This window comes from Micromys minutus (assembly GCF_963924665.1).
Source record: "Micromys minutus genome assembly, chromosome: 22".
In the NCBI taxonomy this organism is placed as follows: Eukaryota; Metazoa; Chordata; class Mammalia; order Rodentia; family Muridae; genus Micromys; species Micromys minutus.
In genome coordinates this window covers 20764577-20836665 of record NC_137957.1, presented here as the reverse complement: position 1 = coordinate 20836665, position 72089 = coordinate 20764577, and the positions used below count along the sequence as shown (strand labels likewise).

The following is a 72089-nucleotide window of genomic DNA, read 5'->3' as shown; positions in this document are numbered from 1 at the left end:
TCTGGAGGTATGATAAACATGTTTTCTGACCATTAATTTCCCAGAATATGGTATTTTTTTTAAATTTTTTTTTTGCTCTTCCCAACACAGGGAGGACTTCATTGTTTTTAATAAATCAGAACCCTGCTGATTTTCCTTGGACAGCTGGCAGTCTTGTTTACAGCCTTAAAGGGAACATGCCAACATCTGCGCTTGATAAATTGCTCTGTGTGCACTGTGGCTCCTCCAACACAGTGTTGGGAGGTTCAGAGAGCTCGTGATAAATAATTAATGAGCACAAAAGCAGTAGTCTTCCTTCTCTGTCAGATTCGGAGAAGGCACACAGCACCAGCTATAAACCAGGATTTCCTTTCTCTATAGCTTCTCTTTGTCTGGTCATTTAGGTGACTGCAGACCCCACCACTCACCACGGCTCAGGGTTTAAGGCCTCTCTTCATCCTATTTGCCTGTACTATCCTTTGTCATGATCCCTGTGAGCCCCTGTCCCTTAAGTGCCTTAGAAGCATGGATTCAGGGAACAATAGCTTGACTTACCTGTGGTGGGGTGGTGGGCACATCTACCCTTTACATTTTGCTTTAAGAAATAGTTTGGGTTTGTAAAGCTTTGTATAACATTAAAAGCTAAAAATTTCAGGGCTGGAGAGATGGATCAACTGGTAAGAGTGCTTACTGATTGAGGACTGGGCTCCTGAAGTACCCAAACATTGGGTCTAACCACCTGTAAGAAGTTCCAGGAAATCAAGCATACTCAGGTGACCACTACAGGCTCCTTCATTAACAAGATGTACATAACTCATGAATGCAAACTCCCGTGCACTAAATAAGTAAATAAATAAACCCTGTGTGTGTGTGTGTGTGTGTGTGTGTGTGTGTGTATGTATGTGTGCCTGTGTGTAAGAGTTACCAACATGCTCTTAGTATTACACCTTTAATCCCAAACAATGAAGGTAAAGATAGTTTGTAGAAGGAAATGGCCATGTTTCAAAGTGATGTCTAATTGAGAGACAGACAAAGTGAGGAATCAAAGAAAGATCTGACAAATAGGATATGCTTGACTCTCATGAGGACAGAGATAAAAGACGCTACTTAAGAGAGAGCAGTGGGGAGAGAGAGAGGAGAGGCCAGTTTTATTGAGACAGTTATACAGACATAGTCTGCAGAGAGAGAACAAGCTAGACAAAGGTGAAGACAGAACAAGCCAGAGAATGAGAATGAACCAGAGAAGCATATTTCCAAAGTTAGTATGAGGCCAAGCAGATCAATTCAGTCAGAGGCTGAAACAAGCCAGAGAAGTCAGCATGGACAGGAGTTTTGAGTCAAAATATCTGAGTTGTCCAGTCAGTCAGCCAGAGTTCAGAGAGAGCCAGAAAGTGTGAGTTTACTCAGCAGTAAATCTCGGAGGCTGAAAACATTCTAGACCTAGATTAGATTGTACGAAGGCCTGAAGCCTCCAGGACTATCCCTAGGTTAGTACACAGAGGCAGTAATTCCTTTAGATGACAATTACATCAGGTGAATAAAGATATTTTTACACATTAGGGCAATGCTTTCTGCTGTCTTCGACTAATTTTCTGCCAAATAAAATGTCAATGTGCTGATTCACTCTAGTAACAACTCCGTCTCTCTTATCTTTCAAACATCATTTCTGTGATTTCACTTAGGCTTCACTGCAAGTGAAAGCATAAGCTCATGAGAGATGCAGAAACAGAAGCCAAGGCCGTAAAATGTAAGATCCAAAGTGCATATTGGAATTATTAGATTGGCAATTCCTGGTGCCTCTTTAACCCTCGGTTTCCTAATATAAGGGAAAGCACGTGGGTTATTTACAAAACTTGTTTAATACATTGAAAGTCAGAAATATAGTACATAAGAGCAGAGCAACGTGATGCTACATTCCCATCTAGTAGTTGATTAAGGTAAATTGTAAGGATCAGGCTAAACCATATGTCCAAACCAGTACAAGGAGCAGAGTAAATATCATATGTAAGCCTTGTCTCCATTCCAATGCTCTTGTGTTACAAGTTATTAATAAGTTGGTTTTATTTTGGTGTGTACTGTGTTTATAGAAATGAATAATTATCCAAGTCAGAGCAAAACTGGTTTGTGTGTGTGTGTGTGTGTGTGTGTGTGTGTGTGTAGTAAAAAGATTTTATCTCTTGGTTTTAATTCAGGCATTGAATTTATCAAGTGATTTGAGAAAGTGTGTAAAAGATTAGTATTCTAGAAATTTCAGTGCAAAGCAGACAATGCCATGAGACCCAAACCAGTCCTAAACACATAAACATAAGAACAACAAAGAATGAAGCCAGCAGTTTGTGTATACATATACATACATACATACATACATATATACCTAGATAGATATATACATATGAATGGATAACAGTAAAAAAAAAGAATAAGATAAAGAAAAAGAAGTCATGAAGGTGAGGGAGGGGGACACAGGGAGGACTGTGAAGAAAGAAAACATATTTGGGAATGTTGTATAAAACAAAAAAATTAAAATAAAACTTTGCTCCACATGAAATTTTTAAATATTTGGCAATTGTTATTTTCATATTTCATCTTTTCAAGAATTTTGAAATTTTTGATATTTCACCACAGGTTTTCCTTTTTTTTAAAAACTTGTTTTGAATCTTTTCACTCCTTAATAACTGTACTCTCTTATGGCTGCTGTGGTTGACGGTGGACTTGACTGTACCCAGCAGGAAGGGCCTCTACAGTCCTTCTTGCATCGTTTAGTAAATGGTATAAGAAGGCATTCTTGAACTTTGTTAGAAAAGTGATTCAGTATTCCCTGACCAATTTCATGATCAACGTAACTCCTGACACTTTGTTTCCTTAAAGTTAATCTCTGTCTTCTTATTATATGCTCACTATTTTATTTTCAGAAATCATTTTAAGACACCGTAATTGCTTACATGAAAATCCCATTTGCTTATTCCATCATCCAAGCTTGACTGGAATGGTTGAGCTCATGCCCCTTTGTAAAATATATTTTAAATTATTTGCTTATTTATTTTGAACACTCTTGGGTATGCAATTATATTCATTTTATTACTTAAGGTATGTCTTGTTTACTCATTTTTAAACAGAGTTATATCACCTTAAAGTTTTAAGCTTTTATTTTAAACTTCCATTTTTCAATATGCATATACATATTTTGGTAGACAGTGAGGAAAGTCTTGAAGAAATCCAGGAAATAATTTTTGAATACCAGACTTGTAGGGCCATAGCGACATAGCCATACACAGGAAACATGTACTATTGAGACTTGAAAGGTTTTTAAAAACCACCATTCAGTGAGTTTAGGAGAGCCTCACACTTTCCATTTTCCACAAGTCATTATCCTCGGTGATTTATATTCATTATGTCATAGTTTATGCTTCGGTGCTGGCCCCTGGAAGCATCTGGATTTGAGAAGACTATCATTTCTCTGATCTACTGGCTTTCTATCCCTGCAAGTCTCTGAAATTTATGAACTCATGCTTATGGATTATAAATTATCTCTACCATAAGTACAAGCATATCTCTCTTAAAAATTGTTATTCTTGAAACTGTTTTTGTTTAAAACTGAGGCCATTAGTCTTGAATCTAACCTTTCTGTCTTTCTGCAAGGTGCTCTGAGTCAAAACATTCTAGGTTTTAGCATTCAAGGTTTTAGCAGTCATGGTGCTGAGGTCCTGTTTGCTCAGAAATGCTAAGTCAGGGTTCTCTTTCCCTAACAGAGATCAAGGGAAAGAAGTCCTTTTGTCTTGTTAATTCCAAAAGAAAGGGTCTTAGAATAGATAAAGACCTCCTGGATATAAAGTGCTTCTGAGAATGAGAGTGGATTTACCTGCTCAAAGAGTGAAGATTTTCTACTTTTCAAAAACACGATTACAGAAATGGTGTGCTATCGCATACTCCCGTTGTCAAACATTTGGGATTTAACTCTACCAAACATGAATACATGCCTTGATGTAGGGCAATTACCTAAGGGTTAAATTCTTCTTTGTATTTAAGGTTCAATTCCTTATTAATATTTCCTCAGACTCCAAATGGCAGGGCACCACAATCATGGAGAGAATAAAACGTAAAAAGCAGACACTGCATTGGTCCTGTGGATCACTAGCCTGGGTTACTAAGGGGAGGGGATTCTTCCATTGGCTCTTCAGCTTGCCTAGACAGGTTTCTTCTTTAACACAGGCATCAAACTTCCTTGGTTATAGAATACTTATTTTTTTAAAAATACATTTTTTTCTCTGCATCCTGGACTTGCTAAATTCTCTCCCAGTATATTAAGGATTTTATAGACAGGGATATCTTTATCTCTGTCCTAGGACCCATCCTTTGGAAATTATCAAGACAAGATGATGTTGAATTTTCTAATCTCAACAGGTGGCTGAGAGCCCTGACTTGGTCAGTGTTCATGAGCAAACACAGAGGTTCCCAGCTTCTTGACCAAAGTCCCTGCACAAACCTTCTCAAGTGTTTGACTTTAAGGAGCTATGCAAAATCTCTGTCCGGTGTTGCAGTCATTTTAAAGTAATTATTAACTTCTTAACTTGTGGATTGTTATTTGATATCGATAGCTGACTTACATTCCTTTTTGTAAAAAAAAACAAAAAAGCTTACCTTGCTTGCCTGACTCAGATACGTTTATTATTTCAGGGTTGTCTCAAAATTCTACCATGGCTCTAGATTCTTACATAAGCAAACAGCTCAGAAGGGTTTAATACTTTGCATAAAACTATGGAGCAAGAACAAAGTTAAGGTGGCAACCCTCAAAGTCATGTTCCTTTTCTTTTATTTATTTTAAGATTTACTTACTTATTATAATATGAGTACACTGTAGCTACTTTCCGTCACACCAGAAGTGGGCATCAGATCTCATTACAGATGTTTGTGAGCCACCATGTGGCTGCTAGGATTTGAACTCGGGACCCCTGGAAGTGCCATCAGCACTCTTAACCACTAAGCCATATTAGGGTAATCTACTGAGAGTCAAGTATTTAAATTTCCTTTTATTGGTCCACATTCTAAAAGGATGACTTAAGATCTGAGCTGAGTTAAGTAAATGTTTGATGTTTAGTTTCAGACCCAGGAGAAGGGATGAGGTGTATATTTTACATACCAAAGCCAAGCTGTCCTCCAGGCTCCTTTCAGCATCTCTCAGTCCCTACTTGGCAAACCCAGTACCAAACCCTGAACTTTCCAGCCCATGGATTGGTCTGCCCATGCTCCAGAGGCTTTTCCCTATGTCATCCAGGTAGTTTGGTCTCTCTCTTTCTCTCTTCTCCTAATATCTCTGTCTCTCTCTGTCTCTCTCTCTGTCTCTCTGTCTCTCTCTCTGTCTCTGTCTCTCTCTCCCTCCCTCTCCCCCTCCTGTCCTCTCTCCCTCCCTCCACCCCTCCCATTCTTTTCTCCTCCTTTCCCTAACCTTAGTCCTTGGGGCCAGTGAACTCACCCGCCCAAGAGCAGCTTCCCAGTAAACCTGCTTATAATCCAGTCTCATCTGGTTTGAACTGGCTCATTTCACTGGCGGCAGAGAAATAGCCTATCAGAAAACAGATGTTTCCAGTGGATTGTGATTCCTCAAACAACAGAATATCCATCTTTATTCTAACCTGGTCATCATCTTTCTCAAATTCCAAGTTTATTCATCACATGCCAAGCGTTTCCCCTTCCAGCTATCAAAAATTTCAAAATGACACAGTCCCTTTCTCCAAAGGTTAAACAGCATATGTCATTTTCCAAATAAAGTAATGAGGCATACAAGGTAAGTTGCTGTGACAGCGGGAGCAACGAGATCCGGTAGCTGATAGGGGAAGTTTTCACTAGTGATATTGATGGTACTGTCTGTTCAATTTGTTCTTTGTCAGAAACGACAAAAGGAAATAGCCTCACAGCGACCCACTACACCATCTGAAGCATCCAGAGTGTGTAAGCTGATCACCACCTCCCTGGCTATCAAGCAACAGTTTATTGTTTACTGGATTCATTGATACTTTGTTTCACTCTTAATGTTTTAATAAGAAGTTGATTTCTTAAAAACATATTCAGGGGCTGGAGAGATGGCTCAGCAGTTAAGAGCACTGACTGCTCTTCCAGAGGTCCTGAGTTTAATTCCCAGCAACCACATCATAGCTCACAACCATCTGTAATAGGCATCGGATGACCTCTTCTGGTGTGTCTGGAGACAATGACAGTATACTCACATACATAAATAAATATTTTTAAAATCTAAAAAAAATTAAATTTCAAATGATAAAAATTTATAAACATTATTTCATGTAGATTTGGCTTGTCTGCTCTTTACATAAGGTGATTAAAATTTCATTCAAATTTTGAGGAAAATGATTTTATTTCATTTTTACAAACTCTTTTTTTCTTGAAGTTGTTGCTTTGTTTTGACTCTTTATTAAACAGGGATCAGGTGGTTCAGCTTTGGCCTTGAAATTACTTTGTGGATCAGGCTGCCTTCGAAGTTACAGCAATCTTTCTGCTTTCTCTTTCCCATTGGAAGGACCAGCCTAGAGAAGCATGCCTGGGGAATCCATCTTCCTATTTTACTCAGATTCTTAATTTAAAGAGATTACTTTTCCACAAGTATCAGTTTAAAAATAATTAGGCTGAAAATAATGATGTAAGTGAATGAACCTGTCATGGTGAAGCTTTACTACTTCAGATGCTAACGAAAACATTCATTACTAACATTTCAAAGACATAAAGGGAAACACCCACCCCTGCACTTATTCCTCCCCCTGACTTTCTGTATTTAGGAATCTATTTGAGAGTACTTTAGTTCTAGAGGAGTAAGCTGACTGGTAATATATACTGTTCTGTATTCAGTGTTTTGAAGCCTTTCACAAAATCTTAGAGAAAGTATATGCGAAAAATACTTGAGAAAATATAAGAATAAAAAAATTAAAGGCAAATACATGATAAGCTTTCATGTAACTGCAAGTTTAACTTCACAGAGCATCATGAAGTCTCGTGTGAAGACAGAAAACATCCTCCTTTAAAATGCAAGGTACGTTTTCTTTCTGTAGAGTCTAATAAACTGATATAAATCAGTATCTTAGCGTTCTACCTAGAATTGGAAAGCAAAAGTATCTTTCCGACCAAACTAGTGACACATAATTACTCATTCTCCAAAGAAACCATTAACAGCACAGCATTCTCTAGTGCACGTCTGCCTAAACGTGATGTCCATCTTGAAGGGGGTGATTTAATGAGGACCATTCTGTCATTCTCTCAAATTTAACTAAATGAACAGGTAATGAAATGCTCAGCTCCGCGTAGAGTGAACCCATTTATTTAAACAATGCCCACAAAAATGTGAGATTGTGACTTTCACTGACTCAAAGGCATTAACCAGCAAGTTAACAGACAAATATAGGTGTTGGCTTTAAAAAGGAAGAAAGAAAAGAAAAAAGCTTCATTAATCTAAAAAAAAGTCTATAAAGAAAAGGGAATACAGATGTGAACAAGCCAGCACATACAGGGATGATATTTGAGTTACATACCTGACTGAGGAAATGAACACTTATTTCCCATAGCTGAGAGGTGAATATTCTTCCCAGTTTTACCCACAGTCACTCTTTGCAACTTTGTCTCCGCACTATGATAATCTGTACATCGTTCTCACTAGAGATAAGGTCTCTTAATCAGATGCTTTGGAACCTACACCGTAGTTGTGCCATTCACAAAAGTGCAAAAACTATGCTCCCACATTTCAGCACTGATATTAACAAAGGAAAAAAAAAAGTGTAATGATTCAAAATAATCATGATTTATAAACAATTCCGCATATACATTTCTCATCCAGAAGTCTGGGAACAGGGAAGAAAGATGTGTCTGAGTCCAGCTGGGGTGCATAAGATGATATTTTAAACTACCACTGTGCTGGCTGGTTTTTATGTTAACCATAAATGAGGGTCTGGGGTGAGGGAACCTCAGTTCAGAAACTATCTCCATCACATCAGCATGTAGACAAGTCCACGAGGTATTTTCCTAATCACTTATTTATGTGTGTAGGTTCAGACCACTGTGAGTGGTGACATCCTAGACAGACAGTCCCTGATTGTATAAAGAGGCAGGCTGAGCAAGGTATGAGGAACAAGCCTCCATTGTTCCTCGTCTGTTTTTAAAATGGTGAGGGTTCTCAATAGATAAGCATTAGCAAGATTGAAAGCTTGGAAAAGACAATGTCAAACATATACGGGAATGTGGGGGCTGATAGTGTTTCTGAAGAGCAGAATATTTGCTAAAGGTAAGACCCTTTACCTTTACATTCAAATCATGGAGACCTTAAAAGACAGTGAGCCTTATTTCCTTTGAAAACAGGAGAAAGAATAAGCTTAAATGTACTATTGTCCAACATCATTTGATAACTTTTTTCTTTTTCTTTTCTTTTTTTTTATTGGATAGTTTATGTATTTGCTTTTCAAATGTTATCCACTTTCCAGGTTTCCTCCTCTCCCATCTCTGCTCCCCCTTCTTTTATGAAGATGCTCCCCATCCCAACCACCCACTCCCACCTCAACACCCTAGCATTCCTCAACACTGGGGAAACTAGCCTTCACTAGACCAAGAGTAAGTTGGTCCATGAGTAGGAATTTTAAGTACTTATTGTAATGTAACATATATGTATATATAAGATGTTACAGTATAAAAATTACAAATTGGATCCTTTTAAGTTTTAAACTTCAATTTTTTATAAGATATATGAATTTGAACATTGGATTCATGTAGGATATGCATAGAGAAAAGCTTTTACAGACTTGGAAATTCTAATAATTTTCCAGAATAACTGATGTTTTTAGCGTTTTGACCACTTCATGGGGAGCACAGATGGAATTCATGTGAATCCACACATGACCTAGTCAGCAGGACGAATGTTTAGACAGTGTTTAAATATGCATTCAAAATGCTTTATAGATCCAGGAGATAATTTAGGTAACTAGTAAGGATCTAATTATCTCATCTATACCATATATTATAAGCATTTTATTTGTAAGAAATGTTTTTGTAAAAAAGATATTTCATGAAACATAGTGGTATGACTTTGTTCAGTTATTTTAATTGTGAAATTATATTTCTTATTGTGAGTCTTATGATTTTTTAAAAAAATTCTTGCAGTGATAATAAAATAAAAATAAAAAAGATGACCTTTTATCCTGCACTAGTGCCAGCTCCCATACAGCCACATGGCGCTTCGGAGCCATCTTTATATTAGTGGCTCCACTCTGCCTCTAAGTATTCAAACACCCTTGCTTCTTTTGACCCAGGCATGATCCACTTCACCCACCCTGACTGGTTCTGTCCTGGGTGGTCCATGACCACCCCATTGTGCTGTTTTTACTCACTTTTCTTGGGCATGTCGTTGCTAAGCCTTGCACACACATATCCCAACTCTGTGGTGGGCTTTGTGCATCCCACCACTACACCCTATATCAAAGGACAGACTAAAATACTCTGATCTGATTGGTATGATATAATTTGCCCACCTAGGTAAGTCAAATGATCCTCTACAATTCTATGCCTTATAAAATATTTGTAACAACCTTATCCGTATAGAGATGCGCTGAGAGAAACATCTGTGTCTGCTTCCATGTTGCCTCCTCTTGAATCTCCCACTTTCTCCTCCTCCTCTCTCCCTCCTAGACATTTCCCCGCCTACCTTTCCTTCTCATCCAATGATATGCTGGACCCACCTTGTTGTATAATCACATCATTCTACAAGTATTTAGTACTGGATAATTAAAATAGTGAGTTAAAATCATCTATATAAGAATATGCCCCGAGTTTTCAAGCATTAACTATGAAAATCGTTAGCAAATCAAACATGCGTTCAAAAATTAAAGTCCACACAAACTTGTTTTCCAAAGTAGTTCATCAAGAGCTCTTAGTATTGAAAAGAATACTATCTTGAAAACTTAGTCTTGAGGATAGCATAAGAATGCACAATATAGTATTAATGTCTCTAGATTACATGTTTCTCCTTTGTCACCTGACTCCTCTTTGCTGTCCATTTTCATATTAGAATATAGCACCTTTCTGTTCATACAAACAACAGGTAGACAAGTAGAGGTAGATTCTGGCAACTCATTTGAGTATTTGATTTTCCAAATGCTAAATATGTTACCTGGAATTTAGTATGCATATGCTGGACAGAGGAGTGAGATCACTTTCCAGTTTAAACACGTGTGCATGAGGTGAGCAGTACAAGAGCTGATAGAACCGAAGGTAATGAATCATTCAACATGTGTTATTTCACTAGATCCATAGAACACCAAAGACAGTTTTATTAGTTAGTGAAGACTTTTATTCCTGAGACAACACCTCCTGTCTTATGCTACTGTTTCAGTAGATTTTTATCCCTACACTTTCTATTTCCGAGCTGTTTTGCCTTGTCTTAGTCAGGGTTTCTATTCCTGCCCAAACATCATGACCAAGAAGCCAGTTGGGGAGGAAAGGGGTTTATTCAGCTTACACTTCCATATCGCTGTTCATCACCAGAGAAAGTCAGGACTGGAACTCAAGCAGGTCAGGAAGCAGGAGCTGATGCAGTGACCATGGAGGGATGTCACTTACTGGCTTGCCTCCCCTGGCTTGCTCAGCCTGCTTTCTTATAGAACCCAGGTCTACCAGCCCAGGGATGGCACCACCCACAATAGGTTGGCCCTCTGCCCTTGTTCACTAGTTGAGAAAATGCCTTAAAGCTGGATTTCATGGAGGCATTTCCCCAACTGAGGCTCCTTTCTCTGTGATAACTCCAGCTTGTGTCAAGTTTACACTGAACTAGCCAGTACATGCCTCTAGCTGGAATTGGGAACCGAAGGCAGGGTAGTTGGCCCAGCAAGTCTTTCATTTACTGCTTCAGCCCTTATCCCTGATAGAGGACCCCACCATTTTCTAGGAACCCTATGCACTCAAAATACCATGAAGTGTTTCCACAAATGCTATCATAGTTCCTAAGTTTACGATGCGCAGCAGTCACTGCAGTTGGAGTGGCAGTATTAAATTTGTTAACATAGGGATATATTTCCAGATACAGTATGGGAAGAAAAAAGACAGCTTTTGCCTGCATGATGTCATGACTAATAGGAATCACAGAAGTTACATGGATTGGGTTACTAATATAGTCATCAGTGTGGCGGGCTTGAGACCATGACAGAGGTCTACCTCTGACATTTCTCTTCACCTTCAGTGGAGGCATATTAGCTGCCATGAAAGAAAGCAGAAACCAAGGCAGTTTATGGAAGGAAGGGTTTATTTGAGGTTTGCAGCTTCAGAGGAATAGGAGTCTATGCACTAAAACTGTATTAGTAACCCACCAGCCTGGTGTCATTATTAACACCTTTAATCTCAGCACTTGGGAGGCAAAGGTAAGAGAATCTTTGTCAACCTGAGAATAGCTTGATCTAAACAGTGAGTGACAGGATTGCCAAGACCACACTGAGAGAGACCTAGTCACAAAACAAACAAACAAACAAAAAAAAAAAAAAAAAAACAAAGCCAAACTCCCAAAACATCATCGCTGTGAATTTTGCTTTCCTTAATAAAAGTTTTTGCTTATGTAAAATTCACAGTGATGTTCTCCTCCACTTCTCCAAATTGTTTAATGATTGTGTATTATTTTGGTGAGTGCTTGTGCATGTGGATGTGCATTTGTGAGTTCAAATGTGTGTGAAACCCGTGAGGGAGCATGTGAGTGAGTGTGGAGCCCACAGACTGACTCAGTGCTATTTCTTGATTTCTCTTCAACTGATGTGCCGAGGCAGAGCCTCCTACTTGAATTAAAAACTCACAGATTGATGGTGGAGGATATCCGATCAACTGTGAATCCTGAGATTGTATTAATTACTGAAAACAAAACAAAACAGAAAAAAAATGATTTTAGTTATAGTCTGCCTCATCTCGAGTGCACCTTTAATCCAAAAGCTTCCTGCTTTAAGAGTGTCAACAGGATTACATAAAGTCAATCATGGGTCAAAAGGTGCAGCAGGCAACAAAATGACAGGAAGTAAATTTAGGATTATTAAGAATAAACATAGAGAGCAAGAGAGAGAGAGAGAGAGAGAGAGAGAGAGAAAGAGTTCAGAGGATAGATGGGGAGACACCAGAATCCTTGGACAAACAGGATAAGCAGAGTCTGTTTCTATTACTTTCTTTTCTTTTATTTTAAACAAAATCTCAATAACTATATTTGATCATCTGACTGTGTACATCACAGGTTATTTTTCAGTCTATAATTTTTATGATCTATTTATAACAAAATGATCTGCTTTATTCTAAAATGTGTCTACATGGACACATACATCACACTTTATTAGTTATTGTGGGTTTATAACAACCCTGGGATATTAAGCTCCTATATATTTTTTATTTCTTTCTTCTTTTGATAGAGGTTTTCAGTGAAGCATAGGAAAAATATTTGTAAATGAGGTTTCCTCATAAGGGATTTACCATAGCTCTTACCACAGTGCAGCCAAAAGCACCTCAGATAACACGGAACAAAAATATTATACGTCAGTGAACGATAGAAAGAAACTCCAAGTCCATTTGTTTCCATGGAAATGCTAATGAAAGGACACTGAGCCAAAACTGCAAGCACACAACATAACGGAACAAATACCCAACAGACATCTAACATCACAGAGGACCAAAGAAAATGGGGAACAGCAAGTAGCCTCAAGTGTTGGTTACTGTGGATGCAAAATGGTAAAGATGCTTTAGGAAAGAAGGGAACAGTGTTTAATAAAGTCCAACGTGTACTGGAGAGCTGAAAATTCTCCTTCAATGTATTTATGGGCCCACAAATCTTGGAAACAAATGGCCTCCAATACAGTTAGTCATAGCCATCTTGCTCAGGATGACTCCCACTTCGAACTATCAAATGACGTGATATCAGTGGATGGATAAGTGCAATGGGTAAAATATGTAATGGAACAATACCTACCAACAAAAGCATGAATCCTCTGTCATGGTGTTTGCAGGGATGATTAGGTACTTGAAAAAGCATTTACTGTCCTAGAAAATATGTCTCATGTTTGTGTGCAGAGACTACTCACACAGGCCAACATCATCCAATTGTACCTTTACAAAGAATGATATTTTGTATTTTAATTATATGTTTAAAATTTAGACATATTAAAATACTCCATATATTTATCAGATAAATCTGACATTTTTCCTACCCTCATAAACTATATAACACATAGAAGTATGTATGAGCACACACAAACACGCACATACTTCTTCCAGCTTCTTACATTTGCCTCCTAAATTACATTCAATAAAATATCAATCTTTTCTTGACCTTAATGTTTAAAAAAGAGAAATTTTAACTAACAAGGTGTTTCAAGGGTGGTGATTGGAAGACAACAGTTCATCTAAGCTGGGTTTAGAAACCTTGTCTCTAACCATATAATGAAATGTGTAAATGTGTTCATTCAACAATTTTTTCATACACACTTGTCAGATACAAGAACCCAAAACGAGCTTTCAGATTATTTTATTCCCGAAACTGACGTTTCGAGAATTACCCATAGTCCACCCATAGACTGAGCCACAACCTCTGCTTGTCTCGGCAGACATACCTGTGCTCCAAAGAAACCGCTAGACACAGAAGAGACATAGGTGCATGTCTGTTTATTTTACTCTATGAAATCAAGGATGACTCCAAGAAAAAGTCACAGGTCATACAAGCTCAGTCATACATCAATTATTTGTAATCTGACAATGCATTGCCAGTGAAAACAGCAGACCATGTATATTATCATTTGACAATCTCATTGACTGGCCTGTTAATAAGGCAGTTTCCTCATCTCTAAACTGGGAAAAACTTGGAGGAGATCTCATATGCTTTTGGGGGAATTTAATGAAGTATATGTGAACTGCCAGGAACAGTCTCTGGGACATTGTGAAAGTCGCCGGGTTACAGTATTGTATTTACCAGTATGCATATGATGTAAAAAAAAAAAAACTTTTTAGGGGCTCTGAGACTTTTCCAAAACACCCCATTCTTAGAATGTGAGATCCTAAAGACACAGAAATGATTAACGTCAGACTCAGAGGTTTTCCAGTCATCCCAAGGCTATGAGATCCCACCTGTGCCTGACAAATAAAAACAATGGCCCAGAGTAATTCTCAGAAGAAAAACACAGAATATACTGACTGATAGTCACTTGGCCCTCTAGAAAGCCCTAGATAGGGTCCTGACACATGTCATAGTTAGCTCATATCCTAATCACCCAATTCTGAGAAACAAAACAAGGACAAAACCCCTCAAAATTTTGAAATATATAAACAAGGTTCTGAAAATGTAAAAACAAAGTTTTAGTGCACAGGTCAAGCTACACTGACCAAGCTGAGTTAAGACAAAACAAAAATGACTGCTTTAGGAACAGCTTCCCTACCCCTTCCAGTACTGAATTCCAAGGAGAATGTAAATTGTCAACAACCTTACTGCCAATGTTTCTCCTGCCTTTCCTCTCCATTCCCCTCTGCTTTCTGAAAATTATACTGCTGACCAGTAGTAAAATAGTAGTTCACCCCCCTCACAAAAAAAGTATAAAAGATGTGTACTTTTTGAGTTTGGGGTTGACTCTCTCTGTGAGGATGTGCAACTCCATGTAAATGGAATAAAAACCTCTTGTTATTACAGCAGTCTATTGTCTGATTGTGTTCTGTGGGTTGCGCTCCTGAGCTAAGACTCCTCAGGGTCTTACAACACATACATTTCTTGTCTATTCCAACCTTTCTCCCAATTTTCAGCCATATGATTTTTCAATAATGTTCCTTGGAAAAACAAAACTTTTTCCCCTTTTCCAACACCATGTTCACTTTCAGCAAACTTAAACACACACAGACACACACACACACACACACACACACACACAACATCAACAAAACCTGACGATTTGATGTCCAAAGTTTACACTATTCAATAGTGGTTGCATTCAAATATATTTACAATCCTCATTTTACAATCTACTGTATCTATGCAGATTTTACCCTTACCAATATCAACACAAGTTGCTTTTAAAAAATGTTTTAATTTCTTTGCCATTTGTTTTCCCCTCATGTGGAATGTTTTTCTATTGACTGTGGTCAAATTCTTCATTATTCGAATATTCAGTAGCATTTATAAAGCCCTGATACTACCAAGATAATTGCCAATCACTCATAATAATGCAATCTTCCTCACTTCCAAGCCATTTGGTTTTCTGAGAGACACACGTGGTTTGTCCTAAACAAGAGGGTTTTAGCAAAAGTAACAATCCATGTTTTAATTTCCATAGCTACTGTTTCCCAGAGTGCTTTGTCAGTTCCATGAGCTGATGCTACACAATGTTGGAATTCCCATTCATCTGAAACCTTAAAGACAATGGAAAAGAAGGTTATCATCAACCCATGCAAAACATGCATGAGAAGCAAGAGATGATCTTGTAGTGTTAAACCATTTGTGCAGTGAGCATCCTTCTTGTAATAGAATCTTACAGTCTTACCTCATCATATACATATTTATCAAATGTCACTCTGATTACTCTTTGGAACCACCTAGGTTTCAGTTGTGAAGTTGGGGTCATCTTTTCAGAGGTTAGACTGTGTAGCTCCTTCGCACCCACAACACATCATGAGCACTGTGAGAAGCAGTAACTCTTCTCATTCACATCATTTTTCTTTATGATTTTCTCTCATTGTTTTTCCTCATATATTTCTTCCCAATTAGTCATTTTCCCCTGGATATCTGGGATTTCGGAGTTTAAACAATGTAGTAAATTATTTTGCACACCTCTCCCCCGGGACACTGTCCAAGCAGACTGCCTTAATTTGGCTATTTTGTAGAATCTATGTGGTATCTCTTGATTTTATGGCATACATCAGTGGTACAGAACATTTGATTGTGTGGGGGGAAAGAGGACCATACAATTTCTCTAGTTTATCTTCTGTGTAATGTGTCCTTTAAACTACCTCATAAATAAATCCAGGCATGTTCTTCAGCTAGCCCTCCCTTCGCAGACACGTTCTGGAAGCAAAATGCCCAGATCTTTTTCCCTGGACATTTCCCCACCCTCAGGCCCAGACGAGCAATTGCTTTGCCTTTTGAATTCAAATTGTGCTGTGTTCTGTGTTTGTGAATACTTATGAACTGTCTCCATTAACTAGCTTAAAATTCAAAGGGTTAAATCCAGGATCTTGAAGGAGGCATGGCAGCTGAGTCGGCCTAGATTTTCTGCTGAATCATGGTGATGCCTCTGATGTCAAGGGTCCTGGGGTGGCACTTATGTATGGAAATTCACTGCAGGAAACCCTGCCTACTTGCTTCTTGTAGAAGTCATTTCAGTTAACCGAGTCTCCTAAACATATGAAGATATTCATCATAAACAGCAATGTCTTAAAACTCACTCTGAGTGGACACCATTTAAAATCTACTATGCCTGTACTATGCCCAAATATAAGATGTACTGGGTCCCAAGAGTATCATCACTAGCGCCGCTGGCAGGAAGATTCCAGCAGTTATGCTTTGGTTGCTGTTCACATTTCTCAAATCCATACAAAGGCTTTTAAACAATGACTAGCATTGATATTGCCAGGCATTCGAATTAACCTAGGAAATCAGATACTTAACATTTTCATTCCAATTCCATATTTCATTTTGCTTGCATGGATAAACATGCCTATAGCATACGTATAAAGATCAGAGGATGACTTGCAAGAGATATTCCTCCACTCCACCCTGTGGGTCTTGGGGATCAAGCATCAGGCCTGGGGTCAGTGCCTGTACCCCTTGAGCCATCTCGCCTGCCTGAATTTAGATGTCAAGACCTAGTTGACTACACATCCATAGAATGGCGGTGGATACAAGACAGGGAACGTTTCTCCCAGTGTAAAATGACGAATGCTGATCCATCGTTACCGTTCTTAGAGAAGCTTTTTATACTGTTTTTATTTTTCCCTTGCTTTGAGTCTGGCAGCTGCCATTGTTCATGGCTGCCAGGATCCCCATACTGAATAATGTCCTATAATGAATCACATTCCAAAACTGCAATAAATATTGCAAACACAGCTTCTTTGCAAAATTACAGCAAATACGCTGTAATGGCAAGTTCAAAGGCCTCTCTTATGCATATGGAAACAATTTGGATGATTACTGGGTTATAGAAACAGCTTTGCTTTTTTTTTTTTTTTTTTTGCTTTTCTATTGCCTTTACTGTGCTCCCTTAAAGTCTGATTTCTGCCCTTTGATGGCAAGTCAGAATGTATTGTCTTTGAGAGTCAGTTTCAAATAGAAACATTTCTAATCCAATCTAAATTAAATCATTAATCTTGCATTCGATTTGAGCTTTTATCTCTCACTAATTCAAGCCTAAGGGTACCGTTGGTCCCAGCAGAGGAATGAGTGGGATGCAGGCTGAGATCTTCTGGACTTCACATATTTTATTCCAAAGGCTCACTGTTTCATTATTTTCTTACTAGTTTCTTCTCTGTGGTTCTCTCTTAGTTTCTGGCCATCTTCTGTCCTTCATATGCTTCCTAGACGTATCAGTGATTCCTTTGCACATCATGAACAGTACATCTTTCCCTTTGATCGGTGGTGTGATTTGTTTCCTATGAATCCCTGATTCCACCTTTATGAACCTTTGTGCTGTACTGGCTGCACTACTGAGCCCAGGGTTACTTCTGCTGCAGATCTTCCTGCTCTGCATCTTGTAGGGTTTCCTGTGGGGTTAACACAAAACTTACCAATTTCTTCCTGTGTGAAAGAGTAGACACATGCATGTACCTCACTCTCTGCCTTTGTTCCCCTCTTCTCAACTCTTATTCTGGGTCAGTCAGAAAGTTTTTGACTTGTGAAGGTCAAATATTCGACCTTCTGTTCTTCTAATTCCAAGAAATGTTTTCCCAAAGGTCTTTCCTTTCCCCCTCCCCTTTACATCTGTTTGCTTTGGTTTTCTGGCTCTCTCTTTTGAAATTCTGAGAATAGAACCCAAGGCTTTTAGATTTTACACAGTGAGCAAACCCTCTAATGCTGAGTTATAGACCCAGCTCTCCCCATAAGTTTCTAAACGTTATAATGAGTTTTTTTTTCTAATACATGTAACTGAAAGCTGTGCAAATTATATTCTTGGGAGTCTACAACCAGGACAGAAAAGTGACCTGCCTATCTGATGCCATGGAGAGGGAAGAAGACAAACAGAGGAATACTATGGTAACATGTATCACTAAGATACACTCGCTTTTGTATATTATGTGCAGCCTGAAGATAAACCCGGCTCAGTCTCTTCTTAGGAAGAATAAGTGGGCTTGCTTTAAAATCAGAGCTAAACTTTTTACTGCCTACTGCCTGTCCTGTGGCATGAAAGAGTTAATTTGGATCAAACTAGACAAGTAATAAACCCTCTTACATGCGTACTGTTTTAGAAAATTAAGGAACACCATAAATAAAAATCTTCCAGAACATAAGAGACTTGCATATCTTGGTGTCCTTACTTTCAATTATTCTTCTTTGTTTAAGGTATTCCAGTCTGAAAATTTATGTCTTGAAGGGTAAATAGATATTTCTTATTCTGCAAAGAGTTAATCTTTCGGAATCTGTCTTGTGAAACATTCATATCAACTGCAACAGATACTTTATTAAGTTATACTTAGAATCCTTAGGGAACAGTAAAAATATGTATGTCTGCCAGGAGCAACATTGTTGTTTTCCATAATTTCTTCTGAAGTCTGTGATGTAATTAATCTGAGCTTGGTGCTCTATCAACTTCAATAATTCTGACGACCTTATTGCAATCTCCCGCAGGTAAGTAAGTACTAAAGTGAGTACCTGAGGGGATTAGATTCTACTGTCTTTATTGTCAGCCAATGTTTTTAGAAATCATTTCACCCTGTATATATATGTGAAAGTGTATATTAAACAAAATGAATAGAGCTGCTGTGTTTCCCAACTCATTTTTATAGCAAGGGCCAAGGTTTAGGCTGAGAGCTAGTGAGGATTCTAATAAGGAGGAAGCAAATTAAGCTGTGTCTCTGTAGGTAAAAATCAAGAGTCTATTTTCATTACTAAAGCTGTTTGCCACTGCAACCAACACAAGTTGTCCTGGGGAGTAATGTCTGTGTCTGTGGTTTTATGAAGCATATTTTCAATTTCTCTCTCTCTTTTTTTTTTTTTTTTTTTTTTTTTTTGACTTACTAAGGACAGTATGTGATCAGATACCCGGATAACAGCAAACGCTGGCATGCAGGTTGGGAGGGTAATACCAAGGGTGAGGAAAGTAAGGGTGGCTTAAGCCCAGGCTAAATGTATGCAAAAATTTGGCTAGTCACATGATGAACAGATGCAGCCAGGCACATTCATAGTTCTTGTTAAATATCCTGAAAATGATTCTGGATGGTTAAACAGGAAAATTGCATCAAAATGAAACACATACATGAGTGAAATATTAATGACTGGGATCCATTCAATAGACTAGAGATAATACAGCTCTTTGGTTTCCAGCTGGGAATAGGTAACTTACTTCTCCTGAGTATGGAGCAGGGGGCAGGCTTCTTATTTTAGTCTCTTTTTCAATATAATTTACGTTTTATTCATTTTTTACATTTCGGACACATTTTTCCTTTCAGGGATATCTTCAGTATTGTCAAAGTGGCCTCTTAGTTGTAGGAGTTTAGTTGGTGCTTTTGACCTAAGAGCATCCAATATTCCCCGGTGTGTAATGGATTGTAAGAGTTCACAGGGGCCTCAGTGGCTGGAATGTCCTTTTAAAAGGAGTCATGTATGTTTGCCTCCCTGGCCCCAGTTTGCCAGGGCTGGACTGATGAAGACAGTCTTGGCTAAGTATGTAAGCTGCCTTCTATTTGCAGGGGAGAAATAAAGACATATAGCCATCGGGACAGCATCAATGTAGGCAGGATACCAACAGTGAAGTTAAATAAACACAAAATATCGGGAAAGCAGAATTAACATGCATTACATCAGCAACGCATCTGTGTATTCCAGCAGCACCCAGAGATCAATCTGCACGTACGAGTTTAGCTTAGAAAACGGGATGGTAAGTAACTTGTTCATAGTCATCCAACTGCTTGAACCCAGCGGTTTGGTCCCAGAGTTTACATCCTTTAGTATGAGAATTATACTGTCCTCTGTCATGGCTATCATAGTGGAAGGTGAACTGAAACATAACTGAGTCCTAATAGTCCCAGAAAATGAAGCTTATCGAGTTACTACTTCAGCTGAGATCAATTCTATTTCTTAAAGCCATTTGAACCTTCAGGCTGAATTAATCCCAAGTCTTTAAGATCAGAATATGGAATGTATCTATCTTTTTTTTTTTTTAACTGAGAACTTTGGACAGTTCTGAACCTTGGCAACCTTACTCACTGTCATATTAAAAATAATTAGGGGGGGTGGGGATAAAAAATTAAGTCATGAAACACACAATCTGCAGGTAGGAGTATAAAGGAATCACGCCAGGAAGAAACACCAATCATGATTAATGCCCTGAAAGAACCATGGGGTTGACATCTGCTAATCTTAAGCAAAAGACAGCTTAATTCCACTCTCCTCGAGTTTATTTTCATATTACAAATTCCTTAACACTGAAACACTGTAAGAGTAACTGATGTCTAAGAAAGCTTCAATAATCACTGGTTGAGATAAAGAAAGGGAATGCAGGAAGCATGAATGAAGACTGGAGGCAGGGAAATAGGCTGCTCAATGAACATCAGGTGTCTCTAAACGGAGTACTAAGGGTATGGGCATTTTGAATGAGAAAATTTTTTTGTCCACTTGAAACAGGCTAGAATCATCTGAGAGGAAGGAATGACAGAGTAATGAGGTAGGAGTCTTCATAGAAGCAGGGGGAGAGGGGAGGAGAATGGGAGAGAGGGGAAAGGGCATTATTTGAAATGTAAATGCATAAAATATCCAATAAAAATATATCAATATTATCAGGAAAAAAACAGAAAGAAAATGCCTCTATAAGACTGAGGTTCATGCAACCTATAGTCTTTTTTTTTTCCTTTTTCGATTTCTTTTCTTCTTTTTATTTATTCTGTTCACTGTCTGTGCTGATGGCAGAGCCCTCCTTCCTCTCCCCCAAGTCCCACTCTTACATAGCCCTCTCCCATGATCCCCTCCCCTTCTCCTCAAAGAAGGGGGCACCTATCATGGCTACTAACCTGCCATGGTTTATAAAGTACAACCTCTCTCACTGAGGCTAGACAAGGCAACACAGGCGAAGGGGATCCAAAGGCAGGCAACAGGTTCAGAGGCAGATATAACAGCTCACAAATTTTCAATACCACTTATGACTTTTTGAATCTGTCTTTAAGAACTACAGCTGTACAACACACACACACACACACACACACACACACACACACTCACATACACACACACTCACATACACTCATACACACACTCACACACACACTCACACACACTCACCACATACTCACACACATACACACACTCACACACACACATACACACACACACACACTCATACACACACTCACCACATACTCACACACATACACACACTCACACACACACACATACACACACACACACTCACATACACACACACTCACACACACTCATACACACACTCACACACACACTCACACACACTCACACACACACACTCACACACACTCATACACACACTCACCACATACTCACACACATACACACACACACACACACACACACACACACACACACACACCATCTAATAGATCCGAGAGGTTTGAGTTTGGCCACAGAAGCAAAGAAATCTCCTGACTTAATTCTCAGTATATCTGCATAACTCTTGTATCTGTCTTTTGGTTTTCACTGTTGTATCTGAAAAATTAATTCACCCAAAACTTTTGTTTTTTAAATTCAAATTTAGCACATATTTTCTTGACATCATGGGAATGAATAAAAATTTAGAATTTTTTAATTAATTTTATTCATTAACTAGACAACAGTGGCCAATTCTGAGGTCTGTTTAGAGTAGGAGGTAACTTAAGACAAGTGATAAATGTCATGTTCAGATAGAAAATTTTAACACTTTTCAGAAGAATTCATACAATGGAAAATTGCTCTGGGATATGAGAACAAAGACAATTTATTTATTAAGAAAATAACAAGTAGCTTATAGCTCACTAAACTATCATTTTAAATGGCACCAACTCTTCCCTGGTAAGTTTGTTCTTGGCTTTTAATTATGTGGTTTTGCAAGAGGTCAACCAATTACTGAGCATTTCAGGCAGAGAATGAATGAAGCGCCTTGAGAATTACTTAATGAAATGTGCCTTTGATCTGAGAAGAATTCAACTGCAATCACAAAAAGGGATCAAATGAATTTATTTGACTATTTCAAAGTAACGTTGGTGGACTGAGTTAAATGCTCAGACTAAAAATTAGGAGACACAAAAAGAGTTCTACCACAAAAATGTCATGTCAAAATTGACGCATGGTCTCAAATTCAGTTTTTTCGACTTTGAAAGAAAATCATACTTTCCACCATAGCCTAATTAGTGATATTTATAGAGTTAATTAAGGTCACCAATAGGACAGGATTTTGAAAATATCTATGAGCATTATTCTTGGTTACTACAGACTTGTCAAAGCTCAAGAGCTGTTGAAATAAATCATTCAAAGCTTGCTAATATTTTTAGCCGAGCAATGTAGTAGAGGACTCATGAATGACTCTCAATTTAGTATGTTATCTGATATTAAGATTTAATATTTAGTAATTTAGTATTAGTAATGTCTGTTATGATTATAATTAATAATATTAACTAATACTAATAATTTAAGAGTCAGATATTAAATCTTCATATCAGATATTTAATGTTAACTCTCAATGGTGTTCTCTGATATTGATATTGAGCTTTCATTTTACTTAGCTGATATGTGTAAATTACATTTTTTATTTACCCAAAAATGTCACTTCTCTATGAGTTTTTCATTTTTGTGTCTTTCTGGGCAAACAATGATGTTAAATATCAAGTCCACTGATGTCATGGTGAAATTGTCTAACAATCTATGAGAAAAATTAAAAAGCACAGCAATGAAACATTTAAAATGGCACTTACTCGTGTGGATTCCTCTTCCCCAAAGATTCTAAGTGTGAGACTGGTGAGGAGATTCTCTAAAATTCTGACAGCATTACATGAAAACATCCATATGCAGCCCCCAAACCCAAGCACTGTTGCTGATGCCGAGAAATGTTTACTGGCAAGAACCAGACATGGATGTCTCCTCAGAGCCTCTGCCAGAGTCATGTAGATACAGATGAGGATGCTTGCAGCTAAATATCAGACTGAACACGGGGGCCCCAATGAAAAAGCTAGAGAAAGGACTGACAGAGCTGAACGGTTTGCAACCTCATGGGAAGAAAAACATTATCAATCAGACAAAGGCGCTGAGGTGGAGAGGGTGATTGGGAGAGGGAGCATGTTCACGGAAGCAAGTTGAGGGGGAGAAGTGAGGGGAGTGGGGGGGAAATGGTATAACATTTGAAACGTAAATACAGAGACTATCCAATAAAATTGAAAAAAAGATCTGTGAAAATGATTTTCATAACATTTTTTTTTCATGGTGTATCTTGGTGATTCTAAAATCTCTTAGTTTCTCTGTTGCTGCAGGTTTGTTAACTTATCTGCTATATCAGACCTTGATTCAAATTAGTACAATGGCAAAGTGATAGTTTTGTGCATGTACTTTAATAGAGAAAGGAAAAGTATAACTACACAATTTGTGTTGTGTCTCTTCTCTGTTGCCTCAAATTTTCTTCATGTTCTCAGTCTGCAAAATGACTCCATCTGTCAATAGGCCACATAAGTAAATTACATGACGGAGTCAAATCATTAAGACATATTTCTCCTCTGATTTAACACAATTATGCATTTTCTGTCGACACTGTTATCTCTAACTTTTACTTTCCCACATGTTGCCGGTCATCTGTGTGTGGTTTTCTAAACAGTTCTGACTGAAGGCGCCTAAACAGCATATCATGGCCATAAAAATTCCTTTAGGGGATGTGTCGTGAGAAAAATCTACTATTATGGCTTTTGTTATGCATCCCCTTCTTAAATTCATATGCTAAAAGTTCCAACACCCAGCATTCTGGGATATAGCTGAGTTTGGAAATATAAGCTTCATAAAGAAAAGCATTAGGTTTCAATGTGGTTTTATATATGGGCTTTGACCCAATCTGACTGGTATCATTCTAAGAAAAAGATATTAAAATACAGACAGCATGACAGAGACAGAAGAAAGATGTCCATACGCAGCACTTATCTCAGGAGAAGGGACCTCAGAAAAAGATGAGCCCTAGCGACACTTTCACTTTGGACATCTGATGTTCAGATAATAACACTTTTCTTTAATCCACTCACTCTGTGATTTCATTTGTTCCTCTTTTTTGTAGCTCCAGTAAATCAACACAGCCTTGTGTTAAAACAGAGACTTTTGTTTTTTAAGATTGATGACCAAATTTTGAGGGGTGGGGGGATTCTCTTAGTACAACCAGGCATGTGCAGTTTCTGCTAAGTTATATCATAGAATTATGATTAATGGTCACCTTTTTCACAAAAACTAAAGGAAGTAAAAGTTCCCCCCCAAACTAAGCACAGTTGGTGCCAATGATAGAAATTTTCAGACCAACAACAGGCCTGGAAGCAGAACAGAGGCCATCAATATACTACATGGAACCTAGAAGGAGGACAGCCCGTCAATTGTGAAGGGAGGCTACAAGACAAGGTTTCGTGCCAGTGAGATGGTTTAGCTTGGAAAAGCACTTGCCGCACAAAGGTCCCAACCTGAGTTAGATCCCTAGGGCCATGGTAGAGAGAACTGATTCTGAAATATATCCCTTGACCTCCACACACACACATTGCTTGGTATCTGTACACACACACACACACACACACACACACACACACACACACACACACACTCATGATACTAATAGTAAATTTTTAAAAATTAAGGGAGATAGTGGGAATGCCAAGCACTCTATTCATAAATTTTCAATGAACTTGTTAGTTTTAAAAATCCAAGAAGCAAATTTGGGCATATTCTATTTTATATGGAAATTTGATTATTGACTAATTTTGGAACACTTTGGCCGCCGGCCACAGAGTACATGAGTGTTAGTCATGAGTGTTAATAAAATGTGCACATAGCCAGTTTGCAATGATTTGTTTTGACTTTGCTATCCATCTAGCATATATTCAGAAACAAATAACCCTAATAACTTTGGAGATGAACAGCTTGGTGAAATAAAATTGTCAAATAGTGGCATGTTTCCCCATTTGTTAAAAAAAAGTTACAATTGATTTTTCCCCTATGAACAGTATGTTTGTTTGGAAAAACACAAGTGAAGCCAAATAAACTGCATGAGGATATTGAGTAAATTATAAACAAACAAACCAGGCCTAGTCAAGAACAAATTTGTAGTCTAGACATAGTTGAATATTCCTGTGTTACCTGCATTCAAAAGGCTACCATGGGATGTTTACAAGTTCAAGGTATGCCTGGCCTTTCAAAAAACAAAAACAAACAACCCCCTAGGAGAATGAATAAACAAAGTGTGATATATTTACACAATTGAATATGACTCAGCTATTAAAAATATGACATCATGAAATTCGCAGGCAAACAGATGGAACTAGAAAAGACATTCCTGAGTGAGATATCCCAGAATCAGGATATATGGATATTAGTGGTAAAAGCAATAATAACCAGGCTACAAACCATAGATCTGAGAGTAGTTCTAGAGTAGGAGAATAAAAAGAACAGAGAGATCTGGTTGGGAAAGGGAAATAGAATCTATCAATAGATGAAGGATATGAGAAATGGGAGGCACAACTGGGGCATAGGAGAGGAGAGAGTGATGTGAGAAAACATAGGAATTGACAGCTAAAATTGGGGAGGGGGGTATTTGAGATGTACAATGGGAATCTAATACAGTAGAAACTTCCAAAACTTTATACATACATGGAGAAAATCTAAATGACACTGTCAAATAATAAGATAAACAGAATCCCAGTTGGGTATTTCTTGTTATCAAATAAAGCTTTCAGAAAAACGACTGGACTACATCTAATTGAGTTGTTAGCTGAAAGGACCTTTCTAAACTCCCAAACAACCCAGACTGCTGCCAAGACTGTAGGCTGCTCTTGACTAACTGACAGCAAGGGCCCATTTTCAATATAACACCTGCCTGCATAACTCATTAAAAACAGAGATGAGATGATGTTTACACAGAGCCTTCACTCCTCCTACATTCCAGCATCTTTGTTGCAGAAACTTACTCTGCATGCCTTTGAAAAGAGAAAGGTAAACACCAAGGCAGCCACAAAGCCTGAAAGATGCGCTAAGGCGCTAAGGCAACTGTGGCACGAAGCTTGTCGGAGCAAATCTTCAATAAGTGATTTGATTTAAGGCCCACTCCAAGAGATGGAATCCATACACTACTTTGATGACCTAGAACCGGAGACAAGATGGTTCAAGTACCTAGGGTAAAAGCAAATGAGACTGGTCTAAACCAGGTAGTGATAAAACCACTCTTCATGATATTCCTCTCTGCTCACAGACCAGTGCCTTGTTCCATCCTCAAAGACGCTTCCTCCTGCAGTAGACAGAAACAAATACAAAGACCCACAGCCAGACATTATGCAGAGAGTGAGAAACTTTGGAATGCTTGGCCCTCAGTGGTTTATCACAATCAAATCCCTCCCTCAAGAGCTCAGTAAACCCCAAAGAAGACAAGGCAGGAAAGGTGTAAGAGCCAGAGAAGTTAGAGAACACCAAGAAATCAAAGCCCTTTAACGTGAGAACAGCTCATATGAACTCACTGGACCTGCAGAGTCTCCACCATGTCCTCTGTGAATATATTGTGGATTCAAATTTTGTGTGGTTTTATGGGATTTCTGAGTGAGAATGAGGTTTGTCTCTGATTCTTGTGCCTTCTCTATTTTTTTTTAATTTTAATTTTATTTATTTATTGTATTGGCCAACTATGATGTAATAAATTTTGTTTTATTTTATTTTTAAATAATTAATAAAAACCTAGTAACTACAGTAAAAGTTAACAGCTGAATTGTCACCTATATCAGGTGGGAGAGGAAAAAATGGTTTTGTCCAATAGAATGATGCTGGGTATATCTGTAAAGGTGTCTTTTATTCAACTGAAGTTGCCATCTTGAAAGTTTACTGCTTCTGTCTGCTAACCTAAGTACAGTCCTAGAAAATTCTACCTCTGAAAAATCTTATCTAGGCCCAGAATGTTTTCAGCATCTGAGACTTAGCTGCTGAATATGCCTATCCTTTCTGACTCTTTCTGAACTCTCTCTAGCTGACTCAACTCAGCTGTACTGGCTCAAACTCCTCTCCAAGCTGACTGATCCAATTTTGCTTCTTTCTCAGCCTCTTGACTTTTTACTCTACTTGGCTACATATTTACTCTGACAATGTTTGATGTCTTTCAATTGTAGTGTTTGTAGTAAATAAAAGTAAGGTTAACTCATAGCTTAGACGAACTACATTATTCCAATTATGTACCCATAAAAGAGCATCAAATACAGTAAAGTTTCCACTTTTCACATAGAATATTATAGACCCTAGGGGTGAAATATTATAAAGAAATCAAGACTTGTGTCCATTCAGTCAAATTTATCTTAAGTGAGAACACTGGTTATACCTCTTATAAAATATGCATTTATTTCTGTATTAGTACTATGAACAGAACTCTAAATTAGTATGTGTGCAGATATATAATGCATGCAATGTTAAAATTTTAAATTTACATTTTTTTCATTTTTCATGGACTCTAAAGAAGTACACATTTATAGACATTGAAAAATATTATAAAAATATCAGGTGTTTTATGTTGAATCATGATTAGAGGTTATAACCATTCTTTCTCTAAGAGAAAATGGTTTTTATTGTGTAAGTATGCAGTAAAGTCTTTTCTCACTTTTATACCTCCATGAAGTGGTCCTCTGAAGTTATTATAGAATATGAAAGTGCCTAAATGTATTTAAATTTCATTTTTTTCTATAAGCAAAAAATGATAAATAAATAAATAAATAAATAAATAAATAAATAAATAAAACAAAGCGACTATTCCACAGATAAGCATACACATAAAATGGTAAACCCATTTCATACGGAACTCACTGTAAAACCATAAAATCCTGCACATTCAGCACACCATGCCATCAGAATATTTTTTTGAATTTTACTAGCATCAAAACTTACTTTTTATTAGACCTTTAAAAATGCCCTCTATTCTACACAAACTTATTAGAACATATACTAAAGAAACGTACAGTTAAGCTCAAGTTTTTTGTATAGTGAATTACCCGTTTCAAAAGCCCGCAAATGTTCTTTTATGTTTCCTTGTTCTGTCTTCTTGATCTCACTCTAGTCAAGCTAATACCCCATGCTATTTAAAAATAAAACAGTGTAGTTCGGTGGCAGCACAGGGTTCTCCTTTCTGGGTGGAGGAAAGATCCAGGGAAGGAGGTGGTAGTTCCTGTCTGGTTGGAATTTACCTTCATTTTTGGTACAGTGCTTTTCTCATACCCTCTTCCAAATGAAACACTGGTATGCAATAGAAAATTCTTTAGCTGGGCTTGGTGGCATGTGCCTGGAATTCTTCTCTCAGAAGCCTGAGGCAAAAAGGATTACAGGAAGTTTGAGCTAAGCTTACCTGCAGCGTGAGACACTGTCTCTGAAACAATCAACCAAACAAGGGAAAAAAATATTAGAAAACAAAAACAGCAAACAGTAGGAACTATATGGATATTCTAAAAATGTTATGCACCCTGTACTTTCGTTCACTTTATGAATAACTTACCATGATAAGTATACGTCACATTCTATCACTTACAGTCTGATCATGTGGAATCTGCTACTCAATCTTTATATTAGAAAATAAGTGAAATTTCATAAGCATGTTATTCTTATGCTAACTACCTTTAGACTCTAGCATGCAAGAGAGGTTTTATAATTATTTTCCAGCTTATTACTTGATATATTATTTGAAATAAAACACAGGGCATTAATATATGGTTGAAGATGAAGGTAATTTACTTTCCTGGTGTATAATGTCTTGCTTTGCCATCTAAGGGGTGGCTTTCATTCAAAAGCTGCATTAAGTCTGGCTCATACATCTAGTGTTGTTCTGATGTCCAGATTAATAAATCAAAAACTGTACTTTGGATTCACTGTATTTTATAATCCATAATCTACAGGAGTGAAGAAAATACACTTATGTATCCAATGCAGGAAAGGTTGAGACTCCTAACTTAGTAAGTTATAACTCTGTGGACATAAAGAAAAAAAGAATAGAGTTCAAATGTGTGGGGTAATGAACACAAAGGAGTTTTAATGGATATCATGGCAGGGTTGCCTTGTATGTGGAGTTTCTAGGAGACAGGAAATTGACTGTGTAGGAGAACTAAGGTATAAGTTTAGTAACTTACAATTTCATTTGCCCAAAATGAGGACTAGGGGATGTTTGCTTAGAAATCAGGGAGTAACAGAATTAAAGATACACACACACACACACACACACACACACACACACACACTCGCACACACACACACACACATATATCACATATATAATAAAATACATAATGTATATTATGTATATAATATATATAATATATAATAAAATACATAATATAAAATATATAATAGTATATATAACAATGTAATAATATATGTACATATTTTATATGAAGAAAGGAAGTGTCTCTACAGCATAGGTTTAAGCTAATATGATGGATGTCAGAGCTGTAAAATTGAGGTAGCATGGAAAGAATCATGTTGTGAGACTGGAGCAGACTCAGTTTATTCTTTAAAAACTAGACAGGGCAAGTTGGTTTCTCATTTGAGCAACAAGGGCCTAGAATGGTTAGATCCACAGGAGGAAACATCTAGGTAATTTGGGTGCTGGTTCCAAACTGGTAAGGGTAACACTGGAATATTAGAAGAAATAAATGTATGTACGATGAACTGGAGAAAGAAATGTAATTTAATGTAGTTGTGGCTTCCAAGTCCATATTGAAAGTGTGACCCTAATGATAATTACTCGAATGTAGCTGATATGACCGAGTTTTTATCTGACCAAAGTCAGAATGGCTAAAATCAACCAAACATCTCCCAATAAATGCTGACAAGTTTGTAGAGAAGAAGCCAGAACTCAAAATGGTGTGTTCACCCTGGAACTCAGTGTGGAGAACCCTCACAAAGATAAAGTTAAATCTTCCAATTAACCCAACTAGACTTCTCTTTGGCATTATGCAAAAGGGTTCAACATTACCCTCTACAAATACCTTTTCAGCAATGTGTACAGTCACCCTCTCCAAAATAGTAAAGAAATGCAAACGCCATGAGGCCTATTCTTGGTTTTCAACTTGATTATGTCTGGAATTAACTAAAACCTAAAACTCTCTGGGAACACCTGTGAAAGAAATTTTTGCTTAGCTTAATCGTTTGATGTGGGAAGATCTACTTCTAACCTGGACCTTCGAGGTGTTATGACAGCCTTTAATTTGGATCATCTGCGAAGATAGACCCACCTCTAATTTGGGCCACAACGTTAGCTGGAAGCCTACATAAAGAGACTTGCTTGGCCTGCTTGCTCTCACTTTCTCAGCAAGTCTGTTCCTTAGCTGACACTGGAGTCCACTTCTTCAAGAGTCTGGCACATACTGAAGACCAGCTATGACATCCAGCTGTGACAGCTTAGACTGAAAAGCTACCGCATTCTTGGCTCTTACATTTGGAGACATCCATTGTTGGACTATGTGGACCACAGACTGTAAGCCATTGTAGTAAATCACCTGTCTGTCTGTCTCTGTCTGTCTGTCTGTCTGTCTGTCTGCCGGTCATCTATCTCTATTATCTTCCTGAGACACAGGACTTACAAAGGTATATTATGTAACACCAAACCATGAATGAGGTAGTAAACACTGAAAGAGGGTTTATATAAACTCAAAAGGCAGCAGGTTTATTAAATGTAAGCAAGATTCTTATATTTTTGGTAGTGAGCCTAGCCTTTAGCAGCTGAGCCATCTCTCCAGCTCAAATGTAAACAAGATTCTAAAGAACCATTATACAGAGAGTGAAAAAGCATACCAGGCTCTTTCCTTGAAGTAGAAAATGTGAAGTTTGACCTTAAAGAACATTTCCACCTGACATTATAAATACTCACTTGTTGAATACAAAACCAAGAAGAAATCACAAAAGCAATTTTACTTCAGAATGAAAATTTAGCTGTAAGGGGAATGAATATTCAAGATTTCAACACAAGTACCTTCAAACTGTAGAAGGGGCTGGTCGCTAAGCCAGACATGTTATATAATAATCTACACAGCATTAAGATATAAAGCTTATGAAGTAAATTATTCTAAACTCTCCGTCTCAGGGCTGTCCTAAAATTAAAGCCTTTGTGTGTGTGTGTGTGTGTGTGTGTGTGTGTGTGTGTGTGAGTGCCAGTGTACTCCATCTTCCCCTTGCCTATCTTTTTGTGTTTCCTATTTCTTGGAACTGTCATTAGATGATAAACTTTCTTACTAGCATAGGCCCTTTACATTTGAAGTGAAGATATGATAAGTAAAAAGATTATTCCAAGGAGCTATGAGAAAAGCGGTGTCTCACTAACATAATTTCTTGTTATGTGTATTATTAGTGTTACATATATTCTAGGTCCCCCAGCTCAAAACTCTTCTTTTTTTATTTCTCTCTGTCTCTCTTCACACACACACACACACACACACACACACACACACACACACACACACTCACACACACACACACACACACACACACACACACACACACAAACACACACACACAAACACACACACACAAACACACATACACACACACACACACAGAGAGAGAGAGAGAGAGAGAGAGAGAGAGAGAGAGAGAGAGTGTGTTCATACACCTCCCCCTTAACTCCATTCACCTTTTACAACCTTACTGAGTTCTTCATCTGTACACTGGTTCTCAACCTGCCTAATGTTGAAACCCTTTAATACAGCTCCTCATGTTGTGTTAACCCCCAACCAAGAAGTTATTTTTGTTGCTACTTCATAAATTTAATTTTGCTGTTATATAACGTAAATGTAATATAAACATCTGATATGCAGCATATTTGCTATGTGACCCCAAAGGGGTTGTGACCCACAGATTGAGAACCACTGATTTACACTGACAAACCATTCTAACAATTCCTTCTCCAGTTCTCACTGTAATTGTCTTAGCAAACTCTTTATTACTGATGTTACCTTTCACATCCCATTAGGCCAAACCTTATTTGGCAATTCTAAGAGTGAGACATAGTGTTACTTCCCTTATTTTAAACACAGTTTTTGCATTCATTAAAAATTCATCTTTCCCAAGTCATTAATCAATAGACGGTTGAGGATTGGAGTACACATTTTGATTGTAAGGCTCAAGAACTTTCTTTTCCTTATACTGGATGCTGTTTCACTTACAGAATTCATTCTGAAAGTTCCATTGTTACTGCTGTAATTTCAGCCAGTACCTCTTCTCTTCAATTATTGATTAAATAATTTTTATTTATCAAAATCTATACCTTTCTTTCTCCCGCCATTACTATAGTCACTTGTTTTTCTTCTATAACTTTTACAAACATTTATAACCACTGACTCAAGAACACATTATACAGCTACATTCTGTTTTCAAATTATCTGTGGAAACTCAACTTATCTCTCATAACTAAAAATCTATGGATATTTAAATATACAAAGAGAAGAAAATGACAGTGTATCTGGAGTTAATAGAAACAACAGGCCACCAGGAACAGCTGAGATCCAGGGACACAGGCTTGGTGAGTCTGCGCTGCCAGTAGCCAAGGTGCAGAGAAGTCTAGGTCGAGCGCCCGGAAAGCATGCCCTCGCCCTGATTGGTTCAGGGGAGCAGGAACTCTGCCTTAGGGTCTCGGTGGATCCTACCCAGCAGGCCCGTTCGTGCAAAACAGGCGCTCAGGCCATCTGCCACCAGGAACAGCTGAGATCCAGGAACACAGGCCATGTACACAGGAGAGACAAGAAATAATCACTGACAACAAGATGGCAAGAGGAAAGCGAAAGAACTTACCCAATGGAAACCAAGACAACCTGACAACACCAGAACCCAGCTCTCCCATCACAGCAAACAGCAGAATGCCAAACTCCAGAAAAAGAAGACTCAGACTCGATATCATAACTCAAGATGATGATAGAGATACTTAAACAAGAACAGGAGGAAAAGCATAAAGAAATGCAAGCTTTTAAAGAGGAAACAAGAAAAACACTCAAAGAAATCAAAGAACTAGAGGAAAACAGAACCAAAGAGATCAAGGAATTGAAGATGGAATTTAAAATGGAAATGGAAAAAATAAAGAAAACACTAAAAGAGACAACACTGGAGGTAGAAAACCTAAAAAAGAAATCAGGAATCACAGAAGCAAGCATCTCCAATAGACAACAAGAGATGGAAGAGAGAATCTCGGGGGCCGAAGACAACATTGAAAACAGAGAAAAAAACAGTCAGAGAAGATGCGAAAGCCAAATAGCTCCTAACCCAAAATGTCCAGGAGATCCAGGCCACAATGAGAAGAACAAACCTAAGGATAATAGGAATAGAAGAGGGCGAAGAATATCAACTAAGAGGCACAGTAAATATCTTCAAAATATCGTAGAAGAAAACTTCCCTACCCTTAAGAATGAGATGACCATGAGCATAAAAGAAGCCTACAGAACTACAAATAGAGAGGATCAGAAAAGAAATTCCTCCCGACTCATAATAATCAAAATGCCAAGTGCACAAAGCAAAGAAAGAATACTAAAAGCAGTAAGGGAAAAAGGTCATGTAACATAAAAAGGCAGACCAATCAGAATCCTACCCAACTTCTCAACAGAGACTATGAAAACTAGAAGATCCTGAACAGACACCATGCAGACACTAAGAGAACACAAGTGTCAGCCCAAGCTAATACACCCAGCAAATTCTCAATCACCATAGATGGAGAGACCAAGATATTCCAAGACAAAACTACACAAACCCAGCACTGCAATGAATTATAGGTGGAAAACTCAATATGAGGAGGGAAACTACATCCTAGTAAAAATAAGAAAGTACCTAAGGAAGAAAACCAAAAGAAGAAAGACACACAGGCACAATTCTACCTCCAAAAGCAAAAATAGCAGGAAACAGAAACCACTATTCCTTAATATCTGTTAACATAAATGGACTCAATTCCACAATAAAAAGATATAGGCTATCAGACTGGATATATAAACAGAATACAGCATTTTGCTGCATACAGGAAACTCATCTAAGAGACAAAGACAGACACTATCTTTGAGTAGAAGGTTGGGAAAAAAACCTTCCAAGCAAACAGCCCCAAGAAGCAAGCTGGAGTGGTCATTCTAATATCGAATAAAGTAGATTTTCAACCAAAAGTTATCAAAAAAGATAAAGAAGGGCACTTTTTACTCATTACAGGGAAAATTTGTCAGGAGGAACTCTCAATCCTTAACATATATGATCCAAATAAAAGAGTGCCCATGTACATAAAAGAAACCCTACTAAATCTCAAAAAATACATCACACCCCACACAATAATAGTGGGAGACCTCAACGCCCTATTTTCATCAATGGGCAGATCATGGAAACAGAAACTGAATAAGTACACAGTTAAACTAGCAAAGGTTATGAACCAATTGGAATTAATAGACATCTACAAAACATATCATTCTAAAGCAAAAGAATACGCCTTCTTCTCAGCACCTCACTGCACCTTCTCCCAAATTGACCATATAATCGGTCACAAGACAAGCCTCAATAGATGTAAGAAGAGTAAAATACTCCCATGCATCCTATCAGATCACCATGGTCTAAAGGTAGACAACAGAAAGCCCATATACAAATGGAAACTAAACAATGCTCAATTAAATGATAGCATCATCAAAGAAGAAATAAAGAAGGAAATTAAGAACTTTCTAGAATTTAATGTAAACGAAAACACAACATACCCAAACCTATGGGATGCAATGAAAGCAGTACTGTGAGGAAAACTCAGAGCTCTGAGTGCTTCCAAAAAGAAACTGGAGAGAGCATACACTAGCAACTTGACAGAACAGTTGAAAGCTATAGAACATAAAGAAGCAGATACGCCCAAGTGGAGTAGATGGCAAGAAATAATCAAACTCAGAGCAGAAATTGACCAAATAGAAAGAAAAGAACCATTTAAAGAATCAACAAAACCAAGAGTTGGTTCTTTGAGAAAATCAACAAGATTTATAAACCCTTAGCCAGACTAACTAGAGAGCAAAGAGAGAGTATCCAAATTAACAAAATCATAAAGGAAAGTGGAGACATAGCAACTGATTGAGGAAATTCAAGAAATCATCAGATCCTACTACAAAAGCCTATATCAACAATGCTGGAAAATCTGGAGGAAATGGATGATTTTCTAGACAGATACCAGATTCAAAATTTAAACCAGGAGCAGGTAAACTCTCTAAATAATCCCATAGCACCTAAAGAAATACAAGCAGTCATCAAAAGCTTCCCAACCCCCCCCCCAAAAAAAAAAAAAAACAAACAAACAAAAAAAAACCCCACCAGTACAGAAGGGTTCAGTGTAGAATTTTATCAGACATTTATTGATGACCTAATACCAATGCTCTCCAAACTATTCCACAAAATAGAGTCAGAAGGAACACTACCTAACTCAATTTTGAGGCCACAATAACCCTCATTCCTAAACCACAAAAAGACTCTACAAGGAAAGAGAACTTCAGACCAATCTCAGTTATGAACACTGATGCAAAAATACTCAACAAAATACTTGCAAACCGAATCCAAGAACACATCAAGATGATCATTCACCATGAACAAGTAGGCTTCATCCTTGGGATGCAGTGAGGAAATCCATCAGTGTAATCAACAATATAAACAAACTCAAAGAAAAAACCACATGGTCATCTCACTAGATGCTGAGAAAGCATTTGACAAAATTCAACACCCCTTCATGTTAAAAGTCCTGGAAAGAACAGGAATTCAAGGCCCATACTTAAACATAATAAAAGCAATATACAGCAAACCAATAGCCAACATCAAACTTAACAGCGAGAATCTTAAAGCAATCCCACTAAAATCAGGGACTAAACAAGGCTGCCCACTCTCCCCTTACCTATTCAACATAGTAATGGAAGTCTGGGCCAGAGCAATTAGACAGCAAAAGGAAATCAAAGGGATACAAATTGGAAAGAAAGAAGTAAAAACCTCACTGTTTGCAGATGACATGATAGTGTAAGTAAGTGACCCCAAAAATTTTACTAGCGAACTTCTACAGTTGATAAACAAGTTCAGCAAAGTGGCTGAATATAAAATTACTTCAAACAAATCATTAGCCTTCCTCTACTCAAAGCACAAACATGCATAGAAAGAAATTAGGGAAAAGATACCCTTCACAATAGTCAAAAACAATATGAAATACCTTGGTGTGAATCTAATTAAGGAAGTGAGTGACCTATATGACAGAAACTTCAAATCTCTAAAGAAAGAAATCAAGAAAGATCTCAGAAAATGGAAAGATCTCCCATGCTCATGGATTGAAAGGATCAACATTGTAAAAATGGCAATCTTACCAAAAGAAATCTACACATTCATTGCAATCTCCATAAAAATTCAAACCCAGTTCTTCATAGAGTTGGAAAGAGCCATGTGCAATTTCATCTGGAAAAACAAAAGACCTGGAATAGCGAAATCCATCCTCAACAACAAGAAAACTTCTGTAGGAATGACCATCCCTGACCTCAAGCTATATTACAAGGCAATTGTGCTAAAAACTGCATGGTACTGGTACAGAGATAGACACATGGATCAATGGAATAGAATAGAAGATCCAGAAATGAGCCCTCACATATATGGTCACTTGATTTTTGACAAGGGATCTGTAAACATTCAGTGGAAAAAGGACTGCCTATTCAACAAATGGTGTTGGTCCAACTGGCACTCAGCATGCAGAAGAATGAAAATAGACCCTTTCTTACCTCCTTGTACAAAGCACAAGTTCAAGTAGATCAAAGATCTCCACATTAAACCAGCCACACTGAAATTATTACAAGAGAAAGTAGGGAAAACCTTAGAACACACAGGTACAGGAGAAAATTTACTGAACAGAACACCAATAGCTCTTGCTCTAAGGTCAAAGTTGACAAATGGGATTTAATGAGATTGCAAAGTTTCTATAAGGCTAAGGACACTGTCAAGAAAATAAAATGGCAGCCAACAGATTTGGAAAAGATCTTTACCAACTCCACATCTGATAAAGGTCTAATATCCAAGGTATACAAAGAACTCAAGAAGTTAGAGACCAGAGAATCAAACAACCCTATTAAAAATTGGGGTATCAAACGTTCTCAATTGAGGAATATGGAATGGCTGAGAAACATCTAAGGAAGGGCTCCACATCATTAGCCATCAGCGAAATGCAAATCAAAACAACCCTGAGATTCCACTTCACACCAACCAGAATGGCTAAGATCAAAAATTCAGATGACAGCAGGTGCTGGCTAGGATGTCGAGAAAGAGGAACACTTCTCCACTGTTGGTGGGGTTGTAAAATGGTACAACCACTCTGGAAATCAGGCTGGTGATTCCTCAGAAAATTGGACATAGTACTACCTGAAGATCCAGCTATTCCACTTCTGGGCATATACCCCAGAGAAGCTCCAACATACAACAAAGACACATGCACCACAATGTTCACAGCAGCCCTATTTATAATAGCCAAAAGCTGAAAAGAACCCAGATGTCCTTCAGTAGATGAATGGATACAAAAATTGTGGTATGTTTACACAATGGAGTCCTACTCAGCTATCAGAAACAATGACTTTATGAAATTCTTAAGAAAATAGCTGCATCTAGAGAATATCATCCTGAGTGAGATAACCCAGTCACAAAAGAACTGACATAGTAGGCAGTCACTGATAATTGGATAGTAACCCCAGAAAACACTGAACACCACAGAAACAACTCACAGACTATATGAGTTCAAGAAAAAACAAAGCCCCCCCCCCCAAAAAAAAGAGGAAAAAAAAAAGAAAAACCATCATGCTTAATCTTTACACACCAAGAAAACTTTGACTATTTCCAGGTTACATCTTGTTTTACATGTACTTTATGCTCATTGTAACTAGTACGATTTTAATGCATACTATCAAACCTTTAAAAAATCAAGTACTGACAAAAATGTATTTGTATGCTTTTATGCAAAAATGCGTAAAATCCTTACATTTATCTTTGTTTATTAAAATGAAGTTTTTCAATTTAAAAAATATAATTTGACTTGTCATTAGATATGTTTTATAGCTAATAATATCAAATCTTTAAGATAATATATGCTTTTAGTTTCTTTTTTTAACTCTAGTGATGTGTTAGGAGGGTAAACTGATGAAACACAAATCCCTGGAATTACAAATATTAATAATATTTTTAGTTTTTTTATTTGCTTATTTTTGAGCCATTGTCATAGTAAGAAATGATCTAGAACTTTAGTGCACAAAGTAGCAGACATTAGATAATCACAGAATAGATGCAAGCCTCTGTCCCGTAGAGTGTAGGTCCTTCTTTCTGATAAAGGTGAGGCACTTTGGTCAGTAGTGTGACAGAGAGGATGGGTTGCTGGCTCAATGTGACCTACTGTGTATAGCTCATAACCACGCTTACTTCTGTGATGAAATGCTTTGCTAAAGTGAAAGAACAGTGCTTTTTCTTGACATATGAGCATTATATTAAAATCAAATTTGTTTCCATAAGTCTTGTTGAATGTGTTAGCCATATAATAAATAATAGTTGCTACAGAGAGTCTGTAGCCCACAAACCCTATCATTTTATAAACCTTTCTGAGGATTACCTTTTTTTTCATCATCCCATTTCAAGGGTTTTGTTGCTATGATTTTTATTTGCTTTATTTGAAAGGCTTACTGTATAGAGAATGCTGGCCTTGAGTTTACTTTGTAGCCCAGGTTAGCCTACTACTTAAGATCTTTTTGAGAGTTCTATTACTATAAGTTTGTTGATTAGTTATTTGTTAACTTGTCTCAAACTAGAGTCCTGAGTGAGGGAGCTGGATGGAGGAACTCTTTGTATAAAATTGATTTATATGTTAAGTGTGCAGAGAATCTTCTTGATTAATGCTTGATGTGGAAATGTCCTGCCTGTGTGGGTGGCACCTTCCCAGAGCAGGTGGTATAGGAAAGCAGGCTGAGCAAGCCAATGTGGAGCACTCCTCTTTGCTTCAGCTCCTGCTTCTCTTTCCTGCCTTGCATTTCTACCTGGACTTCCTTCAGTGATTAACCTGAAATTGTAAGAAGAATTAAACCCTTTATTCCCTGGGTTGCTTTTGGTCATGGTGTTTATTGCATTAATAGAAGACATAGCGGTATGACAGACATGTGTCTCAGGGGCAGCCTGTTTTCTTTGCTGTTCTTGGTATTATGAGACAGGATCTTATTATGCAGTTTATAGTAGGCTTGAACTCATGATGCTCTTGCCTCTGTTTTCTTAGTGCTGAGTTTATAAGAACAAATTGTTTATCTTAAGAGGTTTTGCTAAACTTCAAGTCCTCACATATAATTGAATAAAGCTGCTTGTGATTGCAATGAAATTTCATTTTTTCTTTTGCAGTTTTTTCATTTGGTCTTTTGTGTGCATATTCTGCAAGTCCATTTGAAATTGACTGTGCTAATAAAGCAATATCTCTTCTGTGCTATTCAGAATGTCTTCAGTATTGCTGTTAAATTATAATTTGAAGTAATATGCTTATAGTAATATTTTTGCCTGCGTCAGGCTATGAGCTTTTGTTATCTGTAGAGATTTTATTTTCATGAATACTTTCCTTAAAGTTTCTTCAGATTACCATTTAAATAAGTAAATTGATGGTTAAAGTTATCCTGAAAAATAAATGTTTTCAGACTTGGGGACCATATTATGATTTTATTTACTATTAATCTTGGAAGTTGACATACAAAATACTTTGTTAAGTATTTAAAATGTTACTATGTTTCCCTTTGTGAATAGAAAACTGTGTCTTGGCATACAGTTTAGTCGTAGAAACAAATGTTAATTTACTTTGGTTTTACACATCTATATTTATCCATGGTTTAAAGATACTCTTTTGTTGTTGTTTTTATTTGGTTTTTGAGACAGGGTCTCACTAGGCCTTCCTTGCTAACCTGGAGCTTAGACTATGCTGGCATGAACTCAGAGACCTACTTGGTTTTCCTCCTCAGTGCTGGGATGACAGGCATTCGCCATCATGCCAGTTTCAATGGTTTTTCTTTCCCTTCTCTGTGTTATTTTTCATGTCATCAAAATAAAAAAAAATGGTCATTAAGAACAATTCATTCATGTATGTCAGTTATCTTTATAGAAAATAAAGTTCTGGGTTTGCTCTTCTTGCTTACAAAAAAAAAATAGAAGCAACAATATCAGTATGTACAACCTGACATTTTAAGGGACCACAAACATAACCAGAGAGCTGAAATTGTGTAATTTTCAAGCAATAAATGTAAAGATTTGGGATCTCATTGAAGGTCTTCAATAAAATGGATCAAAACATTAAAACCAAAACCCTCTCATATTCAGTGTCAGGAGCATCAGAAAATAGTAAAAGCAGTAGTAAATACAAAGAGCATTCTGCTGCCCCTTGTGTAGAGTAACAGGATAGCACAGTGTCCCCTCCTCTGGGGAGGCATCATGCCGTTCAGTTCTCAAGAGCTTACTATTAGTCTCTTAATGCGCTACTTAAGACACGTCACTTATGATCTGACAGTTCCATGTGAAATGAGCGAGTGGGCCAAGCCTACCCAAGTACTGCACATATCTGAAGCCAACAGAGTGGATATTTCAGGTACTTTGTACATCTCCTTTATAACAGTATTTAAACCCAGGTTGGGCTTGAGCAACCAGGGATCAGGAGCAGTGAGAGGCAGACTTTGCTCCCCACTCAGCTTCTTCCACTTACTGCCATCAATGTTTTGAAGTAACTATGATCTGCATCTACCATCAAGCTGACTCGCAGCTTTACTTTCCTCTGATCCATTATCTGTCCGGTTACAACCAACTTCCGTGTTTGTATTGGTAATTTCTCTTTGACTGAGTTGCTGTGGCTGATTATCCATGGATTTACAGAGTGTGAGCCATCCCCCCCTGCTGCGGTCAGCCGTCACCTGATCAAACCTATTCCCACTCCCTCTCTTAGGCAGTTCCCTCCATCCTTTTTGTCCCTGTTTCAATCCTTCTTTCAGCTTCCCCCTTTCCTTCCTCTCTTCCCATCCCTTCCTCCCCCTACACAATTCTTTATCTCCTACTTTAGTATGTAGGTTTGTCATTGAGAGACAAGACAGCAAAAAAGAGTTACTGTTCTGTGAGAGATGTCTCTTTTAAATTTGTCCCTTCTATCAATTTGATTAAACTGCTTTCCCCATTATCTTTAATTTATATCTTTTATGTCTGAAAGCCCTATTCCTTTGGTATTCAATAATATATCAGTATAGTCTTTTCAGTTTTTATTCAATTTTGTGTGTATGTATTGTGTTGTGTGCAGTATATATACCTGCTAGTGTAGGTATACCATGCCATGTTAATGCTGGTATATGCTAGGTAGAGGTTGATGTTGGGTGTCCTTTCTTGATTACTTTATTATTGGAGATTACAGGTGTCACTATACCTCACTTTGTATGTAGTTGCTGGGGATCTGATCTTAGGTGCACATGCTGGTCAGAAAGAACTGGGTAATGGTGCTATCTCCCTGGTGTTTTCTTGTCCTTCATGTTAAAATTTAGTTATTCAAGATTTTGTTTATGGCAATTTTATTCTGTACTCATTAACATTCACAAGAAAATGGTCTTAATTCAGTAGCATTGGGAAAAATAACTACAGAAAACAACCCCTTAAGTAAATGATTAGGTAAAAGCATGAGGGTACAAATAAAATTCCTAATGAAATGTGTATGTGTTATGAGTTCATGTTGAGTTAAACTATTGAGGGACAGAGTCGGGTGTCACACAGTACAAATGTTAATGCACACTTTCAGTAGAAGGAAATGGAAAGGAACAGACTGTTGACAGATTTCATTATTTCACCTTGGCTGTCATCTTTTCTCAGTTTCTCACCTCTTCTCCCTGAAGACTGGGAGGTTCGGATCTACTTTTCTAAGTCATTGCATCATGCCTGCCCATCCTTTGCACATGGATGTAGGCATTTATGTTTGTTTGTTTTCTTCTTTTTCTCTTATTTTATTGGATATTCTCTGTATTTACATTTCATATGTTATCCCTGCCCTCCTGCTCCCATCCCCTCCCCCTCCACTTGTTTCCATGTAGGTGCTCCCTCTCCACCTCAGTGCCTTGGCATTCCTCTACACTGGACCAAAGGCCAGAAGCTGGAAAGAACCAGATGTCCTTCAACAGAGAAATGGATATAGACATTGTGGTACATTTGCACAGTGGAGTACTAGTCAGCTATTAGAAACAATGACTTCATGAGATTCCTAGGCAAATGGATGGAACTTGAAGCTACCCTCACAAAAGAACACTCATGGTATGTACTCACTGATGAGTGGATTATCAAAAAGCTCAGAATACTCAAGAAACAATTCACTGATTTTATGAAGCTCAAAGAGAAGGAAGGCAAGAAGGTGGATGCCTCAGTCCTTCTTAGAAGGGTGAACAAAAAACAAGGTCAAATAGAGCAGCAGGAACTGAAGAAAAGATCACTCAGAGACTGCCTCACCTGGGCATCCACCCCATAGGCAGCCACCAAACCCAAGCACTATTGCTGATGCCAAGAAGTGCTTAGTGGCAGGAACCAGATATGAATGCCTCCTCAGAGGCTCTATCAGAGTCACATAGATACAGTTGAGGATGCTTGCAGTTAACCATTGGACTGAACACAGGGACCCAAGTGAAGGAGCTAGAGAAAGGACTGAAAGAGCTGAAAGGGTTTGCAGCCTCATGGGAAGAACAATTTATCAAACAACCAAATACTCCAGAACTTCCATGAACTTTAAGAGACCCATGGCTCCAGTTGCATATGTAGCATTGTCTGGCATCAGTGGGAAAGAGGATGTAGGTATTTCAAAAGGGCCTATTACAGCACTTTTAAAATTGTGTCTATATTTTTCGTAATGCAATTTCTTGTTTACTTTCCTGTTTCACTTCTCTCATAGACTTTGTATTACAAGTTGAATGTGATAGTAGGTGCTTGCCCTTTTTGTGGGGGAAGACAGGAAGGCCTTTGCTGTACACTTGCTGTGGGTTAAATTTGTCCATGACTGTATGAATTGATTATCCTTTTATCCATTTTTGCTGAGTCCCTGCCCCTAACCTCTACCCTTTCTTCTACCTTCTTTGTATTCTTTGCTCTCAACTTTATAAACAATATTCCTCCTCCAACTTTATAAACAATAATGCCTATTAGTTCCCCAGCCCACTTCTGCTAAAACCTTCATCTCTCCAATGAGGCACTTTCTAGGTTACCTCATGTAATGTCTTGCAGTTTCACTCATTTCTATGCCACCTTCAAAATTTTCCTCAATAAACTTAAAAAATAGATTAAAAGCAAATGAACATAAAGTTATCTCCATACATGACTCAATTAATTCCTCTTTGTATCATATTATCATTCACCATTTGTCTGTTGATGGGCATCTAGTATCTCATTCCTTCCCTACTCTGACAGAGTAGCAAGACGAGGTGTGAGCGTCTCTGGAGCAGGATGTGTGTTCAGTAGGAATGTGTCAGTATGGTCACTGCTATTGTAGTCTACCACACTGACTAACACACACTGTTGCGCCATTTGATTCTAGGTTACATTTTCCTGAACTCAACAGAAGCTTTTCATATCCTTTTGGTCATTTAGATATTTTCTTATGAATTGTCCTTTCACACTGGATATTTGTAAACTTTATAATTAAAATAAATATTTATAATTATTTTCTACATAATACCTATCTCTTAAAAAAAAAAAGCAAAACTGTGGTATTAGGTTGTTTGCTTATTTCATGAACAAGTTTTGATTTTATTAGATATAAATTTATTGTTACATTTGAGTATTTTTCCCTACACACATTTATAAAGCTGTCCTCCATTAAAAAGAAGTTACCTTTCTACACTAAGTTGTTAATCTGCAGAGAAAAATTTATATCTGCAATGAAATTCTGTTATTCACTTTTGGTTAATACTATTCCCTAATTATATCAGTTTATCAGAATGACAACAATGTGTGATCCTGAAATAAAGCCCTATGTGAAATATTTGTTAAATGTGAATTAAAATCTGTAACATGGTTATCTATCCTTTCACCCCTCTTTTCACACAAATCTTAATATTAGTTTTGCAAACATGAAAAAAATCTACTCTATTGCCATCAATATCATTTTTTATTCATGTCATATACTTGGTGCCAAGATTCTTCCATCCATGGGTAACCAATCCTCTCTCTCCATGTGGGACACTTCCAGCCCACTAGGAAATGTTACATTCGCCCAAGATTCTAAATTTTTGTTGGCTTATTATTCACATGCTACTGAGTTTTGATGGTGGAAACTGGTCTTGTATCAAACAATATCACTGCAGTGTCCTGATGCTAACAATATGTTCACACAAAATTCATCTCAAACCAGTGTGAATTGAACTTTCATTCATTCACGTTTTAAAATTCTTTTCTATGCATTGGAGATGAGGTCTCTCCCTGTAGCCTGGGCAGATACTGAATTCATTACGTAGCTCAGGGCAGATGCATCATCAGTCTCCTTGCCTTCCCTTCCCAGAACAACAGGAGTCACTATGCCTGGTTACTTTTGCTTTTCAGATACCTCCACTTCTAAGTATCAGCATACAGCACCATAACTGTTGTAGACTATACAATGTACAAAAAGCCTTTAGTCCATGTCACTATACTGACTTTACAAACCAACATCTTTCAGAAAAGTATCTTTGTGTACCTATTGATTTTCCTCTAATACTGTGCTTATTGTGAGCTAGTATGTGATTAACTTCATTATACTTTTGGTATTTCTGAAAAATGGGTTGCTATTTCCTGTTTATATAAAAATATTTACAACATATGGTTTTGTGATAGTTTGCTTTATCTATAAAACTCTGGTGAGTGTTTCTACTCACTTATATAAATTTATCTAGGAAATCCTAAAGTCCTGCCTCCATTTTGTTTTGAGAGGATCTCACAGTACCAAGAGCAACTGAAATCCCAGTTAAGGCTGCCTTTCACCTGGTAATCGAACCACTTCTTCAGGAGCCGAGTCAGAGCCAAGCACTACCAAGCCTGGCTTAAGTCACCCTCGACAAGGTGTATTTTAAACATTTATTTTCACTTTCAAAGCCACTACCATAAAGTTATTAAGAATTTTTCCATTCTTTTTAAACTAGTTTTAGAAACTTAACTCTTTTCTACTAAATTATTTCAGCAAATGAGTATTGGCTGAAAAGTCACACTATTTACATTTTAACTTTGTTTCTATCACATCTAATGGCTTCAGGGTTTTGTCACTGTAAGAACTTTTAGGTGCCAGCAAAACGGCGCATACCATTTCAATTCTAAAATCAATTTTAACAATTTTTTTTTAAGCACACATATTTCCAATGAGGCTCAAACAGAAATGTCTTAATATTGGGAAAACTAAAGTCTAAGGCCTTCCAGTGTTTTGTGCCGATCTTTTTCAGTAATTACATATTACCATTTACCTCTTAAGTATTATCAAGAACATGTTGAAATACCTTCTCCAGCACAGTAAACTTTTAAGGAAGTGTTATCTCAAGGTAGGCTGAGGGCTGACACTTCATTAATGCAACTTTTCAGCATTAATGTGAAAATGCACTTTGACATTGTGTTTAAAGCACTTGGATGCCAGCTCTTCATTAGTTAAATCAATGAAATAGATATTGAGGATTCAGGTTCAGAGGGCAGTTGTCATTAATGCCCACAGAACGAGTTTTCCTGAATTAATACTTCAAATAACTTGACATGAATAAACCCAGCATACAGAGCTATGAATTATTTTATATCTTTTATAACACTGAAGATATTAACTATAGAACATACTTGGTCTTTGTATCATTTTAGAAAACAAAGAACTATATTAACTCTAATTCTACAAAATAGGATGTTTGCCTCAAATAATTTAAATACAAACTTACAGTAGATTCCTACATCAATTTCATTTAACAAAAATTTAAAATTGAGTTTAGATTTTGCATAACTTGTCACATTACCTTTAACAGAGTCCCCCCCAACCCCCGCCCCATTTTCCTTTAAATAAATTTCTCGACAAATATGACTGTAGATCTTAAGTGGCCAATTGCACTTAATTATAACTCATGATCTTGGAAGAGAAGGCTGAATATCATAGTTCATGTATGAAGGCTATTTGAAGTATATTCAACTGAAAGTTTCCTACTCTGGTCCCAATCCCATGACTTTTGACTCCTCTATTTCCCACCTTGAATTATGTAATGAATTAGAAAGCTGGGTAGAACAGGACTCTGTTCAGAACTAGATTTTATATACAATTTCTAGAAAATGTTCAAACTGTTGATTACAATTAAAATATGTTAAGTGAATAAAAACTCCAAAGTGGGACAAACTAAGGGAGTTGGGTAGCATTTTTTGCTACATATCATTTGTTTGTTAAATTAGTTTGATGATGTATATACTAAAACAAGTTCTATATAAGTTAAACTACCACAGTGTGTTGGCGGGGGCTGATAAGGAGATAATCCAGGTTCTATTTAATATTTACCACTACAACAATGCACCATTATTAGTAGGCCCAGACTGTTTTTACCCTCTTCTTACCTCATATGAAAAAGGGAAGTTTATGTATTTTTTTTCTCAATAAATACTGTAGACAACTAAATGTGAAGAATTAGATCGAGAAATAAAAGCTAGACAGAGTTCCTCTATAGATTCTGACATTCCTCCCATCCAAGTACCAAGATTTAAGAGTGGTAAAACATTTATTTTGCTATGCCCAACCCCTGGGAAATAGACCATTAAAAAGATGAGTCAAAATATATATATTTTTTGAATTTTATTATTGTTTAAGCAATGGGAAAATGCAATTTATTTACACCAGCAGCCATATGGGCAGAGGGAACACAAGAGTTAATTAGCTATTTGTATAGGACGGATTACTTATTAAAAAATAAGAATCTCCAAAACAAAGGACAGTGGTGAATTTCACACTACCCTCCCCCAATGATCCCAGCATGCGATAATGCCAGGTAGTGGCCCCTGGGCATGCGGTGGTGGGAACTAATTCATGGAAGAAAAAAACCACAAACCACAGAAAATTTAAAGAACCCCTTTCCCCCATGTACATACACTCAGATACATAATAGGATTACAGGGTGGTCAATACAAGTAATTGAAGAGGAAGGATAGAATTCTGTTGTTACAGGAAAGGTCGGGGAAGGGGAGAGTTTCTAACCACTGTCAACTATATGATGGAGAACATCTGTTCCCAAAAAAGTAGTTTGTTCCCTCAGGGCAATAATAGCTGGACTGAACCCACCTTTTATCTACACAGAGTGGGGAGCTATGGCCCTAATGGAAATGATGGAGACAGAAAATAAAAACGAAAAAGTTAATATGAGCAAACCATTACCCCAAACTACCACCCCCATCTTTATGTTCTAACCAGAAAAGGCAAGAAAACTAAAGTCACATTTGAGCTCCCTATCTGAAGGCAAGAGTGAGTAGGCCATGGCCTTTCTCCCTTTCATGTTTTCCAAATATGTTACATAAGCAGGAATCTCAGGCTGCTTTTTTTTCAGAATTCATTAGAGGTTTTTAAAGAACTGATGTAGTAAGATATCTTTTAAAAGTAATTTTAGCTCCTGCCAAGGTTTTATTCAAGTTCTCAAACTTCTTGGACTAAGGATCCAAACTGTAACTAGGCCCAAACCCTGAGCTGTAAAACTCTGAGAAGGCAATAACAGATAGTCTCAAGGCCCAAGTACTATAGTTTCCTTAACTCTTGAACACAGTAATCCAAATTAGTCCACACAGTTCAAATAGCTCCTGGGAGAACAAAGATACATACACAATAGGGTTAGAAAAGTGGAGCAGAACCAATTTCTTCCTTGTGCACACGAACATTTGTGGTTCCGCAGTAAGTCCTAAGAGGCAGTATCCAAGTAGCAATGGGAAGAAAGAATTCATGACAAGGCAGGGAGATAAACTAGCAAGGCAGGCTTATTAAGAGAAACATTTAGACATGACACTGCCTTGTAAATTTAAAAAGAAAAAAAAAATTTTTTTTAAATTTTTTTATTTTCCCATTCCAATCCAAACAGAGGGAGCCATGAGAGATTCTCCTCTAAGGCTTCCATAAAAACAGGTAAAACAAAACCAGTCTGAAAACATCAACAAAAGAAAAGGGAAAAGGAAACAAACGTGTGTAGTTTTCAGAGCAGGAGCACTGGAAGGTGAGCTGAACCTGGTGGGGATAAAACCTAGAGTGACAAGCAGCACCTGGAATCGTGAGCTGCACCATAGGCAGTGGAGCAGTGACAGGAACATGGCCAAGCCAGACAGATGAGGCTGGACCCTTTACTGGGGCACAGAATGAGGTAAGAAAACATTTCAAATAAAGCAGCACCTATCTTTTCTGCTCACCTCAGGACTCCCACCCTCCATAAATCCCTACGTAGGGACTAAAACAGACCAGTTTTGATATACCTCTTACTTCCCGTTTACTTCTAACCTTGCCTCCAAAGTCAGGAAATCCCTAACTTTCCAACTTCCAACAAGAAACACAGCCCCAGCTGTAAGGAGGTCTTGAAGACCAAGTGACAAACTGGCATTTGTGAGGGCAGAAAAGGTGGAGACAGTCTTATTCACCATAGCAGAGGTCTGACTGCCCAATTTAAGAAGGGGTTCTGCCACGATACCAGGTAAACCAGGCCCGTCTCAGGGCTCTTAACATTAAACTCATTCACATTATTGAAGGCAGATGGAAAAAGTCCCCTTCTGGCTCAAATTTCAAACTGCCTCCTGCTTGGCCATGATGCCTTTCTATAGTTCAGTGGTACCACTGGTGGACAGTGACCTATCGTAATCACCAAGTCAGACCCATGGGCTGGTTACATCATCAGTAACTCCAAAGTAGGTAAAGACCGTCCCACAGTAAATAATTCAAGACATGAATCTTCCAGGTGGTGATGATATGCAATCGCAGAGGTATACTTCATCCTCAGCATCAAAACAAAATCTTCAGCTGTTTGTAAACCACCTTGTCCCAAATCTTTGCCACTCAGTTGGATGTTAAGACAGGTCTTTTAATGAGTCAAAGGCGAGGCCTTGTCCCCACAAAATGCTGGACCTTTGGAAAACAGGTGATTCTGAACTTCTTGTAGACACAAGGGCTTCCCACCAACTTCCAAGGAGACTTAATATTTTTCGTATTTAAGTCTCATACCTGACTTCTATTTGTAACAAAGAAGCTCAGTTGTAAGCTTAGAAATCAGAGGAGCGGTCCACTGAAGCTGACTGATCATGGCCTGACCACCAACAGCATCCAAACTTCACAGGAAGCCCTTGACACCAAGCAGATGCAAAAATCTGAGAAACAAAAGAATTTTATAGGCAGGGTACACAGCTGCTCACCTGTGTACTGAGGGCAGTTCAGAGATCTTTGTACATCCACATGTATTTATAGAGCTCAAAATACATCATAAAGCCTCTGGACCTTCTCCTGTCCAGGATTTCAGAGCTGGCACTGGATACTCTTTCAAATGGATCCGAATTCCTTAATTCTCCTCTTTGGGTTTTTTTGTTTGTCTTCTTGTTTTTGTGTTTTAATGCTGAGATCTTTAAAGGGGAAATGGGACTTTTATCTGCTTTATCGTTTTAATTAATTAATTTTTTTTCTCTCCAACTTAGCTTACTCCTCCGAGCCACGGGACCAGTCTATATTATTGTCCTGGTCACTGTTGCCCTCTCTTATGTTGTGACTACTGGAATTCTGGAGGTGAACGCTGCAGCTCCGTCTGGGGCCCATTCCCAGGATCTCCAGGAAGGGGGCAAAGCGGGTGGCGGCATGCTCCTTTGTCTTCCACTGGCTGAATGCCAAAATCCTTCACGCTACCAGTGTCTGCAAACTCCAGGTAGAAGTAGCCACACTTGACTGCCCGGTGCACCTCAAAGCAGAATCCCAGGCAAGAATCCTCTATCAGGTCTACATAGATCTCCTGGGCGATGGCCTCCAGCTTGCTAGTATCCAGGTTGGACAACGAAATCTCCTCCATCTTAATTGGTAAGCGACTGTGCAGAGGGCGCTGGGTTTACTCACGGCACACTCGTCGGGCTCCGCGGGCCGCGCTAGGCCTGCTAGGCCTCTCCGGGCCGCGTCCTCCGGGTCGGCAACGGCGGCGTCCGCGGCGACAGCAACCGCAGCTCCGGAACCCCAACGCTCGCTCGGCTCCGACGACACCCACGTTCGGGATTCTGAGCTGCACCCGAGCCCGACACGCCGACAAACCGTCTCAGCGCCTCACCCCGCCGTACTGGCCTCTTCCTCTCGCGGACGGTCTGGGCCCGCCCCCCCACTTCCGCCCGGTGCCGCGCCTGCGCACAGGCTCCGCGCGGAGGCAGGGCTTTGGCTCTGGCGCAGACCGCTGGCTTGGAGCGCTGTGGGAGAGCCAGTGGGGACAACTGTCATGCCTGTCGCTCTCAGGGTTCCTAAAATGCTATTGACGATGCTACGGTATTTTGTTTAGGGATTTAAACGTTCGCTAATGAGTTTGTCTGTGCCGCAATGATTTCCTACGTAATAGGAGGAATAATAATTACCTGTCCTGTTGTATAATCAATCGACTAATGATTTTAAGCATATTTATCTACGTACGACTGAAGACTCGACTTACAGGATTGACTCACAATTATTTACTGTGCTGCCGCAGTTGTCATTTAAATCCACTAGATGGTGCGAGGAAACAAATTGCCCTATAGTTTATCTTTGAGTCTTTTCGTTGAATGAAAACGACTAGAATCTTGACACTAAAGGCATAATTAAAATATATTGATGAAATAAACCTAAGGCATTTGTCTCACTTATAAGACCATTAAGTCAGCGTGACTGTAAAGGAATGATTATATATGTCTCTAAATGCGCTACAAGATAAAAATGATGTGTGCATTGTTTGGGGGAGGCAGGGAGAAGTAGAGGAAGATTTTTCTAAAGTTGCAATGCTTTCATTGTTAGAACTGGAACCAGCCCACCAAATTTCCGGCAGCCAGCTCCTAACAACTTTCCTCCTCTGCAACGGTTTTACTTCTTTAATTTATCAGAAAGAACTGTGGCTAAAGAAAAATTTAAATGCTCATTTATAGCTTTTTTATTCAAGGTTTCCAGATTAGAGAAATGCATACAATTATCAGAACACTATGTTTTCCTCAGTACAGGATTACCTTACACTGATTAGTTTACAGTGTAAATTATTTGTAAACACTTATATTTTTAAATTATTTATCATTTTAGATATTACAAATGGGCAAAAACGGATCATTTAGCTTATGCTACTGAATTTTTATCTTCCCAGAGTTCTTTTTTTTTTAAATCTAAGACAGAGCAATTTTAAAAATGAACTTTTGTTTAATTTATATGTTCTAGATTTCAGATTTAAAATCAACATGCTGATGCTAATGCGGGATCTCCTAATAGCCATACAATAAACCTTACAATGATCAAGGCCACACGTGACTGATTCTGCCTGCTTCCTACTGTAAATGCCTATGTAAATCTTGTATTTGGATCTGTTTCCTTGAAATTTCAGTAATAGATGTCATCGCATAGTCTTGTAGTGAGACCCACAGCAGTAAGTACAAGAATTTTCACACAGTGTCTGCATGACATGTAGCCGTGCAAACTGTTATGTGCCTAGGTAGGTGAGAAAAATACAGTTATGACATTAGGGATCTTTGCTAAATTCTTTCCTCCCCCAATGAGCTGTAAAACACTACTTTGAAGGTATGTGTATGAATTCAGAGGCATTTGTGAAATTTAGACTTTTTTCCTGCAGGTCTTAGTTTGAGACTATCTAACTTCATTTCTTCCATGCTTTGACTTATACTGGTGCTAACACATTAATTGCCAAGCAAAAGTTCTTATTAACGGACACCCGTCCTTTGTTATCAGTGATGTATAATTTGTTCTTCCCAGACCATTAAAGAGCCTTTGTTCCCTTAATTTGACAAAACAAATATGAGATTGTTTCTGCTGAACCTTATATGGTGGGAGTTGGGAACTGTCTTCCATTTAGCTCATACATTTAATGCAGTTCAATGAAACTTATTTCAAAGTATATGTTTTTGTTCATTGAAATTCAAATAATAGGGTTAGAAAATTTTTAAATATTTTGTCAGCATTTGATTCCATTTACTCGTACTAAATCAACACTATTGTGTTGAAAATTTGTACTTATTCACATTTTGTCTTACGATCTATCTGTATCACTAGCTAAATTTTCTTAATTTGAGTTGAAGTATACTGGATATTTTAGTTTAAGTCAACATGAGTGAATGAGAATTTATTGGTGATCTTGATGGAGTATTGAATGCACTGTATTTATCCTTAGTTAGTTCATTTTCTAAGTGCAATGCAAATTGTATGAAATGCCTCTTCATAAATAGCCTTAGGAATACACTAATTTTTCAACCTTCTTTGATTTTTTTTTCCCATAAAAACAATGTGTGTAATGGGAGGAACCACTCTTTCAAAGAGGACAACACTGAATTCTTATGTAAGTATATTTTAATAGGCATAACCGTATATTTAATACATACCTGGCAAGGGCAATAGCGTGATCAAGAAAGCATTCTTATAGTGGGAGTTCATCTTTGTACTTGGGATGTGTCAGCACCTTTGGCTTCCCCAAATAGGAGAAACCAACTGCATAATTAGTGGTGGTGCGGACTGTGCTGTGATCTCCTCTGTAAAGTAAAGGAGAAGACATATATATTTTGAGTATGTATTTTTGTCTTCCCGGAAAACAGAGACAAAGGAGACAGAAGAATGCATCCAGATGGAAGTGGAAATCAACTTACCCAATGCTCAGTCATGTTCTAGAATTGCCTGTCAGGGAATGTTTGTATGTGCAGGTTTATGTTTTAAAATTGGGTTTAATGAGATCATTGCATCTCTTCAGGATTTCATGTCAGTCTTAAATAGAAATCAAATAACTACTGACAAAAAATTTTTAATTGTTTTATTTATTTACATCTAAATGTTGTCTCCCTTTCTAATACTGCCTCCAAGAGTTCTTCACCCCTGCCCCCTCCCATTTGTCTCTGAGATGGTACCCCTCCACTCATGACACCCACCCACTCACCCACCCACTTGTGCACCTGCATCTCACACCTCTCCCCCTGAGACCAGACAAGGCTGTCCTCTGCTACATATGTGCCAGGGGCCAGGGACTAGCCCTTGTATGCTCTTTGGTTGGTGGCTTAGTTCCTGGGAGATCCCAGGGGTCCAGATTCCTAAATAGTGTTGGTCTTCCTGTGGGGTTGCAGTCCCCTTCAGCTCCTTCAGTCCTCCCACTAACTCTTCCATTGGGGTTCCCAACCTCAGTCCAATGGTTGGCTATGAGTATCTGCATTTGTCTCAGTCAGCTGCTGGTAGAGTCTCTCAGAGGACAGCCATGCTAGACTTCTGTCTGCAAGCACAATATGGCATCAGCAATACTGTCGGTGTTTAATGTGAGGAGGTGTAAAAGGAATCACAGAAAGTTTATGCTTCCTGTGTGGATTTAAGGATCGGCTCCCAAAACACAATATGGAAACTTAGAAATTTTCTAGAAAATTCTAGAAGAAATTACTTATGCTTTAGCAATCAGAATGTAGTAACTGTTAATAGAATCTTAATATATATATAAATATTAAATGTTTCAAATATATACCTATATTGAAATAATAAAAATAGTTTCTGCACAATAACCTTTTACCCAGATCAATATGTTGACAGTTATAGTACTTTTGATCTATTTGTTTTCCCTTAAAATTTCTTTTTCAGAAGCAAGTCTGAACTATTGTGATCTGCACGACCTGGCAGTAAGTTGCAAACAGGTCATATCGTAAATCTTTCATTGCTTAGGTACTTTAAGAAGAATGCATCCTTTCACATTATCACTGTACAGTGAAATGTAAGAAATCCAGGTGAAGTCCACTATCACTGTATAACATGTGATTCATTTGAATGTTGCCACTTGTCCTGCATCTTTTATGCAGTTACTTTTGTATGTGGCCCAGGATCCTGTATTCTTATATCATGGCTATTTCGATTTTTTTGTGGCAATTGAATAACACAGAAATTCTGAAGATGAAATGTCAATTCCAAGGGAAATAAATTCAATTTTACACTGTGTTATAGGTTGAAGGCAAACTATATTTCATAAGCTCATGCCTTTGAGCCATAGGTCCACAGCTAGTTGGGGCTGTTTGAGGTTATAGAAGTATTAAGGGGTGTCTCCTTAAGGGGTGGCTGATAAAATGTGCCATTATTGATAGGTTAGGGATGTATATTCAACCCCTTCTTCCTGGTCACTAGCTGCATTCTAAATGTGAATGCAATGGAATCAGTAGCCTCTCTGTCCCCGCCATTGTTGCCTAGATTGTTATGAAGGACTGTACCCTGGAGCTGTAAACTAACAAACCTTTCCACTCTTCAGTTGTTCTTATCAGCATTTGTATTTGTTGTTGTTTTTGTCTTTATTACAACAGGAAGTATAATCAATATATATGGACAAGATAAAATGTGTTAAAGATGTTAATTTGTTCAATGGAATCTTGTAGTGAAATTATTTTAGTAGGTTAAGATAGGACAGCAAGGCCACCTGAAAATGAAGATGGTTGTGAAGAAAGCTATCTATTCAGAAGCTTTACCGGGCTAATAAAGGTTCCCTTTAAACATAAAAACTCTCTGTATTGTCTACTAAGTCAATGACTAAGTGACAGTTTATTGAATCCCTTTCCTTCCCCAATAAGCCATGTCCTTTAATAGATCTTGATCTTGCTAATGGCAGTTTTTCCCAAACACACTAGTGTTTGAAAACATACCCCTAGAGATTTGGAAAGCATATTATCATGACAGCAAAGCTATTTTACACGCCAGTTGTCTTAGTTAGGGTTTTATTGCTGTAAACAGACACCATGACCAATGCAAGTTTTATAAAGACAACATTTTATTGGGGCTGGCTTACAGGTTCAGAGGTTCAGTCCATTATCATCAAGGTGAGAGCATGGCAGTGTCCAGGCAGACATGGTGCAGAAGAGCTGAGAGTTCCACATCTTCATTAAAAGGAAACCAGGAACAGACTAAGCATCCTCAGGCAGCTAGGAAGAGTGTCTCCAAACCCACCCCCAAAGTGACACACTTCCTCCAACAAGGCCACACCTTCTAATAGTGCCACTCCCTGGGACAAGCATAGGCAAACCATCACACCAGTCTAGATTAGTAGAACATGTCTACAAATTGATAGTACTCCTCAGAGTAAACAAAATGCTATGTAATATTTGAACAGAAATCTCTACTAAAAAGACTCAGGGCATAACTTTTACATACATCCAACTTAGTAGAAAATACAGAAAATGAAAACGACACTTTCATTTTGGATAAGGATACTAAAGTTAGAGATGTCAAGGGATTTGTTCAGTTGCGTGGCAAAATTAGTACCAATTGCTAAGTCTTCTGACACATAGTCTGATTCCTTTTCTGGTACAGAATACTTTCCCCAATGTCAGTTTTCTTAGCAATAGAAAGTTTGGTGATGGCTAAATATATTCTTTTTTAAACACTAGAATAATTTATAATATTAATCATACTATCAATATAGAATGTACTGGTTAATGAAAACTACATGGCTTTACAGACTCAGTGTAGTGTTTTATTAATTTTATTATTCTGAAAAATTATAATATTTCAAGTTAGCAATTCAAAAACTCAAACTAGCAAATGACTTACTCCAAAAGAGAATCAACCACACACTTAATTTAGAAATGCATTGCATATTCATTTGGAATTTATCTCTCTCTCTCTTTTATTTTATACATTCTTGCTCTGTAAGCCAGGCTATCTTTGATCTTGAGATCCTTCTGCCTCCTCATACTCTAAAACATTAGGATTATAGTGGTGCACCACCAACCATACCCTCCTTAACCGTAGTATCATTCTTACAACTATTCAACTAAGTCAAATTTTAATTGTTTGAAATAAAATTATTTTTATGTCCTTTTCCATGGTGCTTTGCCTCTCTGTTAGGATGACAGTTTGATGTAATTAATTGAACATATATTGTTGTACTTTGACTAACGCTCACTGGGTTTGTTTTGTTTCTTTTCTCCCACGAAGACCTAATTTCTTAAGTCAATCTGTTAAACTGGTGGGTGGTATGCTTTTATTTCTTATATTCCTCTGATAGTCATCTGGCATATGCCACCAAGTAAGAGATTGATTTTCTTTGGAAAAAATGGTAAAATTAAGAGAAAATCAGGATTTTAAACACAAGAGTAGCTCAGAACTAGTTTTGGTCTGAACCTCTGAACCTGTAAGCCAGCCCCAATTAAATGTTGTACTTTATAAGACTTGCCTTGGCCATGGTGCCTGCTCTCAGCAGTAAAATCCTAACTGTGACAGATACATATACATTAAATGTGTATGCCATCATTTGCATTGAGCACAATACTATGTGCACAGAAGAGTTCCCATACTCCATAGTAAAAAAGAGCTCTATTTCAGCAAGTTTTAGATTTGTGCTTTATCTTTCAGTAGAACCAGTTCATAAAATTGATGCTTCTGACAGCTTTGTTCCCCCATGAAGATTGTTCCAAAGAACAAAGAGAAAGGCCATTTGAAAAAAAAATTATTTACCAAATACAAATAAAGTTTCTCAGATGAAACAATTACAAGCACACATATGAGTGTTACAAATTACTTAAACAATATATTTAATAAAAATTCATAATTGGAAAATGTAATGTAAAAATTTGTCAGGAAACTATGGGACTTATCATTTGAGTGTTCATATATGCTTTGCTTCAGTAACAAATTATAGTAGCTGTGAATGAAAATTTCTGTCCCATAAAAATAAAGTATTACAGGGCTCCATAAGAAAACGTTTGCTTATGCCATAAGTGGGATGTTAAAACAGCTGTGAAAGAATTATTACCCTGAGTTTGTGTCTTATTTAGGATTTTTATGTCTGAGAAGAGACATTATGACCAAGATAACTCTTATAAAGAAAAATATTTAACTGGGGCTGGCTTATAGGTTCAGAGATTCAGTCCATTATCATCATGGCAGGAAGCATGGCAGTGTTCAGGCTGGCATGATGCTGCAGAATCTGAGAGTTCTACATCTTGATTGGAAGGCAAGATTGATTTCACAAAAACAGTCTCAAGGCCACATTCTAAAGTTCTTCTCTACTTCACTTATGAAGAACATTTTAATGAAAAGTAGCAATCTGAAAAAGAAAAAAATACAAAATATATGTTTCAAAGAGTAAAAAAAGCTCCAAGAAGTACAAAAGTCAGATATTCAAAGAGATAAGTAGATTAATGGAGTGGTAATTTGGGGGCAATATCCCACCCAGCTAAATTTAGGTCCAGGCACGGTAGTACAAGCCTTTAATCCTGGGAGTTAGAGGCAAGTATGTCTCTGAGTTCAAAGTCAGTTTATAGAGTAAGTTCCAGGACATCCAAGCATATTCAAAACAGCACAGAAGGTGTGGCCTTGTTGGAGTGTGTCACTTACAGGGTGAGGTTTGAGACTCTTCTCCTAGCTGACTGCAAGCTACATGGAAGTGGTTGGTCTTAGTTACGGCTTCCATTGCTGTGAGGAAACACCATGACCAAGGCAACTCTTATAAAGGTCAATATTTAATTGGCACTGGCTTACAGGTTGTGAGATTCAGTCCATTGTCATCAAGATAGGACAGCATCAAGGCACACAGCGTTGGAGGAGCTGAGAGCTCTACACCTTGTTCTGAAGGCAGACAGGAGAAGACTGACTCTTCTGCATGGGGCAGAGCTTCAAATCCCACCGACACAGAGACATACTTTCTCTAACAAGACCACACCTGTGGCAGAACCTTCCCCTAAATTAATAAGGGTTTCAAGGAGCCAATCACTGGGTGAGAAGGCGGGACTTCCAGGTCAGTGCTGTGAAGAGGGGAAACAGGAGAAAAGATATAAGGCTTTTGGATGGGAGAGAGCGTGGAGGCCCCAGGCTCCGGTGGTGCGTCTGCCATATTTCACTACTGGAGGATTTATTACTTAGAAGAATTTACAAATTAAGATGCTAGTTGCTGCACCCAGCAATGGTGTTACTTGTTGATTCTAGACTAGGTTTGTGCAGTGTTTTCCTTCACCTGGAAACTCAACTGGGTTTCTGTAAAGAAAGGTACGGTGGCAAAGCATGTGTTTGTGGGAAGTGCACCCCAGCTAGCCATGAGATTTGGAAGCACGGTACTGGCATGGCAGCAACTCTCCAAGAGAATTTAGCACTCCAGGTGGAGAGATTTCAGAACTCCAGGTCAGAGAATCTGCATGCCTGCTCACTGGTCCCTTGCCAGCGGTAGTGTGGATTGCCTTTTAAAGAATATTTCACTCAACATATACCTACTCCAACAAGGCCACACTTCCTAATAGAGGCACTCCTTGGACCAAGCGTATTCAAACCACCACACCTCCTAATAGTGCCAGTCCTTGGAGCAAGCGTATTCAAACCACCACGTTCCTCTTCCTGGCCCCCATAGGATTGTTCAAATCCTTGAGTATATGGGAGCAAGACATGGCATAATGCAAACTACATTTAGTCCAACTGTCTAAGTCCCATAGTCTTTATCAGTCTCAACAATGTTAAACGTACAAAGCCTCTTCTGAGACATGTCCTATCATTTAACTGTAACTCCTTATAACATTAAAATAAATAAGTAAAAGAAAAAAAAACAAAAAAAAAAACAAAAAAAAAAAAAACAAAACAGATCACTTACCTCCACTATTACAGGCTATGCATTACCATTCCAAATCTTCATAGTGAAGAAAAACTGATGAGAACAAATCCAAATCCAAGGTGGGCACACTTCAAACTGAGCACCTCCATGTCTGATGTCAAAGCTCTCTTCAGAACTTCATCTTTTTTTATCTTTATAAACTGCAGCATAATTTGTTGGCTGGTTCCACTTCCTGTTACCAGCTTTACACATTCGGCCACACTTCCTAACAGTGCCACTTCCTGAGCCAAGTGTATTCAAACCACCACAGGTTTGCCTGTTCTGTTGCCTAGAAATTGTACTGACTTTTAGGAAAAAAAAAAAAAAAAAAGAATAACTGAAAGAAGTCTAGAGACACCATTTGCATAGCTTGCTATTGGCTTTCAATCAATAAAATTGATGTTTTACATTTTTAAAAAATTTTAATGGCATACAAGTAGTGTCAATAGTTTTAGAATTATCAGCGAATCAAAAGACCAATTCAAAGGGTTAGGTAACATAAGTTAAATGATAGTGGTAAAATGAATTAATACAAGTAAAATCAATGGATTTTCAGAGGAAAATACCCACATAAGTTTTCTCAAACTATAAATGAATAATATATTACTAGGGACAATGGGGCCATCACAATTTTGTTGATTAACTAAATGAGAATTTATGAGATAATGTTTTTGTTTTTGCACAGGTCCTCTATTGCACTACTTTAGTAAAGGGAAATGTGACAATATATACTTAATTTACATTTTTTTCAAATTTACTTACTATAAGAAATATTTTAATGATTAAACTCATTCTTACTTTTAAATTTCCAATGTGGGGTGGCTTTCTCATATTTGTTCTTACTTCTGTAAACCAGTCAATGAACGGAAATTATTAACTAGAAAACCTCATTAGTTTTATATGCATAAACTCAGAGGAAAAATGATAGTGGTGATTTTCTTGGTATATTTATGTACTAAATGTTAATGAAAAGAAAGAACATATCGAAATATCGAAGATATGTACTCAAGTGAGGTAGAATTCATGCTTACATTTCATAGTTTTTTGGATTACTATATTTCTGTATTTTATATTGAATCTTTATTTTTATTCCATAGGCTTTGATCATGAAAACATCCTTGCCCCAAAATTTTAAGCACTGATGAATAAATTGGTCTTATAATCGACTCTCTTAAATACACACACACACACACACACACACACACACACACACACACACACACTGCCCTTGAAGCAATTCTGCAAAGTGTGATAGATGCTCCATTAGCAACGTGAAAGACTAAATTCTAACACCTGACATGTAATTTTGTTCATCCTTTACTTTCTGCATGTCGTCACTTTTGATATAGAAGCACACCCTGGACTTTATATCCATGGACCTGAGAGATCCTAGATACATCCCACTTTTGAGACACTAGGGATTCAAAGCCATGACCCCTGGGAAATTATATGAAAATGGTATGTTCCTTGTACAAGCTATCCTGAAGTAAGCTAGGATGTAACTTTAAAAAAAAAATCATTAAATACTCAGTAAGCATTCTGGTCAAAATGGTAGCATGGCTGGGGAAGAAGTCATGAGGCCCCACCTTAGCTGAGAACTATGATGAGCTGAAACCTGCTGTCAGGGGAGAGTCCTTTTCCTTTAAGGGTGTGGTCTCTGGTAGGTTACTGAGCTCTAGTGGCTGCCTCTCCACCTGGGTAAATAATGGGAGCTCTAATTGGACCCAGTGGGAATGAGGGAGAAAAGAGAAAAATGTGACCAAAGTACTTTGTATACCTCTGTGAAATTTGCAAATACTAGGTAAATAAAAGAATTTAAAAATTCTTGTGGGAAAAAATTAGTCTTACTATGCAAACAGTTCTCTCATCAAATTTTTCATATGTTTACTATACATAGTATATATTTGGAGTCTTGTATCTGTATGCCTTAAATTGTGAATATACTACAAAAATATTCTCAACCATGTAGCTTTTTAATGAAGGTAAAGGATAAATTCAGGCAATTATGTGTTAAAAAATAGTTAAGCATCTCAAGAACTTAGTACCTAGGTTCAACATGATAAGGTCAATCTTATCATCATAAAAGAAAATATTTCTTGAGAACAGGAAAAAGATGAGAGGGTCTTCAACCCCATGGGAAGAACAACATTATCAACCAAGCAAACCCACCACAGCACCCAGGGACTAAAACACCAACCATTGAGTATGCATGGAGAGACCCATGATTTCAGTTGCATATGTAGCAAAAGAGAGCATTGTCTGGCATCAATGGGAGAAGAAGCCTTTGGTCCAGTGAAGGCATATTTTCCCAGAGTAGGGGAAAACCAAGGCACTGAGATGGAGAGGGTAGTTGGAAGAGGGAGCACCTTCATGGAAGCAAGGGGAGTGTGAGGGGAGATGGGAGTCAGGGAGGGTGGTCAGGGAGAGGATAACCTTTGAAATGTAAATACACAGAATAAAAAACTGAAAGATTTGGTGCGTAAGGAAATATAGGTAGAGAGACATTTTGGTGGAAAAAAGAACAGTATTAAAAATATAGATATATAAAATAATATGCCAATTTTTTTATCACTGATGTAAGTTCATAAAGCACTGTGGTGAATGAAAGGCTCCTAGGAGCTGAGAATCACTGAAGGTGAGACAGAAAGATACAAGGCTTGTGGAAGGTGGCATACTCTTAGAGATTTTATATGAGAGGTTCTTGAGGAGTTGATGCTTAGTGTGAAAGAGAATGCTGGGAAGTCATAATTAGAGCTGCAGACAGAACTGTAAGACCAAAAGAGAGATGGAATATCTTGGTGTGTAAATTCAAACTGATGAAATTTGATTAAGACCAATGAAATGACAGTTCTAGAGAAATGAATTTAAATAAAAGTACTTTGTAAAAAACAATAACATCCTATATGACTATGAGTTGTTATGAATGTCATAAATGCATAATCAGTGTTTTTAAAGATGCAGAAGATTTTCCATAAAGGATTTAGCTATTTTGTGAAAATATAGGTTACCTCACCCAATAAAGGTAAAGACAGTAAAATTTAAAGACATTAAAATTCAAGATAATTCAAAATAGTTATGCACAATAAGCATTTTTTAAAATTGCAGTTTGATTTGTGTTCATTGGTATAGTGATTATGAGGAACAAATTAATTTCTAAGTCATAATTATAATTATTCTGTTCACAGAACAGTGACAGACTTTTGTATCCAAAGTCCTACAAACCTTGACACTGACTTCCATGTAGATGACATAGGACTTCCATTCATTTGTTCTTGAGGGGATACAGCCATGCCTGGTATGAGCTTAAAACTACCCAAGCTCTTTCCTGCATATTCCACATTGCTGGGCAGTATATCCAGTGACATTAGATCTGCCACAGCTGTTCATGCATTTAAATGAAAGTTAAAAAGAACTTCTTTTTGGTCTAGTTTTAGTGTTTACCTAATTTATATGCACGGCTATGTTCTAGAAGAGCTTGTTGGAAGCAATTTTCTCTGTTTTATCTGTCACTGGTATTTTTATGCCTTTACTTCTTAACCCTTAAAGTGTGACACAAACAGAAGCAGCTTTCTAAATAAAAATTGATTATTTGGGGATACTTACCCAATAAACCATCTCCTTATATGCATTTTCTAGAAATTGGTTTTAAAGAGAAAATCATACATCTTAATTCACCGTGGTATTACAGGCAGCAATTTTTTTCTGTGTGTTAAAGTTAAGTTGGGAGATTTGACAAATGCTTGCTTCGGAAGGCCGACAACATCTGTGTACGATGTTATCCTCTGCTGATCCCGGGGCACTGTATTCACCTCTTGGAGTTTGATCCAGTCCTATTGCAAGTATTACCTCTTGTTGGGTTGATTGAACTCATGTCCTTTCCAACACACCAGCTAGTCTGAAGTCTCTCTTGATGTAAGGTCTTAAGCATTAGCACCTTACATTGTACTGAGAGGAAGTAGAATGTTTAGAAGAAACAACTCTTAGTTTTTCCTTACATAGCAGATTCCTGGATATTGCACATGTGTGTGTGTATGTGTGTGTGTGTGTGTGTGTGTGTGTGTGTGTGTGTGTGTGTGACTGAGTGAGCATTGCACAACTAATATGTCCATGTATACCTATGTGTAGGCCTGAGATTGACACACTGGGTGTATTACTGAATCACTTCTTCCCCTTATTTGAGGTAGGGTCTCTCACTAAACCCAAAGCTTTCCATTTATGCTAGACTATGTGGCCAGTAAATTGCTGGATACTCCTGTCTTTGCCCCTCCAGTGCTAGGGGACCCCAATGGAAGAGCTAGACAAAAGACAGAAGGAGCTGAAGGGGTTTGCAACCCCATAGGAAGAACAACAATATCAACCCTCCACCCCATAGCTCTGAGGGATTAAAACACCAACCAATCAGTACACAGGGAGAGACTCATGGCTCTAGTCTCATATCTAGCAGAGGATGGCATCGTCTTGCATCAAAAGGAGGAGAAGCCCTTGGTCCTGGGAGCCTTGTTTCTCCATTGTAGGGGAATGCCATGGTGATGAGGTGGAATGGGAGCATCTTCTTAGAAGCAGGGGGGAATATAGTAGAGGGGGGTAAGGGGTTAACATTTGAAATGTAAACACAGAAAATATTTAATATTTTTTAAAAAAGAACAAAATTCCTCTGGGTGGGGGAAGACATCTTCCACTAATTGCCCAGCTTTGCATGGGTTCCGAGGACCAGAATTCTGGTCTTCATTAGACACAGCATCTATTTTATGTACTAAGCCACCTTTCAAATCTTTATGATTTATTTTTACCTTAAATCATTATAAAAGGGATGTACCCTAGAATCATATCTTCCTATTGACCCTTAATGCAGAATTGAATTTACACCCAATAAAAATATGTGGGGAATTATCATTTAAAATATGTGATACATTCAAAGCCATTTAGAGTGAGTAAGAAAAACTTAAAAGAAATATGAATAACGTGGAAGTAGAGCTCATTAATCACCACCAGAATAATTAATATGAATACCAGAAATACTCCCTTGAAATAATTTTCGTTGTTTATTAGACACAAGCGCATTCATACATACTATGAAATGCTATTCTGGACTTTCACTACTAATTTGCCTTTTACCATGAAGGAATTTCAAGCGAAAATTATAGAATTTTTCTGTTCTTTACACTGCACATCGACTGGTTATTATCCCAATTTATATTGCCATGAATGTTTAATTCTGCTATCTTGAGTTAGTAACACAGTGTTACTCTATTGTGTGCTAGTCCTATGCTGAATCCCCTGGTATATAAAACACTCAACCACATTTTTTTTAGGCAATTCTGACAACTCACTTGGTTTACACTACGGTTAAATCAGGTTAGTCAGTATTTCTATATTTTTAGACATTTTATTATTTGCAATTTTCTGAAAATTCTAAACTCTTCCCCTATTTTTGACATATATAAAGCATGTTGCAGACTGAAGTCATCCTACAATGCCAGAGAACCCTAGAACTAATATTTTCCATCCAATTTTGCTTGTGTATTGTGATCTAGTTTCTCTGTTTTTAGCCTTTAGTGACCAAAATTCTACCCTTTGCTTCCATGTGATTAGAAGTTTTGAGTTCCGCAGATGAGAGCTATCTGTTCTTCAAAAGAGGTTGACAAAATTTTAAGCATGGAAAGAAAAACACCACTTGAAGTTTTGATATTTATATTTAATTTAAATCACAAAATACGATTGTTTTCAGTTGCACGACCTTTAAACATTTTTTGTTATTTTATTTATTTACATTCCCATCATTGCTCACCCTCACCCTTGGTGCCCCTTCCAACAGTTCCTCATCCAATTACTCCTCCCCCTTGCCTCTGAGAATGTGCTCCTCACCCTCACCAGCTATGATGTGCTTACAGACAGGAGCCTGGCCTGACTGTCCTCTGAGAGGCCCTACCAGCAGCAGATTGAGACAGAGGCAGATACTTACACCCAACAATTGGACGGAAGTTGGGGACCAGTATGGGTGAATTAGGGTAAGGATTGAGAAATCTGAAAGGCAGAGCAACCCCACAGGAGGATCAGCAGACTCACCTAACCCAAACCCCAGGGAACTCCCAGAGACTGATCTGCCAATCAGGAGCAAACACAGGCTGGTCAGAGGTCTTGGCACATAAATAGTTACATAACTTTTACAGATACATGAAATAATTTGTCAGATTAAAAATAATGACTATTATACAGGTATTACTGTCTGTGATATAATTTTATCTGTTGTCCAAAGGGCACTTTATTCCAGAATGGGCATAAAAGACACCCTTCACAGAGGCACATAGGAATTTTTGAGACATCCTCTGTTTTCATTAATTTCAGCTATGGGAGATTATCCTGCCTACATACTAGTATCAGTAATCACTGCATTTGTTACTTTTGAAATGTTTATATTGGAGGAGTTTTAGGCTTAGAAATACAAATACTGCATTAGACTTTCCATGCCCACAACCCTGGGTGCCGTATCATTCAAATGTTACATTAGTGTGACACATTCTTTACAACTGAGGAACCAAATCTGAAATGCTATATGATTCTCCTAGATTGCAGCCACTTCTTCCCTATCATTACTTTCTGGTGCAAGGTCTTACCTAAAGCACTACCTTAAATTTAATAGCATAATGGACCTCCTTTGTTTCCTCTGGATTGTGAAAAGGTAACACACTTCTCTTGTTTTTTTTTTTATTTTTTATGACAATTTTGGGGAGCACTGGTCACATATTTTTATAGGATGTATGTGAATTGTGGTGTGTCCAGTGATCCTTTTGATGGTTAGATAGGAATTATAGTTCTTTGAATAAAGGAGCATTAAACATGTCAGCATTAAACAGGCAAAAATACCCGATGCTACTCATTGTGCTAATGGTGATTTCCTGTATGAAGTAATGATTGGCAGGTGTCTCCACTGGTAATTCTCCTACAGTCGATTATTCGATAATTAGAATGAACAAAAATTAATACTGAGTAGGAAGCTATACTTTACCTCCACGAGAAGGGAACACCTGTTTAAATTACTTGTTCTTTGTGGTGGCATGACTGTGTTTGCCTCCTATAGCTTCGTAGGTTTCAATGCTTGCCTAATAGGACAATGCATTATTAGGAAGTATAGCTTTATTGGAGTAGGTGTGGCCTTGTTCAAGAAAGAATGTCACTGTTGGGGTGGGCTTTGATATCTTATATATCATACATATATTTCTATATACTAGATCTACTCACAAGGCTAGAACTACTTACAATTTATATAATATTTATATATGATTATATAAAAAATTACATATAATTTTATTTATATTAAATTATTATGTATGGTAATTTTATTTTTATAAGAAAATTATACAAGCTATATAATATATACAACATACTATATAGTATAAATTAGTTATATTAAAACAAAATACAATTTTATATATTTTATAATATATAATATATTATGTAATTAAGATTTTAAATACATATAAATAATATATAACTATAATATGCTATATATTATATATGTAATACAATAATCATATATTTACATATAATATAGTATATGCCTGCAAAATCCCCATGCATTGTTTCCTCATGTGTGTTTATTGAATGATTTATATGATTACTTATAATTTACCCTAAGCATAAATTTAAATTATTTTTAAGAATTTTTCACCAGTAACATTAGAAAGAACCTTACCAACCACAGCAATCCTTATGCATATTATCTTTTGTATTTAGACCCAAATTTTGGTATTGCCAAGGTTATTTTAGTCAGTACCTTTTCCATGTAGATACATTACAGAATAACAACAATTTAAATGACTTTTCATCAATATGCACTTCTTTCAGTAAAAATGGAAGCAAGATTACTTAGAAATTGAGCTTGCACTGAGTTTGAAAAATGGAGTTGCCTTCCTAATATTATTGCTCTAGGTAAAGCACAGGCAACCCCCGGTGGACTTCTTGTACCTTTTCTATCAGTTTATCCAGGAAAATGCACCAATTACTCCATCCACTTCCATAAGACAGGACCTGGCTTTGCTTAACCATGTCAGCACTGCCTCTGGTCTATTTCTCCAAGGAAAATAGAAGTACTTAGAACTCTGGGCTTCGTATCAAGCACTAAAATTGTGTTATGACTCTTGTTCTGGTATAAAAAATATCATCTCATATATTTTGATGATGCTCATGTTCATGTCTAGTGGAAAGAGAGGGCAAGTCCCGGTTGTTGATAGGTAGAGAGTGAATTGTCACATAAAGAGATAATTATTATTATTTTAATATTTGATGTTTTTGAACAGTTAAAAATAAAGCCTAGGGACTACTTATTTTCCCTAAAACTTTAATAACCATCAATATATCTTGGCACATTTATGACCCCTTCTTGCAACATTATTGAGCTGTCATAAAAAGTTATAAAATTTGGCTTAATAGTTTAAGATTTATGCTCAAAAATCCAAAACAACGATTGTATTTTGTAATACTTGATACCAAAGAGAAAATAATTGTTAAGTACTCTGTGAAATTCTGCAAACTTTAGGTTGTACTTTTTAGATCATTTTGGACCTATAGAGAATGAATCAGGACTAGTTAACCATTCCTAGAAGGGTTCATAGCTTCCCAAGCAGTATTTTAAATGCAGCGTGGAACATTTACCAAAGGTTTTGTGGAGAAATGTAGAAAAATAAATAAATATGTGTGAAATTAAATTATAGCCACTAAATCAACCACTTCCTTAGACTCCATTAGTCTAAGAGGGCAAGGCATTATTCACTGCTTTCATAAATATAACATACATTTTCGAGCCATATAAATTCTCCATGAGTCCTAGCATACCATGCAACAACACAATCATTGGTATATTATTTGCTTTAAAGAGAAAAATGTGTGACCTGGATAGAAAAATTAATATGTCTTGCAAAGCGCATTTCTATGTTAGTATGTGCAAATAGTGCTTAAGGGCCTGTTAGTAGTAGAAGAAAGAAAACTATAATTTAGTTAATGTAGCAAGGACAGTAGACATCTTAAAAAGTAAAGTTCTTATAATATTATGTTATTAAAAGGTAAAAGCATTTGCTAAGCATAAAGGCCCTGCTGTTTTCACTCTGCAATGGAGCTCTTGAGCCTAATGGCATGACACTACCCTTTACGGTTTTCATTTTATTGTGTGGATATTTTTTAACACCTTAGATTTAGGACTAGCTTTATTTCTGATAAATACGTTTAAAGAAAAACAAGTCTTTTGCAAGCATCCTTTTCTATGTGTAATTTCTATGTGTAGTTTCTGGTGTAAATTTTAAGAAAGAAATTATTATATAGTACAAAGGAAGGAGATCAAATGCTTAACACTAACCACTGTACAGTTGACCTAACTTATCATAGGTCATAAAATAATGCTGTTGTTACTTTTAAATGTTCTAATAACTTTTGTAGCTGTGGAAGTGTTGCCAGGCTGATGTACAGAATATTGACAATCTCACCCTAAAATTCACTTTACTAGAGTTTGGAAAACACAAAGAGCAAAAGCTAATCACTATCTTAACTGGGCTTCTGTTTTGTTTTGACTATATTGCTAGGTTGTTTTACAGAACCATGCATGATACATCATATACTGATTTCTATTTATTATATTACATAGTTAAGTGTTCATTTTCTAATATAATAAATAAATTATATATAATATAGTATAATAAATAATAAAATTGACCATTGTCTTGTTAAATATGATCTTATATTAATAAGACTATTAATACTTCATATGCAACAGAAGAGTCTAGTTACAAAATCAGAGAATTTATAAAAATATGACCTCTTAGAGTTTAATAAGACTGTGAGGAAAGGATTATTTGAACACACTCAAGGAACAATGAAGTCTTCCATTTAACTGTGCAGTGAACATCACATGACTATGGGCATCTATTACACAGTGGAATTTCCACTACAGGTATCTCTTTGGTTTCTTTTTTTGATAAGCCAGGGCTGTCCCTTCTTAGACTGATGGTAGCTTATTTGTCAGGGACGTTTGGCATTTGAATGTTTTGACTATCAAGGTTACAACTATGAATTTGTGGTTTTTGACTTTTTATATGACTGTTTAACTTTTTGAGCTGAGGTAAAAAAATGAATAGAAATCTTTTATTTTTATATGGACTAGTCTATCTTGGAATTAAAAGAGATCTATCTGACTGGTGTTCTGAGTGCTGGGATTAAAGGAATAAACAGCAATATCCAGCCTCATTTTTTGTGTGTTTTGAACATAAGTAACCCATTTCTTGTTGGGTAAGTTCTTTTAAAAAATTCATCACATCTATCCAAGCTTTCACTATACCTTGAGAGTATAGACAGTCACAAAAATGCTGATTACTGACTATTTATCTCAATTCACTCAATATGCATCATGAATGATCATGTAATTTTTACAAAATCATGATAGTTGGCCTGTGGTTTTTGAAGAACAAGTATATAATATAATTTATTGTACTTTAGTAAGTTTATAATATTTGAAGGGAAGGATACTCATAACATCATACAGTTTTTGGTATAGTAATAGAATTACTCAGAATGATTTCGTTAGAAGGTTTCCAGTGAAGGACTTGTGGAAAGCACCATTAATCTGGAGTTTCTTGGTGATAGGAATTGAATCCCATCCTTATAAATCGTATTTACAGCCCCAAAGCTTATTCATTTCACATTTTACTACAATTTGACACCACAAGGTTTTTGTTCATTGTCAAATGATAAAAGTGGTGTTTCACAATTATGGAGTGACTTCTATTAATGTTAAGCTATTACAGACTTCATGTGTATATTTTTATAATAGAATAGTACATACTTGTGTATGTTTATAAAAAGTGTGTGTGTGCATGTGTGTGAAGGACTATTACAAAGTCCTTTATATATTTTGCAAAAATGTCATTATGAAATCTATTAAGAAAGATATCAAAAATATGTGCTAATAAAATAGACATATATGCACACACAGAGAGATACACAGGCATATATATATTTGCAATTGGTTAGAACATTAAAGTAGCATGTTAGAATTAGTGAAGGAAATGGTTATATAATATTTATCTGAAGATTTTTTATACAGTAATGATTAATGTCTAGCATTTATTCTGAGGGCACTGTGCATTTCCTTGCATATAGGACTTTTAGTGCACAATCTTTCATGTTCTTCTCTGTCTTTGGTTTAAATAATTTATGTTTAAATTTATCACAGAATGTATTGGATTTGTTGCATTTTCTGAGTAATTTGAGAATTTGGGAATTTTCATACATTATTCTCCCACAATTTTATGATCATTTTGCTCTCTTTCTTTTTTAACATTTATATCACATTTGTCACGGCACATTATATATTTGTGCCCCACACAGTTTTCAAACAGAAGAATTTACACTACTCGTACAATGTTGATATTTCTAGTACTTTGTCACCCAGTCATGGTGGGTGTCATTTGTATGCATAGAATCCCAACACTGGGACTGTGGAGGCAGGAGGACTATCTTCAGCTATGTATCAAAGTCCAGAGCCAGGCTGGGTTGCATTAAAAACACTGTTGCAATACAGATAAACAAGCAAACAAAAAAGTTATATTTTGTGATTTAAAATGCATTCATTTCACATGTTATTCATTAACTCTCTACCTAGGACTCTGTTCCAAGCAAATTTAAAGTTAAGTGAATATTCACAGAAATGGTTTCCAATGCTAATAGAATTTATAAACAGGCCAGAGGGTATCAATGATACCCTTGAGGAATGTCAGAAGTGTCATGTGTATGAAAGTAATCCATGTAAAATAGTGCATGTGATTCCATCTCTACATAATTTAAAGAGGGTTCAGGGATAAAGACAACAAATAGACCATCTTTTCCAGGAAGGATGGGCTGATAATGAAGAATGATTTAGTCCAATGGTTAGCTGCAGGCATGCTCAGCTGTATCTGTATGACTCTAACATAGTCCCTGAGGAGGCATCTCTATCTGGTTCCTGCCAGTAAGTACTTCTTGGGATCAGCTATCATGCTTGGATTTGGTGACTGCATATATGGTGGATCCCAGATGAGGCGGCTTCTGGGTGATTCTTTTTTTCAATCCCTAATCCTCTATTTGACTTTGCATTTCCTCCCGTGAGTGTTTTCTTCTCCCTTTTAAGAAGGACTGAGGTATCCCTATTTTGGCCTTCCTTCCTTTTGAGCTTCATAATGTTTGTGAATTGTTTCTTGGGTATTAAGAGCTTTCTGGGGCTAGTATCCACTTATCAGTGAGCGCATTCCACATGTGTTCTTTTGTGACTGTGTTACCTCACTCAGGGTGATAGTCTCTAGTTCCATCCATTTGCCTGCAAATTTCATGAAGTCATTGTTTGTAATAGCTGAGTACTACTCCACTGTATATATGTACCACACTTTCTGTATCCATTCCTCTGTTGAATAGATACAGCTGAGCATGCTTGAGACTAACCATTGGACTGAACTCGGGGATCCCAATGAGGGTGCTAAAGAAAGGACCTAAGGAGCTGAAAGGGGTTGCAACCTCATGGGAACAACATTATCAACCAACTAAACCCTCCAAAACTCCAACGGACTAAAACAACCTTTATGTACACATTGAATGACCTATTGATATAGTTGCATATGTAGCTGTATTGTCTGGCATCTATGTGAGAAGAAGCTTTTGGCCCAGGGAGAGCATGTTTTCCCAATGTAGGGGGATGCCAAGGCAATGGGGTGGAGAGGGTAATTAGGAGGGAGTGCACCTTTGTGAAGGTAAATAGAAAAGGAGGAGGGATGGGAGCAGGGCGGGGAAATGGATAACATCTCAAATGTACATACAGGCTATCTAATAAAAATTATGAAAAAAATAAAGGGAAATATCTCAAATGTAGAGAAAATATTCAGCATCTGAACACAAGAGGCATTTAAAATTAAATAGATGTTATCAGATTAAAAAAAATGATTTAAAATAAGTTTAAGCTAACATCCAGAAAC

At 37.4% G+C, this 72089-nt stretch overlaps 1 protein-coding gene across 1 annotated transcript; it reads right to left on the bottom strand.

Moving 5' to 3' along the window:
• Positions 1–47129: 47129 nt before the first annotated feature.
• ATXN7L3B (ataxin 7 like 3B) lies at positions 47130–50628 on the bottom strand. The gene has a single exon (XM_080935889.1). The coding sequence runs from the start codon at positions 50362–50364 to the stop codon at positions 50071–50073; it is 294 nt and encodes a 97-aa protein (XP_080792015.1). The 5' UTR covers positions 50365–50628; the 3' UTR covers positions 47130–50070.
• Between the last annotated feature and the right edge of the window lie 21461 nt (positions 50629–72089).

Bases quoted from the DNA above. Each gene is read 5' to 3' on its own strand.
- ATXN7L3B (XM_080935889.1), bottom strand. From the start codon at position 50,364: ATGGAGGAGATTTCGTTGTCCAACCTGGATACTAGCAAGCTGGAGGCC.